This window comes from Zeugodacus cucurbitae, chromosome 2, assembly GCF_028554725.1.
Source record: "Zeugodacus cucurbitae isolate PBARC_wt_2022May chromosome 2, idZeuCucr1.2, whole genome shotgun sequence".
In the NCBI taxonomy this organism is placed as follows: domain Eukaryota; kingdom Metazoa; phylum Arthropoda; class Insecta; order Diptera; family Tephritidae; genus Zeugodacus; species Zeugodacus cucurbitae.
In genome coordinates, this window is record NC_071667.1 from 41,886,334 (window position 1) to 41,958,422 (window position 72,089).

The following is a 72,089-nucleotide window of genomic DNA, read 5'->3' on the forward strand; positions in this document are numbered from 1 at the left end:
CACAGTTAACTTATACCGAGATGCTGATGAGTGCTCTCAGAGAGCAGGAGTGCAAGTCGAGTAGAGTATTTCGTGGCTGTCTGTTGCGATTGCAGCTTTTCGACGTCGAACCTTCCTTGTGTTTGTTGATGGGCGTTCTTTGCTGCACAGAGGCGGGTGCGTATCTTCGCTGCAACCAGATAATGGTCCGAGTCTATATTTGGTCCTCGGAGCGTACGCACGTCTAAAACATTGGAGACATGTCTTCCGTCTCACAACGTGATCGATTTGGTTACGCGTGTTTCGATCAGGAGACAGCCAAGTAGCTTAGTGTATTTTCTTATGCTGGAATCTGGTACTACAGACGACCATATTTCGGGCCCCAGCGAAGTCGATCAGCCTCAGGCCGTTTGGCGATGTTTCGTCATGTAGGCTGAATTTTCCGACTGTTGTGCCAAAGACACCTTCTTTACCCACCCTGGCGTTAAAATCGACAAGCACGATTTTGACATCGTGGCGGGGGCAGCGCTCGTAGGCACGTCTAGGCGCTCATAGAAAGCATCTTTGGTCACATCGTCCTTCTCTTCCGTTGGGGCGTGGGCGCAAATAAGCGATATGTTGAAGAACCTCGCTTTTATGCGGATTGTGGCTAGACGTTCATCCACCGGGGTGAATGCCAGGACTCGGCGACGGAGTCTCTCTCCCACCACAAATCCAACACCAAATTTGCGCTCCTTTATATGGCCGCTGTAGTAGATGTCACAACCACCCACCTTCTTCCGTCCTTGTCCCGTCCATCGCACTTCTTGGATGGCGGTGATGTCAGCCTTTGGTCGTATGAGGACATCAACCAGCTGGGCAGAGGCACCTTCCCAATTAAGGGTCCGGACATTCCAGGTGCATGCCCTTAAATCCTTATCCTTAAAACGTTTGCAGGGGTCGTCATCAAAAGGGGGGTGTCTCATCCGAGGCTTTCGTCGATTTTTCATTGGTACTTCGTTTTTATGTGGTGGGTCCCAAACCCTACGCACAACCGCGGGAGCGGGTTCGCCTTCTCACTTTAGATCGCCTTCAAACGGGTGTGTGTTAGCTACCCAGAGGATACTTGGTCTAAAACCGGAGTCGTGAGCTGCTTGAATCATGTGGAGAAGAATCGTTTCTGGCCACTCCCAAGTGAATGACAATCAAAAACTTTCCTCACTTACGTGAACTTCTACACATGATCCCATCCTCCAATTATTAATTATTTGGATAAAATGCAATAACAATTTTATGTACTTACATACATAGGGATCTATGAATCTATTTATGTACATATGTATATATATATATATATTTGTTATTCAAATTTATTATTGAAAAATTATACAGTGTTGATTAGAAGATTCGTTTTTTTCAACAATATTATTTGGTGGAATTAACCGGGGAAATTTAAAAGGAAAATTAGTTTTGATGGCATATATTTTGAACCAACTAAGCGAAAAATCAATTAACCGAGTCAAATTATCCGAGAAAATTTACATGTGCTTTCGTATGCCATATTTTTTGCCCGATAACACCGTTATAACCAATTACCATAGGGTCAATTAAACAAAAAGTACTGTATACCAAAAAAAAAACTCTAAATCTACAAATAAAAACTAAATATAATAACAATAAAAGATCAGAGCACTGGGAGACACTTGTTGGTTGCCTCTCAATGTACCTGACAATCAACAAGCTATGGAATCGACTATGGAAACAACAGCAGTTAGTGTAGAGAATGAAGTGGAATAGCAGACTGTATCAACACGTACTTCTGCTGCTAAGAGAAGCAATCACTCCTCTCCCAAACTCATCAAGAAGAAAATACAAGTATTAAACGTCGACGCAGGTATGTTATCAAACGTCAAAAGGTTTGCTGAATCAGAGGCTGGGAGCAATGAGCAAGAAGAATGTGATGAGACAACCTCTTTAAGAGAATAAGCCATAAAGCCAAGCGCTTTTTGTGCCAGATGTTAATGACATGAATAAAATGATAAAAATGTTTAGCTCAGTAATTCCTCATGCGGATTTTAATTAAAAAGCAACAGCAGATGGACAAGTTAGGATAATGGTTAAAATGTAAATTCTTATAGACTTCTAGTAAAACACATGAAAACTAAGAATATTAGTTTCCACACATATCAACTAAAACAAGAAAGGGCTTATAGAGTAGTTATTAAAAATTTCATTCTACTGATATTAGTGATATAAAATCTGAACTAGAAATATTGGGTCATAACGTTAGAAATATTGTCAAAATTCGAAGTCGCTATACAAAATAACCACTGCCAATGTTTTTATTGATATTGAACCAAATAATAACAACAAAACAATATAAGATTTGAAACATATTAATAATGCGATGGTAGTTGTTGAGCCACCTATAAAATCAAGACATCGTACAATGTTATCGCTGACAAAAATTTGGACATACAAGATTGATTGTCTTCAAAATCATCCAGCCAATTATAAAGGCTGTAATGTGTATCAAAAACTTGTCCAACAGAAAAATTTAAATCTAAGCAATAGACAAAAAAATCAGTCAAAAACCGAAAATTCTTTTACTCAACTAAATCAAAAAACTGATTATAGCGCAACAAGAGGAAATTCCACATTCGCTGAAGTACTGAAAGCTAATCCTGAGCAAAATAAATGCAACACTTTACAAAAAATTTAAATTCTACTTAATAAACATTTAGAAATGACTAATAATTTAATAAGTATGATGATAATGCCAATTAATGAACTATGCAAATAAATCTACAGCTTGCGCTATGGAATGCAAATGGTTTATTAAACCATATCCGTGAACTGGAAATATTTCTTTCCAAATATAATATTGACGCTATATTTACCTCACATTTTACACCACGTTCTTATTTCAAGATTAGAGGCTACGATCTCATTTGCAGCGATCATTCTGATGGCAAAGCTCATGGAGGAACTGCTATCTTAATAAAATATAAAATTGAAGAAGGAATATTAAGTCCCCAACTTCAAGCAACATGCATCAAAGTTAGATGCGGTTTTTACAATATAGTTCTTTGTGCAATATATATTCCGCCACGATTTACTATGAAACAATTAGAATTTCACAACTTCTTCGACAAACTAGGTCCTATCTTCATTGTAGGCGGAGACTTTAATGCCAAGCATCCTTGGCGGGGCTCGAGACTAACTAATCCAAAAGGAAATGAGTTGAACAAATGTATAAGAAATGATCGTTTGTCTGTTTTATCTACAGGTGCGCCAACATATTGCCCTTCTGATCCCAGAAAAGTTCCCGATCTTTTGGACTTCGCTGTAAACAAAGGAATTCCTAGGCATATCCTTTCTATTTCAGAAAATTTTTATCTGAGCTCTGATCATTCGCCAATTCTTGTGGGTATAAGAAGACAAAAGTTAATAACTGCGCAAACTGACATCGATTATTTTCATCAATATTTAGATGCTCGTATAGATTTGAATACACCGATTAAAAACGAATTTAAGCTAGACAGTGCAATAGAGTCACTCACTCAACTTATTTATGAGTCAGCATCTCAAGCTAATCCAATTAATGAAGTGCATGTTCCTAACAAAACTCTCATTCCATCTCAAATAAGAGATATGATAAAAAAGAAACGTAAAATAAGGACAACTTGGCAAAATAGACGACTAACAAACGATAAAAAGAAATATAATCAAGCCACTAAAAATCTCAAAGTAGTTTTAAGCGATTATAAAAACTTGACAGTATCAGTTTTTTTCAAAATATTGATGTTGATAAAAACAACGAGAAATATTTAAAACGCCCAAATAGAAGAAGTGTTGCTATAAGAAACTGTAATGGTTTTTGGTGTAAATCTGACTCAAGTAAAACTCAAGCGTTTTGTGAATACCTCAAAGATATTTTCAAACCGCTTCCACTTAACAGCCATTCAGATGAGGAAGAAGTAATGGGATCCCTAGATGTTGACAGCCAAATGGACCTTCCAATAAAACGTATCTCACAGTTAGAAGTTGAGGAAGAAATAGAAACACTAAAAACTCGAAAGCACCAGGATATGATGGTATCGATGCAAAAACTATTAAAGCGCTTTCAGAAAAATGTATGCAATATTTAACGTTGTTATTCAATACAATTCTTCGTCTTTATCACTTTCCAACCCAGTGGAAATGAGCGGAGATAATAATAAATCAGAAAATGATATTAAGTCATATAGACCAATTAGTTTGCTGGTGACATTTTCCAAAATATTTGAAAGAATATTTCTGAGAAGAATGCTATCAGTTTTTGAAATAAACAATTCCGTACCTGACCATCAATTTGGATTTCGGAAAAACCACGGAACTTTTGAACAATGTCACCGAGTTGTCAACATTATAACTGACGCGCTAGAAAATAAAAAGTACTGCTCATGAGTCTTTTTAGATATTCAGCAGGCTTTTGATCGGGTGTGGCACCCAGGATTGCTTTATAAAATAAAAAAAAACATTTCCTTCGCCATTTTATCTAATGTTGAAATCGTATTTGTGTGGTCGCAGTTTCTATGTAAAACATAGAAATGATCATTAAGATATTCTTTCAATTGAAGCTGGAGTGCCGCAAGGTAGTGTACTTGGACCTGTCATCTATACCATATTCATCTGATTTCCCACCAACCGAAGAGGTTCTAATTGTGACATTTGCAGCTTTAGTAACAGTGGGCGAAAACCCATCTAGTGCTAATTCAATTATTCAACTTGAATTGGAGAGATTAGAAACATGGCTGAAAAAATGTAATGTTAAAGTGAATACTGACAAATCAGTTCACGTCACATTTACTAATAGAAAAGAAAGTTGTCCTCATGTATATATAAATGGCACCCATATACCTCAAAAAAATTCTGTAAAATACCTTGGAATGTATCTTGACCGTCGACTTACGTGGAAAGACCATATAAAAGCTAAGAGACAGCAACTTAAAATTAAAACAAACAAAATGTATTGGCTCCTCGGCTTGAAGTCTGAACTCAGTCTTGAGAATAAAATTAAATTATACAAAACGATCTTAAAACCAGTGTGGACATATGGTATTCAGCTGTGGGGTACGGCTTCCAAAACAAATATTGAAATTTTACAACGCTATCAGTCAAAAACACTAAAAACGATTGTAAATGCGCCATGGCTTATAACAAATGAAAATATACATAAAAATTTACAAATTCGTTACGTAAAAGAGGAAGTAAATAGACTATCCGATAAATATCTTAACCATAAACTAAGTAATCACAATAATACCTTGGCAATATGCTTACTAGATGATACTCAAGAAACTCAAAGACTGAAAAGATATCATGTCCTAGACTTGCCCTTTAGAAAATAAGTACACAAGTATACTAAGTAATAAATTAAGATATATTGTAATAAATGAAATAATGTTTTAATTTTCTATACTGTTATTTATAATAAGATAATCACTTTTGCTGAATGTTAATAGGACAGATTGCAAATAAAAGACTGTTAATGCAAAAAAATAAAATGTATTCCCATTACTCCAAATTAGTATTTCCCCAATGCTCGGAGGCATTTGATAACACTTTTTGGCAAATTCAAATCATGCCTTCAAGTTCGTATTACTGATGAAAGGCTTTTGAATCTTGTAGGGGCTGCTCGAATTTCCGCTGACTTGTTCACGCAGAAACATTGATCGGAAAGTTTTCTGAAAAAATCGGTCTGAAACAGTCGGGTCTTTCTTCGTTTCTATGATTTTTTTGGTCTCTTTGTTGTTGTAGCGATTGTTTATCCCTGCCGGAACGGAAAGCATAAGTCTAGTTGTCGTCGAGGTCTTCTAACGGGAGGCCCAGGAAACATGCTGTTTCGAAAGGGTTGCACCAAAGGGGGAAAGGGGTGTTAGATGAGTAGGGTTTGTTGGGCATGCACAAAGGTGGTTAGTGTCATGCGGGGACTCGTTGCATGCAGGACATGTATTTTATATGTACGGGGTTAAGTCTGGATAAGTAGGAGTTGAACCTGGAGTCAAGGAAGGTGTTAATAGCTCCACTGTGAATGGCATCTATAGTGTCTGAAACTGTCTGCATCCAATTTGGAGGACTTAGCCTTCCTGATGACATCCCGAACCTTCCCGCTGGTGAAAAGAAGTGACGCGCAGTTGTTTGGCATTTTGCGTAGCTCGCGCACCTCTCCGGGTCCGAGGAGGCATGGCTACGGAATTGAATTTCAACCCGGTCGTCATGTCTCCTGTGGGTTGACAAGGCTTTGACGGTTGACCAGAGCTTGCTCTCACCAGTGGAAAGATTACAGGACTTCAAGTGCTCTATCTCCAAACTGAAATCCCTTATGCGGGGATCACAGGGATCGACCTGCTGCTAAGAGAAGCAATCACTCCTCTCCCAAACTCATCAAGAAGAAAATACAAGTATTAAACGTCGACGCAGGTATGTCATCAAACGTCAAAAGGTTTGCTGAATCAGAGGCTGGGAGCAATGAGCAAGCTGAATGTGATGAGACAACCTCTTTAAGAGAACAAGCCATAAAGCCAAGCAATTTTTGTGCCAGATATTAATGACATGAATAAAATGATAAAAATGTTTAGCTCAGTAATTCCTCATGCGGATTTTAATTATAAAGCAACAGCAGATGGACAAGTTAGGATAATGGTTAAAAATGTAAATTCTTATAGACTTCTAGTAAAACACATGAAAACTAAGAATATTAGTTTCCACACATATCAACTAAAACAAGAAAGGGCTTATAGAGTAGTTATTAAAAATTTCATTCTACTGATATTAGTGATATAAAATCTGAACTAGAAATATTGGGTCATAACGTTAGAAATATTGTCAATATTCGAAGTCGCTATACAAAATAACCACTGCCAATGTTTTTTATTGATATTGAACCAAATAGTAACAACAAAACAATATAAGATTTGAAACATATTAATAATGCGATGGTAGTTGTTGAGCCACCTATAAAATCAAGACATCGTACAATGTTATCGCTGACAAAAATTTGGACATACAAGGACTTATTGCACAAAACCATTTAACTGCGTTAAGTGTGGACTTAACCATCCTAGTTCTCAAAATGTATTAATTGTCTTCAAAATCATCCAGCCAATTATAAAGGCTGTAATGTGTATCAAAAACTTTTTCAACAGAAAAATTTAAATCTAAGCAATAGACAAAAAAATCAGTCAAAAACCGAAAATTCTTTTACTCAACTAAATCAAAAAACTGATTATAGCGCAACAAGAGGAAATTCCACATTCGCTGAAGTACTGAAAGCTAATCCTGAGCAAAATAAATGCAACACTTTACAAAAAATTTAAATTCTACTTAATAAACATTTAGAAATGACTAATAATTTAATAAGTATGATGATAATGCCAATTAATGAACTATGCAAATAAATCTACAGCTTGCGCTATGGAATGCAAAAGGTTTATTAAACCATATCCGTGAACTGGAAATATTTCTTTCCAAATATAATATTGACGCTATATTTACCTCACATTTTACATCACGTTCTTATTTGAAGATTAGAGGCTACGATCTCATTTGCAGCGATCATTCTGATGGCAAAGCTCATGGAGGCCCTGCTATCTTAATAAAATATAAAATTGAAGAAGGAATATTAAGTCCTCAACTTCAAGCAACATGCATCAAAGTTAGATGCGGTTTTTACAATATAGTTCTTTGTGCAATATATATTCCGCCACGATTTACTATGAAACAATTAGAATTTCACAACTTCTTCGACAAACTAGGTCCTATCTTCATTGTAGGCGGAGACTTTAATGCCAAGCATCCTTGGCGGGGCTCGAGACTAACTAATCCAAAAGGAAATGAGTTGAACAAATGTATAACAAATGATCGTTTGTCTGTTTTATCTACAGGTGCGCCAACATATTGCCCTTCTGATCCCAGAAAAGTTACCGATCTTTTGGACTTCGCTGTAAACAAAGGAATTCCTAGGCATATCCTTTCTATTTCAGAAAATTTTTATCTGAGCTCTGATCATTCGCCAATTCTTGTGGGTATAAGAAGACAAAAGTTAATAACTGCGCAAACTGACATCGATTATTTTCATCAATATTTAGATGCTCGTATAGATTTGAATACACCGATTAAAAACGAATTTGAGCTAGACAGTGCAATAGAGTCACTCACTCAACTTATTTATGAGTCAGCATCTCAAGCTAATCCAATTAATGAAGCGCATGTTCCTAACAAAACTCTCATTCCATCTCAAATAAGAGATATGATAAAAAAGAAACGTAAAATAAGGACAACTTGGCAAAATAGACGACTAACAAACGATAAAAAGAAATATAATCAAGCCACTAAAAATCTCAAAGTAGTTTTAAGCGATTATAAAAACTTGTTGTTGTTGATAAAAACAACGAGTACAGCTTATGGAAAACCACGAAATATTTAAAACGCCCAAATAGAAGAAATGTTGCTATAAGAAACTGTAATGGTTTTTGGTGTAAATCTGACTCAAGTAAAACTCAAGCGATTTGTGAATACCTCAAAGATATTTTCAAACCGCTTCCACTTAACAGCCATTCAGATGAGGAAGAAGTAATGGGATCCCTAGATGTTGACTGCCAAATGGACCTTCCACTAAAACGTATCTCACAGTTAGAAGTTGAGGAAGAAATAGAAACACTAAAAACTCGAAAGCACCAGGATATGATGGTATCGATGCAAAAACTATTAAAGCGCTTTCAGAAAAATGTATGCAATATTTAATTGTTGTTATTCAATACAATTCTTCGTCTTTATCACTTTCCAACCCAGTGGAATTGCGCGGAGATAATAATAAATCAGAAAATGATATTAAGTCATATAGACCAATTAGTTTGCTGGTGACATTTTCCAAAATATTTGAAAGAATATTTCTGAGAAGAATGCTATCAGTTTTTGAAATAAACAATTCCGTAACTGACCATCAATTTGGATTTCGGAAAAACCACGGAACTTTTGAGCAATGTCACCGAGTTGTCAACATTATAACTGACGCGCTAGAAAATAAAAAGTACTGCTCATGAGTCTTTTTAGATATTCAGCAGGCTTTTGATCGGGTGGATTGCTTTATAAAATAAAAAAAAACATTTCCTTCGCCATTTTATCTAATGTTGAAATCGTATTTGTGTGGTCGCAGTTTCTATGTAAAACATAGAAATGATCATTAAGATATTCTTTCAATTGAAGCTGGAGTGCCGCAAGGTAGTGTACTTGGACCTGTCATCTATACCATATTCATCTGATTTCCCACCAACCGAAGAGGTTCTAATTGTGACATTTGCAGCTTTAGTAACAGTGGGCGAAAACCCATCTAGTGCTAATTCTTCAATTTGAATTGGAGAGAATAGAAACATGGATGAAAAAATGGAATGTTAAAGTGAATACTGACAAATCAGTTCACGTCACATTTACTAATAGAAAGGAAAGTTGTCCACATGTATATATAAATGGCACCCATATACCTCAAAAAAATTCTGTAAAATACCTTGGAATGTATCTTGACCGACGACTTACGTGGAAAGACCATATAAAAGCTAAAAGACAGCAACTTAAAATTAAAACAAACAAAATGTATTGGCTCCTCGGCTTGAAGTCTGAACTCAGTCTTGAGAATAAAATTAAATTATACAAAACGATCTTAAAACCAGTGTGGACATATGGTATTCAGCTGTGGGGTACGGCTTCCAAAACAAATATTGAAATTTTACAACGCTATCAGTCAAAAACACTAAAAACGATTGTAAATGCGCCATGGTTTATAACAAATGAAAATATACATAAAGATTTACAAATTCGTTACGTAAAAGAGGAAGTAAATAGACTATCCGATAAATATCTTAACCATAAACTAAGTAATCACAATAATACCTTGGCAATATGCTTACTAGATGATACTCAAGAAATTCAAAGACTGAAAAGATATCATGTCCTAGACTTGCCGTTTAGAAAATAAGTACACAAGTATACTAAGTAATAAATTAAGATATATTGTAATAAATGAAATAATGTTTTAATTTTCTATACTGTTATTTATAATAAGATAATCACTTTTGCTGAATGTTAATAGGACAGATTGCAAATAAAAGACTGTTAATGCAAAAAAATAAAATGTATTCCCATTACTCCAAATTAGTATTTCCCCAATGCTCGGAGGCATTTGATAACACTTTTTGGCAAATTCAAATCATGCCTTCAAGTTCGTATTACTGATGAAAGGCTTTTGAATCTTGTAGGGGCTGCTCGAATTTCCGCTGACTTGTTCACGCAGAAACATTGATCGGAAAGTTTTCTGAAAAAATCGGTCTGAAACAGTCGGGTCTTTCTTCGTTTCTATGATTTTTTTGGTCTCTTTGTTGTTGTAGCGATTGTTTATCCCTGCCGGAACGGAAAGCATAAGTCTAGTTGTCGTCGAGGTCTTCTAACGGGAGGCCCAGGAAACATGCTGTTTCGAAAGGGTTGCACCAAAGGGGGAAAGGGGTGTTAGATGAGTAGGGTTTGTTGGGCATGCACAAAGGTGGTTAGTGTCATGCGGGGACTCGTTGCATGCAGGACATGTATTTTATATGTACGGGGTTAAGTCTGGATAAGTAGGAGTTGAACCTGGAGTCAAGGAAGGTGTTAATAGCTCCACTGTGAATGGCATCTATAGTGTCTGAAACTGTCTGCATCCAATTTGGAGGACTTAGCCTTCCTGATGACATCCCGAACCTTCCCGCTGGTGAAAAGAAGTGACGCGCAGTTGTTTGGCATTTTGCGCAGCTCGCGCACCTCTCCGGGTCCGAGGAGGCATGGCTACGGAATTGAATTTCAACCCGGTCGTCATGTCTCCTGTGGGTTGACAAGGCTTTGACGGTTGACCAGAGCTTGCTCTCACCAGTGGAAAGATTACAGGACTTCAAGTGCTCTATCTCCAAACTGAAATCCCTTATGCGGGGATCACAGGGATCGACCTGCTGCTAAGAGAAGCAATCACTCCTCTCCCAAACTCATCAAGAAGAAGATACAAGTATTAAACGTCGACGCAGGTATGTTATCAAACGTCAAAAGGTTTGCTGAATCAGAGGCTGAGAGCAATGAGCAAGATGAATGTGATGAGACAACCTCTTTAAGAGAAAAAGCCATAAAGCCAAGCGCTTTTTGTGCCAGATGTTAATGACATGAATAAAATGATAAAAATGTTTAGCTCAGTAATTCCTCATGCGGATTTTAATTATAAAGCAACAGCAGATGGACAAGTTAGGATAATGGTTAAAATGTAAATTCTTATAGACTTCTAGTAAAACACATGAAAACTAAGAATATTAGTTTCCACACATATCAACTAAAACAAGAAAGGGCTTATAGAGTAGTTATTAAAAATTTCATTCTACTGATATTAGTGATATAAAATCTGAACTAGAAATATTGGGTCATAACGTTAGAAATATTGTCAAAATTCGAAGTCGCTATACAAAATGACCACTGCCAATGTTTTTATTGATATTGAACCAAATAATAACAACAAAACAATATAAGATTTGAAACATATTAATAATGCGATGGTAGTTGTTAAGCCACCTATAAAATCAAGACATCGTACAATGTTATCGCTGACAAAAATTTGGACATACAAGGACTTATTGCACAAAACCATTTAACTGCGTTAAGTGTGGACTTAACCATCCTAGTTCTCAAAATGTATTGATTGTCTTCAAAATCATCCAGCCAATTATAAAGGCTGTAATGTGTATCAAAAACTTGTCCAACAGAAAAATTTAAATCTAAGCAATAGACAAAAAAATCAGTCAAAAACCGAAAATTCTTTTACTCAACTAAATCAAAAAACTGATTATAGCGCAACAAGAGGAAATTCCACATTCGCTGAAGTACTGAAAGCTAATCCTGAGCAAAATAAATGCAACACTTTACAAAAAATTTAAATTCTACTTAATAAACATTTAGAAATGACTAATAATTTAATAAGTATGATGATAATGCCAATTAATGAACTATGCAAATAAATCTACAGCTTGCGCTATGGAATGCAAATGGTTTATTAAACCATATCCGTGAACTGGAAATATTTCTTTCCAAATATAATATTGACGCTATATTTACCTCACATTTTACATCACGTTCTTATTTCAAGATTAGAGGCTACGATCTCATTTGCAGCGATCATTCTGATGGCAAAGCTCATGGAGGAACTGCTATCTTAATAAAATATAAAATTGAAGAAGGAATATTAAGTCCTCAACTTCAAGCAACATGCATCAAAGTTAGATGCGGTTTTTACAATATAGTTCTTTGTGCAATATATATTCCGCCACGATTTACTATGAAACAATTAGAATTTCACAACTTCTTCGACAAACTAGGTCCTATCTTCATTGTAGGCGGAGACTTTAATGCCAAGCATCCTTGGCGGGGCTCGAGACTAACTAATCCAAAAGGAAATGAGTTGAACAAATGTATAACAAATGATCGTTTGTCTGTTTTATCTACAGGTGCGCCAACATATTGCCCTTCTGATCCCAGAAAAGTTACCGATCTTTTGGACTTCGCTGTAAACAAAGGAATTCCTAGGCATATCCTTTCTATTTCAGAAAATTTTTATCTGAGCTCTGATCATTCGCCAATTCTTGTGGGTATAAGAAGACAAAAGTTAATAACTGCGCAAACTGACATCGATTATTTTCATCAATATTTAGATGCTCGTATAGATTTGAATACACCGATTAAAAACGAATTTGAGCTAGACAGTGCAATAGAGTCACTCACTCAACTTATTTATGAGTCAGCATCTCAAGCTAATCCAATTAATGAAGTGCATGTTCCTAACAAAACTCTCATTCCATCTCAAATAAGAGATATGATAAAAAAGAAACGTAAAATAAGGACAACTTGGCAAAATAGACGACTAACAAACGATAAAAAGAAATATAATCAAGCCACTAAAAATCTCAAAGTAGTTTTAAGCGATTATAAAAACTTGACAGTATCAGATTTTTTCAAAAATATTGATGTTGATAAAAACAACGAGAAATATTTTAAACGCCCAAATAGAAGAAGTGTTGCTATAAGAAACTGTAATGGTTTTTGGTGTAAATCTGACTCAAGTAAAACTCAAGCGTTTTGTGAATACCTCAAAGATATTTTCAAACCGCTTCCACTTAACAGCCATTCAGATGAGGAAGAAGTAATGGGATCCCTATATGTTGACTGCCAAATGGACCTTCCAATAAAACGTATCTCACAGTTAGAAGTTGAGGAAGAAATAGAAACACTAAAAACTCGAAAGCACCAGGATATGATGGTACCGAGTTGTCAACATTATAACTGACACACTAGAAAATAAAAAGTACTGCTCATGAGTCTTTTTAGATATTCAGCAGGCTTTTGATCGGGTGTGGCACCCAGGATTGCTTTATAAACTAAAAAAAAAACATTTCCTTCGCCATTTTATCTAATGTTGAAATCGTATTTGTGTGGTCGCAGTTTCTATGTAAAACATAGAAATGATCATTAAGATATTCTTTCAATTGAAGCTGGAGTGCCGCAAGGTAGTGTACTTGGACCTGTCATCCATACCATATTCACATCTGATTTCCCAGCAACCGAAGAGGTTCTAATTGCGACATTTGCAGATGACACAGCTTTAGTAACAGTGGGCGAAAACCCATCTAGTGCTAATTCAATTATTCAACTTGAGTTGGAGAGATTAGAAACATGGCTGAAAAAATGGAATGTTAAAGTGAATACTGACAAATCAGTTCACGTCACATTTACTAATAGAAAAGAAAGTTGTCCTCATGTATATATAAATGGCACTCCTATTCCTCAAAAAAAATTCTGTAAAATACCTTGGAATGTATCTTGACCGACGACTTACGTGGAAAGACCATATAAAAGCTAAGAGACAGCAACTTAAAATTAAAACAAACAAAATGTATTGGCTCCTCGGCTTGAAGTCTGAACTCAGTCTTGAGTATAAAATTAAATTATACAAAGCGATCTTAAAACCAGTGTGGACATATGGTATTCAGCTGTGGGGTACGGCTTCCAAATCAAATATTGAAATTTTACAACGCTATCAGTCAACAAATAAGGAAGGGCTAAGTTCGGGTGTAACCGAACATTTTATACTCTCTCAATTTATTTATTTAACTTTATTTATATTATATAATACAGTTGATCTCCTTTTTACACGGTTTTTTTTTTGCACGGTTTTTTTTTACTGTCCCAGTTAACCGTGCAAAAAGGAGATCAACTGTATACAATTTGACCCACATATTCGTCATATATATTGTATAAAGTCCATTGAAAGTTGGAAACCATACTATTCGATATATGGGGCCTTAAAAACCTATGGTCCGATTTCGGCGTTTTATAGAATGGGGCTGCCACACTATTAACATAGTATTTATTTTATATTCTGCACCGATATCTACACTAGTACTTACTTTATATATTGTAAAGTAAATGATACAGATTGTCTTCAAAGTTCTGAGATATAGGAAGTAGGCGTGGTTGTGAAGCGATTTGGCATATATTCACAACATATCATTGGGATGTAAGCTATTACAAACCAAATTTCATTGAAATCGGTCGAGTAGTTCCTGAGATATGGTTTTTGACCCATAAGTGGGCGACGCCACGCCACAAAATCTGAGTGCAGCTTTCATCTGCCATTTCTTATGTGAAATTTAGTGTTTCTGACGTTTTTCGTTAGTGAGTTAACCCACTTTTAGTAATTTTCAACCTAACTTTTGTATGGGAGGTGGACGTGGTTATGATGCGATTTCTTTCATTTTTGGACTGTATTAGGAAGTGGCTAAGTTTGGTTTATATAGCTCTATTGGTTTGCGAGATATGTACAAAAAACTTAGTAGGGGGCGGGGCCACGCCCACTTCCCCAAAAAAATTACACCCAAATATGCCCCTTCATAGTGCGATCCTTCATACCAAATTTTATTTCCATAGCTTTATTTATGGCTTAGTTATGGCACTTTATGTGTTTTCGGTTTTCGCCATTTTGTGGGCGTGGCAGTGATCCGATTTTGGTCCATTCGAAAGCAAACTTCCTATGGTGCCAAGAAATAAGTGTGCCAAGTTTCATCAAGATATCTTAATTTTTACTCAAGTTACAGCTTGCACAGACGGACGGACAGACAGACATTCGGATTTGAACTCCACTCTTCACCCTGATCACTTTGGTATATATAACGCTATATATAACTCGTTTAGTTTTGGGTGTTACAAACAACCGTTATGTGAACAAAACTATAATACTCTCTTTAGCAACATTTGTTGCGAGAGTATAAAAACACTAAAAATGATTGTAAATGCGCCATGGTTTATAACAAATGAAAATATACATAAAGATTTACAAATTCGTTACGTAAAAGAGGAAGTAAATAGACTATCCGATAAATATCTTAACCATAAACTAAGTAATCACAATAATATCTAATAGATGATACTCAAGAAACTCAAAGACTGAAAAGATATCATGTCCTAGACTTGCCCTTTAGAAAATAAGTACACAACCCTGCAAGACGAGTAGAGTTACTTATCTTATGGAATATTGGTTACCGGTAAAGAAAGCTTGTATTATTATTTTGGTCTCTTTTGTTCTAGCAGCAGGAAAAAAGTTACCATTTCTCCTCTTTTACGGCATGTCGGTGTGATTATCTTGCTACCTCTCTCATTGATTTTGGTGCCAATGCTGCATATGTCTTTCTGATCTAATTTTTCTTTGTTTTTCAAAGACATATGTCACTCTGTGGTTAGCAGAGCCCCCTGTAGTAGTTTTTTTCTTTAATCAGCCACCCTGCAAGACGGAGGTAACAAACTGCACAAACACAATCAAACTTTTTCAGCTGTTTACACATACAATTACAACACTTACATTTGTTTACAACTTTGAATTGAATTGGATTAATAATATGCTAAAAGAAGACAGATATGGCATTAAAAAAGAAAAACTGAAATTGAAGCTGCAATTTGGCCATTTTATAAAAAAATTGGCGCTTGAAGAGGTAAGGTTATTTTTGGTTAAATTTTATTATTAATATTAATTGATTTGATTTTTTATGCAGGAGATATATAAAAGTATTCAATTAAAAAGGTAAGTGTGATTTGTGTTTATCTAATAATTTGTGTGTTTTTACTAATACAGCTTTAAGAAATTGCAGGCAAAATCAACGCACGGGACTTGATACAAAAGAAAATGTAAGTTATTTTAAAATTATCTTAATTAATACCTAATTATTATTATATTTAAAGTGTGTAGTTCAAAAGTGAAAAAAAAATAAATAAATGAATTGGGTAAACAAGCGGTTGGTACCTAACTCATTTAAATAAGTGCTTTCGGATGTCAGGGTATCTGCTCGTTTGCAGAATTCTGAACATATTAACCTCAATGGTTAAGTATAAACTGATTAATTAATATTAAAAGCTATATAAATATATAAAGAAATATCTAAAAATTCAAGTGCTAAATTAAAGAATATTAATATTAAAAGAAAAGTGCTAAATATAAGAAGAAAAATAAATATTAAAAGCTTTGTAAATACTAGTGGCCATTGTGTAGCGTGTAGTTCTATTATGTACTATTTTACATATACTCATCCTTCGTTTAGTTTTTCTGTTTTAGGTGTTCGATGCCTGGATGCTGGGATGGAATTTCTTGATATGTTGTTAGCAGGTTTGCGTAAGGTGTATCCAGTCCACACCCAACATTGTTAAAATATATACATATATTTAGAATAAGAATAAAATAAGATTATATATCATTTGAATTTGTTAAATTAGAACATAAATTGCATAAATATAATAATTTATATATAAATGTAATTTTTATATTAATAACATGAAAATGTAAAAATTTAATAATAACTTTAACTGTTTAAGTTTATATGATTGTATTATCTACATATTTGATTTTGTAATAATTAAAAATGTAATTAAATAAAATAAAAAACAAAAAGAAAATAATTATTTTTAACTGTTAGCGGAAAAAGATAACAAATATAGGTAACAAGCTGCTAACCAAAATAATGAGCCGTACGGTAACAAATACATCTGTTCTGAATAACATAGGGATAACATATATGCTAACATTTGCTTCAGCAGAGGTAACATATATATAACATGCCAAATATGAAAATATATGAGGCCATTAACAGACTGTTAGTTGTCAAAACTTGACCAATAGGAGACAAGTATGAGTGTTATCGTAGAACGAGACCACTTATGTAAAATGTAATTGGATAGAGTGAGAAAACCGTTGAACGAGTAGGGGCATAGTATTACTTCTTTCCCACGCTTCGAACAAAAGTAACACACAAATTAATTTTTGCTAATGTTTAGAGTAACATAGCTGTAACATGTTAGCTGAAAATTACCCGTCTTGCAGGGCATCTATCAGTGGAGACTGTTCGATTTATCATTTTCAGGGTAACCCTTCAATCACAGGTATTGGTCATTTGTTGGGTCACCGTTTCGTTACTTAAATTTGGTTCATTGGTCTCCATTGGTCTTCATTCTATAGGTCACCTACTTTTCCGTTTAAAAATGAAAAATTTAAATTGTTTTATTTTTATTTATTTATTATAATTGTATGATGTATTTACATTTATAAATTAGTATTGTATAATATTTTAAATTTTTAATAATCATTATAGATTAATTTTTAAATATTAGCATTTCAGTACAAAGTGAACTTTTTACAAACGTTTTTGCATCTATTTATACATTGATTTTTTATACATTTATATTTATACATTGACAAAATTTACATATTTTAAAAATAAAGTTAGTATTAATTATTAAATTTTTACTTTTACATATTTCAAATATATAATTTAGTATTAATTATTACATTTTTATTTTTTGTAGTTGTTGTTATACAAATCAAATAAAATTCCATTACTATTACGAATGTTATCAGTATTCCAACATTCATTTGTATAATTTAATAATATTTTACATCTAAATTATGAATTAGCAAATGAATAAATTAATACTAAACGCGAACGATCATAAAAAGGTTCAGCTCGGCGGAAAGAGGTTGTGCAACTGCTAATCTAAATGTCCGATGGGATTTGTTGTTGTCTTGTTTATCATACTTGAAAAATATTAGAAATAGAAATTGTTATTAACGATTAGAAAATATGAATATATTTGTATTCGTAGTACAAACCTAAGAAAAGTTGTAGCTATTGTAATCCTCCATTTGTGCAAAGTATTTCTGTTTATGGTCTGAGTAGGCAATTGAAAAGTAAAGTCTCGACGAACAAAAACTAAACTCTACAAGTCCCTCATCATTCCCGTCCTACTTTATGGTGCAGAAGCGTGGACGGTGTCAACATCCGATGAGACGGCACTAGGAGTGTTCGAGCGAAAGGTTTTGCGAAAGATTTATGGTCCCTTAAACATTGGCAACGGCGAATACCGCAGAAGATGAAATGATGAGCTGTATGTGTTGTTCGACGACATAGGAATACTCCAACGAATAAAAAGACAGCGGCTACGCAGACTTGGTCATGTTGTTCGAATGGACGAAAGTGCCTCAGCTCTGAAAGTTTTCGATGCGGTACCCGCTGGTGGAAGTCGAGGAAGAGGGAGACCTCCACTCCGATGGAAGGACCAGGTGGAGAAGGACCTGTCTTCACTTGGTATTACCAATTGACGCCTAACTAACAAAAGGAGAGATGCGTGGCGCGCTGTTGTGGACTCGGCTATAACCGCGTATATATACTAAACAAAAAATAAACAACTTTTTAACATCAAAATAAAAATTATTCTAAATAAATATTTTGGACACAATGCAACAGATGCATTCTTGTACATACATACATATGTACATATGTATGTACATCTTAATACGCACTAACTCAACATGCACATATACGCATTTATATTTACCATGTCATTTTCCATTGTTTTCTGCGTTGTTGTTGTTATATATTACACCGATTCTAAATCCATAAACCTGAAATTATTTAAAATTACTAATTTGTATTATGTATTAAAAATATATGAAACATACCTCGCACAATTTCACCGTCACCTCGTTTGCTGTGCAAACACGTATAACTACAATGAAATGAAATTTTAATTATAAAAACAAATATCAAAAGTAACACATATAATGCATTTTTAAGATGGATAAATATTCAAAAACGAAACAAAATAAAATAAATATTTAAAACGCACTTACATCCATTCACCTATAATTTTATTTTCAAATGAACAGCGGCCATGGCGGCGATTTTTGAACAGTTCATTAGGCGTGTTTTATTTGACCGCCACAAGCGAATAGCTAAATCATGGACAAATAAAACGCATTTAGCTTATTTCATATCTTCGCTTAAAAATGAATTGTGTTGGCAATGCGGGCCCGAACTCTCAGCTGAAATGTAATTTATTTGAAAAAAAAGTTGAATTTATAAATCAAATTTCCTTTTGTTTACCGCTTTTCTATAATATTCTGAGCTTTTAAGGAATCTACAATCATTATTAGATCCGGGATGGTCTAAATAAATATGGATAAAGTTCGATAGAATTTAAAATTTTGGTTTGTTTACATTTTTATCTGTCAAAATGGGGTTTCTCGCTATTGCCAATTACATTTTTTTTGGAAAAAGCCCAACTATTGTGAATGAAAAAAAACGATGAACTGGCAATGCCTCTAGTTCAATATACAAGCTATGATAGCTTATGACAAGCCAACATAATTATGTTGGCTAAGTCTTCCATACAAAATAAGCTAATAGCTTAATTTGCTGGTCAAATAAAACACGCCTATTGTATCTCTCTCTTACACATACAAAAATTAGGGTTAATGAATTTTGCTACTCTAACTACCGAGATTGCCACTTAACTACAAAATGTTAGCAATGTGTATGTTTGGTAAAAGCTGAAAAAATTTGCATGTGTAGTGGTGTATGAGTTAGCTCCGTCTTGTAGGGAAGTATACTAAGTAAGTAATATGTTAACATATATTGTAATAAATGAAATAATGTTTTAATTTTCTATACTGTTATTCATAATAAGATAATCACTTTTGCTGAATGTTAATAGGACAGATTGCAAATAAAAGACTGTTAATGCAAAAAAATAAAATTTACTCTCATTACTCCAAATTAGTATTTCCCAAAGCTCGGAGGCATTTGATAACACTTTTTGGCAAATTCAAATCATGCCTTCAAGTCCGTATTACTGATGAAAGGCTTTTTAATCTTGTAGGGGCTGCAATAACAATCTTCTCGAATTTCCGCTGACTTGTTCACGCTACTTGTTGTAGCGATTGTTTATCCCTGCCGGAACGGAAAGCATAAGTCTAGTTGTCGTCGAGGTCCTCTAACCGGAGGCCCAGGAAACATGCTGTTTCGAAAGGGTCGTACCAAAGGGAAAGGGGTGTTAGATGAGTAGGGTTCGTTGGGCATGCACAAAGGTGGCTAGTGTCATGCGGGGACTCGGTGCATGCAGGACATGTATTTTATATGTACGGGGTAAAGTCTGGGCTTCGTCATTCATTGTGCAGAATGTCGAATCGTCTATTTGTTCTGCCAGCTCCATCCTTCTCCGATCATTTGACAGGCAAGAATGCCAAAGATCGTGGTGCGCGTTAAAGTCGACTAATACCAATCGGGTGTCACTACGAAGTAGCGTTCTAATGTTCGGGTGATATCCTGACGGGCAACTTGCAACTGCGGGGATGTTTATATTAAATATTTCGAGCTCGACATCGCCTGACCGGACAGCTATACCTTGACATTCAAGATAGTGTTCCTGCGGTCAATGTCACTTTCGATAAAACGATATTGCATGCTGTTGTGCAGTATGAATGCTATGCCTCCACCATTATCTCGCTCGCCATCTTTACGTAAAACGTTGAAACCTGCACAACTCAGAATATCTGAGTGGTTGTTTAACTTGGTTTCTTGGGCCGCAGCTATTGATACGCCTTCCCAACTCATAAAATCAACTATCTCCTCGATTTTGCTTGGAGTCCGTTGTAGTTAAATTGTAAGAGTCGGGTTTGTCGTGGTGTTGCTGTCGTGACACTGGGAGTGAGGGAGTGACGTACGTGTGGAGGTTGTAGCAGCTGTGTTATTCGCAAAGGAAAATAACACCAGCCAGTGCAGAAATTGCATTTGACTGAGGTCACGTTCCTCATATTGGAAATATTGAAAATTGAAAAATTTTTCATTTAAAATCTTTAATAACGGTTTATTTTAAATTTCAAAAGAATGAATCATACATATGTTCAAATTAATTTAATAACTTTTTCAAATAGAATTTTATATATATTGTTATTTAACTTTGCTACGAGTCTACAATGACAATGTTATATATAAACAAAATATAGCAAAGAAACATTGAACATTCCAAATAGTATAAAAATGGCTTTAGTGCAGAAATTGTAATACATTTATAACTGTATCGAATGAAAGTAATAAAAACTATATTAAGAAAACGATCCCATCAGCAACCATTACTTGATTGTCTTCAGTCATTTGCTGCATGGCAGCTTCAATTTCAGAATTTGAAAACTGTTCTGGATTATTTTCATTGATAGCTTTTGTAATTCGTTCTAGAGATAAACTCTGTTCACGAGCCTCGCGAAACAAGAGTTGCAAACCTTGTTTGAATACATTTAATCTAGCATCTGATATTGATGGAGTTGTATCTCCACCTGAAGGGAGTGTACTTAGCTCATTGGGTTGAGTGTCCATTTCTCTGGCTGCGGTTGACTTTCGACCTGAAATCGATTTTCTAGTTTCACGCCGTGTTAAATCACCTGCATCCGGCTGAGGCGCTTCAATTTCTTCATCAGTGTCATATACAACTCTTTCCGCCTCCACTTCTGTACGAGTACGTTTACTTTTCCTAGTTGGGGATTTTTGCATTTCATTACTTTCATCCTCATCGCTGGAAGCATCTCCACGACGGCGTTTGTTACCTTTTTCCTTTTCTAAAACTTTCTTAAAATAGGCAAACTGCACCAATTCTATTGCACTTTGTGCGTCATCGGCAGTTACGGTTTTTGACAATCTAGCACGAGCATGTGCTGTGGCAAGCCGTATAAGAGTTTCCAATGTTCGAGCTGTTACTGGTTGAGTGCGCGCAACATCGGATTGTATATTTTCTTGAGAACGCAAAGACGAGTACTCGGTCGCAATAGCTTCACATGCTTGTTCGCTTAATTTTGGTTTCATGCATTTTGCAATATGAATATATTTACGCATGAAATCGACAGATAAAATTTTATCTTGCCGCTTTCTTGACTTACCGTGAAGCAATGGGTCATATTTTTCATATATTTCTGTTTCTTTTTTCTATGAAGTGTAAAAAAATAAATTCAAAATTTTCTCTTAAATGCATAGGTATGTCTTACCTCATCAGAATTCGCAGTGAACGATAAAGAATCTGCGTACGAGCTACCCATTGACAGAGGTTCACCATCAGTTTCTTTTGGATTACTGAAATAACGAACGTGAAATTAAAAATAAATCCACATCAATCATTTAAAATAAGTTACCGGTAACGATGCATACGCACAACATGATCAGAAATCATTTGGTCAATATCACTATCAATTACGTCCAACATAACGAATAGTAAATCAAAACGAGAAAGCAGCGAATCTTGAAGACCAATATTTTCCATTGGTGTTTTATACTGATCATACTACAAATATAAAAATGTATAATTACACATTAATACAAGATAAAAAGTACAGTAACTATTTTTACATTACCCTTCCATATACTGGATTTGCGGCCGCTAACACTGAACAACGTGCATTTAGAGACGCATGTATCCCAGCTTTTGATATTGTGACGCGACCTTGCTCCATGACTTCGTGAATGGCAGTGCGATCAATATCGCTCATTTTATCAAATTCGTCAATACAAACAACACCCCTATCTGCCAAAACCATAGCTCCCGCTTCTAAACGACGTTCACCAGTTTCCTGATCAGTTGTTACGGCAGCAGTTAAACCTACTCCACTGGAGCCCCGACCAGTGGTTGGTATTGCCCTCGGCGCTGTGTTTAACACATACCGCAGTAATTGGGATTTAGCCACGCTAGGATCACCAATGAGAAGAACATTGATGTCACCACGCAAACGCGTACCATTAGGTAATACCTTTTCTACGCCTCCTAACAACAGACATAAAATAGCTCTCTTTACGAAAGAATGTCCATGAATGGAAGGAGCCAAACTCTTTGCCAACAAATCAAAAATATCACTATTTTTGGCTAATTTTTTACATAAGATAATGTCTTCTCGGCAAATAAGCATATTACTATCTTTGCTTAAAAGTGAAATATTGTTCGCTAGTAAAATAGTACGGAACGTGCCCGAAGTATATCCGCCAAACTTTCCTGGTAGACAGCGATAACTTCCCACAATCTGAACACGATCACCGGGTTTACATTGATCAACCATATCATCATCGCATATAATATCAACAGATCTAGGTAATTGACCTGCTGGTGCTTTTTCAGGCATTTCTTGTATGGTAATTGTTTGATGGTCTTTATATATGGAAAGTCCAAACTCAGTTTCTAACAAATTTCCTTCATCATCTTTTGTGGGATATATAGCGCTAGAGGGAACTGCTTCAAATGAAGTCAAATCTGTGTATTTCCTCTCCATAACTTTTTTCGTTGCAGGGCAGTAATGAACGCTGCGAACTACTTTCGGATGTATTAATGAAACCTTTGTAACAATACCTTCAACACAAACTAAATTCCCCAAATAGCTTAAATAGAAATATATATTATTTAGGATTCACAATTTATGTTGGTTAAACTTACATTGAAGTTAAAGAACGCGGAGTAACATGACGATTTCCAAAACACCCTTCAAATCCTACAAAAAAATCTTCATGTTGTTTTGCATATGTAGGATCAACGGTGGCAACATATTCTTTTACAGCTCGTCCAAATGCTAATTGTTCATCACATGCATTAGATAAAAGTCCTTGAGCTCGTTGAGGATTTTTGCGTTTCAGATCATTTATGTTAACTATTAGACGCCGGCCTTTTTCTGCAATCATGTCTTTAACAAGCCCCGAATAAATCCCTTGATCCTCCTCATCATCCAGAAAATCTACATATTCTCTCTGTATATCCCTAATGTAATGCTCAGCATCCGCCATAATTTCTGATTAGTAAAACTTATTTAAAAAATTTAAATCAAATAATAATATCAATTATTATCACTCGAACGTTCTTCAAAATATATGCCAATTTACCGCGCTTTCTATTGGATGCAATGTTAACGTTACCAGAGTATATGAAAACAAATTTTTAAACATCAACCTTACCATATTATTACTGTTTAAATACAATATAATAGGCGTGTTTTATTTGACCAGCAAATAAAGATATTAGCTTATTTTGTATGGAAGACTTAGTCAACATGATTATGAAGACAAGATTACGTCATAGTGACGCGCTCACGACCCACGAATGGGAATAGGCAATGGAAATGTGAAACATAGTGAACCATATTGAACCAGATAAAATATCACAATGAAGGTGATTCTTAAATTCGTCATTTATAAAATGATCCAATATAATAATGCATATTTATAATTAAAATTATATGTTTTGTTACAAAAAGTTCAACATTTTGCCAACTTTTTCTTTATATACGACTTTTTTGTACTATTGTTGATTAATTCCGCCATTGCGGACTTCTTTTTCAAGTTAATACATTTTTCACGTAGAATTTTTAATAATAATTAAGCACTAGCCTTGACTTCAGTTCTTTGTTTTGGTTTTATTGTTTTGTACTACCGTGCAATTTGTCAGTTTTTCTTTCATTTATGAACCAACAAAAGTTCTCGTGTGTTTGAACAAGTTTTGTTTTGAGCTATATCATGGCTGCTCGTGAAGTATTATGTGTTGAACACATTACATACAGTAGAAATCCTTATTCGTGGGGAATTCTCGGTGGTAAGATAGCCGCCATCTTGGAAAAACACAGTGCATATATACAACACTGTGTTTTGGAATACTTAATTTTAGTAAAACTTTAGTCATAAAATAGCAAATATTATATATATATTGCTGTCTTATATAAAACGAAATTATTTATTTATGATATATTTCACTTATAGAAGATTTTAACATCAATGTATGCTATATTATATGCAAAAAAATTATGTAATGTGGATGAGAAATTTTATAAGTGGTGAGAATAAAATACAGCTTTCATACAAGTACTTTTCCGTGGTAAAGCTCCAGTTACCGATGCTTGACTTGACTCAGCTTCGAGAAATTTGGCTTGGAAAACTTAGATGCAGTTATACTTCACACAACTTCAACTTCAGCTGTTATTATTATAGTTTCTGGGTAGAGTTGCCAGATGTGCATATTTAGCTTTAAAATTAAGTTTTTTAAATTAAAATATCACCAAGATTGAAGATTTTAAAACTAGTATACAAAAAAATCTTCACTATTAGGAAATCTGTGAACACGTGAAGATTTTATGTTTGAAAGAAAACGCTTTAATAAATATATGAATATAGCTTTGAGCAGAATACCACAAAAGAAACGTGCACACATAGTTCAGTTTTTCGATATTTGGAATCGTTACAATATGTAATAAATTGAAGCCAGCCAAGCGTATATATGATAGGTGAATAAATAATTTATTTAATTGTATTTGAACATTTACAATAAATTCGCAAAATATTTTTTTTCTGAGCAGATCACCACAAATTCTTGCAGAGATTCGCAATAGTTATGTTTCTGTTGTAAAAATTACCCTCATATCGTACCTATTAGATTTTATTTGTTTATTGCACTTAAAGTTAAACAAGTATTTGCGTTATAAATAAAATAAACGATTTTTTTATTAAATACATTAAAAAATAATTGTTGTGAAAAAGGTATTTTCCTCTGAATTATCTTATTTTTTCTTTATTTGAAGATTTATAAATATTAAAGATTAGAATTTTAACATATTTAATTTTAACCGAAAACATTCAGGCAACACTGGGATAGTGTCATAATGAGAATGAAAAGAGAAGCAGTGAGAGAGGGAGAGCAGTTCAAATGTCAAAGTAACATAGAGTTCTAAATTCAACAGACTTTCAAGTCAAGTCATGCGTTCGGTAATCAAATACATGTAAGGCCGGATCTTTTATGTGACAGTTCTCAAGTCTCTCTAGGTCAAGTCAAGCATCGGTAACTGGAGCTTAAGTTATTTTTGGCCACATTTTTTTAAACTTTACTGACACAAAATTAAAAAAAAATCAATTTTTGCTAGTTTTTACTTAAATTATTTACAAATATTTATATTTAAAAGGCTTTATGAGTTTGAAACGATACGTGGTCGCCTCCTTATTTAAAATTTTTAAAACAAAATATGTCATGATGCTATTGAATAAGAATTTCAAACCATCGGGTCCAAAGTAACAAGATTCAAAATCGTAATTTAATACTATTAAAGTTTTTTTTTATGAAATTTATAAATGGCTCAAGAGCTTTCACTAAGTTTGACTAATCTTACACTTTTTATTTTGTAAAAGCATAGGCGTCTTCAAAGATTTACGCTTTCTCGTATAGTGTTAAAGACAGCAAACAATTGAGCATTTTAAAATATTCATTATACAAATAACCATAAAAATATGCAAATGAATTTCTCTGAAGGAAATCGTTTTTAATTATATCAATTTACATACAATCTCTTGCTTACTACTTATGGAAGACATTGCCAAAGTTCGCCAAGAACTATCTTGAACCAGACATACATACTCTTTCAAGGTTATTTAGTGAAAATTATTCAAATTTTTTCATAGTAATATTAAATCCTTTAAAATTTAAAAGCGCCAAATGCAGTGTCACCAATCCAGGGATGTATTTATTTTTAATACAATATTTGAAAACTACCCTGCAAGACGAGTAGAGTTACTTATCTTATGGAATATTGGTTACCGGTAAAGAAAGTTTGTATTATTATATTGGTATCTTTTGTTCTAGCAGCAGGAAAAAAGTTACCATTTCTCCTCTTTTACGGCATGTCGGTGTGATTATCTTGCTCGCTCTCTCTCATTGATTTTGGTGCCAATGCTGCATATGACTTTCTGCTATAATTTTTCTTTGTTTTGGAAAGACATATGTCACTCTGTGGTTAGCAGAGCCCCCTGTAGTAGTTTTTTTTTTAATCAGCCATCTACAAGTGGAGACTGTTCGATTTATCATTTTCAGGGTAACCCTTCAATCACATTTATTGGTCATTTGTTGGGTCACCGTTTCGTTACTTAAATTTGGTTCATTGGTCTCCATTGGTGTTCATTCTATAGGTCACCTACTTTTCCGTTTAAAAATGAAAAATTTAAATTGTTTTATTTTTATTTATTTATTATAATTGTATGATGTATTTACATTTATAAATTAGTATTGTATAATATTTTAAATTTTTAATAATCATTATAGATTAATTTTTAAATATTAGCATTTCAGTACAAAATGAACTTTTTACAAACGTTTTTGCATCTATTTATACATTGATTTTTTATACATTTATATTTATACATTGACAAAATTTACATATTTTAAAAATAAAGTTAGTATTAATTATTAAATTTTTACTTTTACATATTTCAAATATATAATTTAGTATTAATTATTAAATTTTTATTTTTTGTAGTTGTTGTTATACAAATCAAATAAAATTCCATTACTATTACGAATGTTATCAGTATTCGAACATTCATTTGTATAATTTAATAATATTTTACATCTAAATTATGAATTAGCAAATGAATAAATTAATACTAAACGCGAACGATCATAAAAAGGTTCAGCACGGCGGAAAGAGGTTGTGCAACTGCTAATCTAAATGTCCGATGGGATTTGTTGTTGTCTTGTTTATCATACTTGAAAAATATTAGAAATAGAAATTGTTATTAACGATTAGAAAATATGAATATATTTGTATTCGTAGTACAAACCTAAGAAAAGTTGTAGCTATTGTAATCCTCCATTTGTGCAAAGTATTTCTGTTTATGGTCTGAGTAGGCAATTGTAAAGTAAAGTCCTCTCTCGATGAACAAAAACTAAACTCTACAAGTCCCTCATCATTCCCGTCCTACTTAATGGTGCAGAAGCGTGGACGGTGTCAACATCCGATGAGACGGCACTAGGAGTTTTCGAGAGAAAGGTTTTGCGAAAGATTTATGGTCCAGAAGATGAAATGATGAGCTGTATGTGTTCTTCGACGACATAGGCCAACGAATAAAAAGACAGCGGCTACGCAGACTTGGTCATGTTGTTCGAATGGACGAAAGTGCCTCAGCTCTGAAAGTTTTCGATGCGGTACCCGCTGGTGGAAGTCGAGGAAGAGGGAGACCTCCACTCCGATGGAAGGAGCAGGTGGAAAAGGACCTGTCTTCACTTGGTATTACCAATTGACGCCTAACTAACAAAAGGAGAGATGCGTGGCGCGCTGTTGTGGACTCGGCTATAACCGCGTAAGCAGAAGAAGATTGGTGGTTTCAATATCTGAAATGGATAATGAAAATATAAGTAATGCTAAAAAACAAACGTATGTGTATATACGTGTATATATACTAAACAAAAAATAAACAACTTTTTAACATCAAAATAAAAATTATTCTAAATAAATATTTTGGACACAATGCAACAGATGCATTCTTATACATACATACATATGTACATATGCATGTACATCTTAATACACACTAACTCAACATATACGCATTTATATTTACCATGTTATTTTCCATTGTTTTCTGCACTATATTGCACCAATGCTAAGTCCAAAAACCAGAAATTATTTAAAATTACTAATTTTTATTATGTATTAAAAATATATGAAACATACCTCCACCAATTCCACCGTCACCTCCTTGCTCTTCTTTTGCTGTGCACACACGTATAACTAGAATGAAATTATTTTAATTATAAAAACTAATAACAAAAACAACACAAATGCAATGCTAAATTTATAAATTCGAAAAATATCCATTAACATTTAACAAAATAAAAGAAATATTTAAAACGCACTTACATCCATTCACTAAAAATTTTATTTTGAAATGAACAGCGGCCATGGCGGCGATTTTTGAACGGTTCATTGTATCTCTCTCTTACACAAAAATTAGGGTTAATTAATTTTGCTACTCTAACTACCGATATTGCCATTTGACTACAAAATGTTAGCAATGTGTATGTATTGGTAAAAGCTGAAATAATTTGGATGTGCAGTGGTGTATGAGTTAGCTCCGTCTTGTAGGGTAGTTGAATCGCGTTATACACTTGTACATAAAATATAACTAACTTATCAATCAATAACATTTAATACCACCATTAAATTTAATAAATGTGCGAAATAATTTAAAATAATTCCAATAATAAAAATTTTATTTTATTTAATAATTATTTAAGTACTGTTTATCGGACTTTAAAATTTTTGTGAAAATTAAATGCTGGCACAACACCCTAATTACCAGAATTGTAGCAAAAAAAACGTAGCACACAACCCAAGTACGCCTCGGTGGTGTGTTAAAAGATGAAAATTAATGTAAAAAAACCAAAGGTTTTCTACAGTATATACTGAGACATAGAAGATGACAAGCGACGAGCGACATCTGTCAAATATTAAAATACACGCCTTCTTATGGGCACAGATTTTTTGACAACAGCACGACTACGCGACAACAGGCTTATAGTTGTCGTTGTCGCCAAATTAGAAATGCTTCTAATTTTGCCGACGACAATGGCCTCTGTAGAGCTGCCACTAACATGTGAAATGTAAAATTATTCAAAGTTCTCACAAGTATGACGTTATTTTGCCAGCAGAAACGTAAAATAGCTTTGATATATCATTTATAATAACAATCGATCATTTAAAACAAATAAATCGTCCATTTTTACATTTTTTGCGTAAATAATTTCACTTTAAACTAAAAATGTAATTTTATTGAAGTGAAAGATGTTAGTACGAAAAAAAAAAAAAATGTTCAAGACGCTGGCTTCAAAGCGACATTTGTGATCAGCAGTCGTGTCGTGTCGTCGTCTTTGTATTCAGCACTTTATTTTGCGTTTTTTTATTTTAATCAGTGATCTGCAGCCTAATTTAAGTTTAAATTATTGAATCACACATTTTTAAATAAGTAAAACGTAAAATAAAAGTTTTCTAAAGCCAAAATATGGTATTGAAGAGGGTGATAAAGTAATACTTCATCGCACTGTCAATTCGAAGCACGTAATAGAATCTACGCCCACAATGTTCAACATCAAGAACGAATCCATTGAATACGGAAATAATATTATCTTGCCTTAAATTCTATTTAATTTTCCATACAGATATTTCAAACCTCATACGACCCGTTAAAGGTAAGCAACCTAATTGGTGTCACTTATGGTAGCAGCGTAGAACTTTTGAAGCGATGGAATATGTGCTGCAAGCAAATCCAGAACTATGGATGCAATAGCTGCTACATCGAACACAAATTATTTACACACCAGATTTTAGGTTTAATGTCACTTTTTTTACGTGCAATTAAACCCTTTGGTCAACACAAACGCGTGAAGAATTGGAACGACGTGGTTTGGGTGCTTTTGTAACCTTTTATCATCGCGAGGTATGTCAACTGGGTTTTGCCAATGAGCTAGAGGGCAAAACAGTTCCAGTATTTTTGAACTTACCGGCACCTCAGTTGGCCGTGCCATTTGTAGACACACATGTATTAACAATACCATGATAAAAGTATTATGGTATCGTGTTTACTACGTACATGGACACACAGCGATTTGTAGTAAACTGAAATACCAACTTTGTTCCACAGACATCAGATATTTCAAAAAAATGTGAACAATAAATATTTACATATGTGTAATGGAGAAAGCAATTTTAACAATTACAAAAAAATGGCAAAAATATGTATTTTCTGAACAAAGAACAGAAGTAGTTGAAATGTATCTTAAAAGCTCGTCGCTACGGCCATCAAAATAAGGTGATACATGACCCTAGCGTTTGAAAAAAAAAAACTTGTGAATTTTTTTTGTATTTTCCATTATATATATATATATATTTGGCGTAGGAACCGCTTTAAGCGATTATAGCCGAATCCACCAGAGCGCGCCACTCATTCCTCCTTTTTGCTTTTTGGCGCCAACTGGAAACACCAAGTGAAGCCAGGTCACTTTGCACTTGGTCTTTCCACCGGAGTGGAGGTCGTCCTCTTCCGCGGCTTCCTCCAGCGGGTACTGCATCGAATACTTTCAGAGCTGGAGTGTTTTCTTCCATCCGTACATATTTATTTATTTTTGAAAAGTCATTTTGACAAAATATTTTAAAATGCTTTTGTATATAAGCTCTCTCCCAGGTTTCTTATCTATTTTTAGCTGTGTTTAGTGAAATACCACAAAAAAATGCTGATATTGTTACCAGCAAAATACTACATTGCTCACATGGTAAAGTGCTAGTATTTGGTGACACACATCTGGTACGAACAATAGTATTGTTACTATATGTGTGTCTCGGGTATAAGGTAATTATTACCAACTTTTGTGTTGTAAAAATTCAAATTTTACTTTATATTTTATAGAAACCCTCCTCCCAGAAATTGGATGAATCTAGTACTAGTGAAATTAATGAAAGAACAGATCTTACAAAAACTCCTAAAGAAACTAAAAGAATCCTCACATAATGTGCGCAGCTTACACTTCCAGACCGCTCGGGGTATTTGACATTTGCCACTCTCCCTCCAGCCTTTGTCATATAGCAAAAATTGTTCAACTATTCAATACGTTTTACATATGTATATAGTGTAGTACGATAATACATGTATAACGTAAATATAATAATAAACCCCTAAATTGGATGATATTTTCAATAAATATGTAATATAATTTAAGATTTTGTTATCAAATTCTCAATTCGGGTTTTGGTAGAACTAACCGAAAATAGCGGGTATAGTTTCAGGGCTTTTGTGGGTCTCAGTACTGAAAGTGCACGTGGAGTTTATGTTCGCAGATTTGGGTCTTTCATCCGTGATTGTACCAAGAACAGTATTGAAAGTGCATATGATAATCGTTGTCATAAACTAAAACTCCAAATAACTATAAAGTGCTGAACACAAAGACGACGACACGACACGACGTAGCGAAGTCTGATCACAAATGTCGCTTTGAAGCTAGCGTCTTGAACATTTTGAAGACGGCAGCGACATATCAAACAGCAATTTCATTGTTGCCGTACTAACATCTTTAACTTCAATAAAATTTACATATTTAGTTTAAAGTGAAATTATTTACGCAAAAAGTGTAAAAATGGTCGATTGTTATTATAAATGATATATCAAAGCTATTTTACGTTTCTGCTGGCAAAATAACGTCATACTTGTGAGAACTTTGAATAATTTAACATTTCACATGTTAGTGGCAGCTCTACAGCGGCCATTGTCGTCGGCAAAATTAGAAAATTTTCTAATTTGACGACAACGACAACTACAAGCCTGTTGTCGCGTAGTCGTGCTGTTGTCAAAAAATCTGTGCCGATAAGAACGCGTGTATTTTAATATTTGACAGATGTCGCTCGTCGCTCGTCGCTTGTCGTCTTCTATGTGTTCAGCACATATATCATACGATTTCCTTGGCTCTCCTGTGCGCTTCCATTGGGACGATTGGACATTGATTTGTCATTAAAATCAATGAAAAATCACCATATTTTTTTAACGGACCTCGTATTTATACAAAATAAATACATGCTGCCATCGATTGGTCACTTCTCTGCTCGCTATCTTTGAGCGCTGCTCGCCTGACAAAAATTTTACATGTGAAAGCAACAACAAAGTTATCTAGTTGAATTCGTGCAGGAGAGTATGCGAATACCTCATTAAAAATTCTTTCGCCGCTTGCTAAGTGCTACCAAGGTTTGTTTTACACATTTTACTATTGTGAACGGCTCAAAGGACAAATTACTGTCAAAATAATAAAAATTTGCGAAGATAAATCGTAAGTATTTTTGTATTTAATTTAAAACTTTAATAAAAATTAAATTTGTTGCAGAAAACGTAAGACATTGGGGCCTGCTACACGTTCAGTATTTAACGTGATATTTCGTGTATCGCGATATTTATTGAACGTGTACCATGCAATATTGATGGATCACGATCTATATCACAAAATATTTAAATATTTTGAAATACAAATAATAAATCGCGGATCGCGTGATAAATATTGAAGGTGTAGCATATTTTGTGATTTAAATGTCCGAATTGGAGAAACACAATAGTGCCAACATTTTGAAATCAACTATATGTATTCTAATAAAACGAACATGAATTATAATATTTTCCGTTGAATCTTTGGCAGAGCTATGCAACTCATTTGCCAAAGGTTTTTTGATAATGTCCAAATATTGGATGCATATAATGAATTGCTGTGGGAGCAAAAACAAGAGCCGGTTTTCTTCCGACATTTTATAAAAAATTGTACGAAAAAATAAACAAATACATTTTTAAATATTTTTTCTTGTGAAAACAGAACTGGCATCATATAAATATTGACGTAATATATATTGTGTTTTCTTTTATCCACCACCTTCTTCGCACTTACCGATTAATCTTATATATCAAATTAACAAATAAATATTATTTTTTCAAATAATATTGCATATAACTATAACAATTCTTTTCCGATTTTATTAAAGTTAATACAAAATTTCGAATTAATTAATGCAAAAGGTAAATTTAATTTCCAACGGGATGATTGCAAAAAAGGTGAAAATTCGCCAAAGGATTCGTGCGTGTCGGACCGATATCGTAGAGCAAGAGGGGTGGCCGATCATGTTGTCTGTCCTTTTGTTCTTTTGGGTTGGCGTATTGTTTGTGCATTGGTGTGTACTGCTGCTCTTGAGTGATCAGTGGGTGATATCATTATGTGGGTGTTAGAACGTGGTGTAGAATGTGGGTGATGAGTGGTGATGTGATGATGTCAGTGTTGTGTGTTAGATTAAAAAATGTGGTGTGATGGTGTGTTTGGTTAAGAGGGCTGAGACTCATTTAGACATATTTAACGACTAGCGAAGTATTCACCCGCAATCCATCAATATTCAATATAGATCGCGATCCAAATATCACGATAGATATTGAAGGTGTAGCAGGCCCCATAGACGGTGGTAAAAGAGTTCAGTGCGACCAAGTATTGACAATTCGATTTCAGTGCTGCCAGTCCGTATGAAAATTTGGAAAGTTTGTTCGATTGGCTGTCTATAACAGTGAAACTGAAGAGCATATCAAAATAGACCATATGTATCTTTGTTTGACCTTGACGTTGACGTTTCAAATATATCTTTGAAAATACTGGATTAGTCGGGAAGCCTAAATCTAATGATAATGAGAAGTTTCCTGCGGTTTACTCCTCCATCATTCTTCCCCGTCAATCTTAGACCCAACCTCCTTAAGCCAAATGGAGGAGGGGAACATGTGTAGAAGTTCACGTACGTGAGGACAGTTTTTGATTCTCTCTTCTCCACATGATTCAAGCAGCTCTCGACTTCCGGTTTTAGACCAAGTATCCTCTGGGTAGCTTACAAACATCCGTTTGAAGGCGAGCTAAAGTGAGAAGAAGAACCCGCTTTTGCGGTTGTGCGTAGGGTTTGGGACCCACTACATAAAAACGAAGTAGTAGTCGAAGAAAGCCTGGGATGAGACACCCCTCTTTTGATGACGACCCCTGCAAACGTTTTAAGGATAATGATTTAAGGGCATGCACTTGGAATTTCAGGACCCTTAATTGGGAAAGTGCCTCTGCCCAGCTGGTTGATGTCCTCATACGACTAAGGGCTGACATCACCGCCATCCAAGAAATGCGGTGGACGGGACAAGGACGGAAGAAGGTGTCCTTGTGACATCTGCTACAACGGCCATCTAAAGGAGAGAGACTCCGTCTCCGAGTCCTGGCATTCACCCCGGTCTTCAACATATCGCTGATTTGCGCCCACGCCCCAACGGAAGAGAAGGACGATGTGACCAAAGATGCTTTCTATGAGCGCCTAGAACGCACCTATGACCGCTGCCCTCGCCACGATGTCAAAATCGTGCTTGGCGATTTTAACGCCAGTGTGGGTAAAGAAGGTGTCTTTTGCACAACAGTCGGAAAATTCAGCCTTCATGACGAAACATCGCCAAACGGCCTGAGGCTGATCGACTTCGCCGGGGCCCGAAATATGGTCGTCTGTAGTACCAGATTCTAGCATAAGAAAATACATCAAGCTACTTGGCTGTCTCCTGATCGAAACATGCGTAACCAAATCGATCATGTTGTGATAGACGGAAGACATGTATCCCGTGTTTTAGACGAGCGTACGCTCCGAGGAACAAATATATACTCGGAACATTATCTGGTTGCAGCGAAGATACGCACCCGCCTCTGTGTAGCAAAGAACGCCCGTCAACAAACACAAGGAAGGTTCGACGACAAAAAGCTGCAATCGCAACAGACAGCCACGAAATACTCGACTTGCACTCCTGCCCTCTGAGAGCACTCATCAGCATCTCGGTATAAGGGAACTGTGGAACGGCATCTCAAACTCACTGCGTACCGCTGCAGCCGAAACAATTGGATTTCGGCGACGACAAAAAACAAGCTGGTACGATGAGGAATGCCGTCTCGCAGCGGAGAGAAAACAGACTGCCTACCTCGCAATGTTGCAAACAACCACAACACGTGCGGGATGGGATAGATACCGACAGCTGAAGAGAGAAGCGCGTCGCATCTGCAGACAAAAAAGAAAGAGGCCGAAATGCGTGAGTACGAAGAGCTTGAGAAGCTGGTAGACAGAGGTGATGCTCGAAAACTTTATGAAAAAATGAAGCGACTTAACGAAGGTTTCAAGACCGGAGCATCCTCATGTAGAGACGAAGGTGGTAATCTGGTAACCGATGTCCAGGGCATACTAAGATTGTGGAGGGAACACTTCTCCGACCTGCTGAATGGCAGTGAAAGTACAACACCAGGAGTTGGAGAACCCGATTCCCCAATCGATGACGATGGAATAGATATTCCATTACCCGACTGTGAAGAAATTCGAATAGCAATTACCCGCCTGAAGAACAACAAAGCGGCAGGGGCCGATAGATTACCGGCTGAGCTATTCAAATACGGCGGCGAAGAACTGGTAAGGTGCATGCATCAGCTTCTTTGCAAAATATGGTCGGAAGAAAGCATGCCTGACGATTGGAATCTCAGTGTGCTCTGTCGAATCCATACAAAGGGAGATCATACAATCTGTACCAATTACCGTGGGATAAGCCTCCTAAATATCGCCTATAAGGTTGTATCGAGCGTACTGTATGAAAGACTAAAGCCCATCGTCAACAAACTGATTGGAACTTATCAGTGTGGCTTTAGACCTGAAAAATCCACAACTGACCAGATATTCACCATGCGCCAAATTTTGGAAAGGACCCGTGAAAATAGGATTGACACACACCATCTCTTTGTCGACTTTAAAGCTGCTTTCGACAGCACGAAAAGGAGCTGCCTTTAGCCGCGATGTCTGAATTTGGTATCCCCGCAAAACTAATACGGCTGTGTAGTTGACGTTGAGCAACACCAAAAGCTCCGTCATGATTGGGAAGGACCTCTCCGAGCCGTTCGATACCAAACGAGGTTTCAGATAAGGTGATGAAACTTGATGCTGGAAAAAATTATACGAGCTGCAGTGCTATATAGAGAAGGTACAATCTTCTATAAGAGTATACAGCTGCTGGCGTAATCCGAAGATATTTATATCATCGGAAGCAACAACGGCGCCGTTTGTTCTGCTTTTTCCCACATGGATAAGGAGGCGAAGCGAATGGGTCTGGAGGTGAATGAGGACAAGACGAAATATCTCCTGTCATCAAGCAAACAGTCGGCGCATTCGCGTTTGGCTCCCACGTCACTGTTGACAGTCATAACTGCGAAGTCGTAGATAATTTCGTATACCTGGGAACCAGCATCAACAACACGAACAATGTCAGCCTCGAAATCCACGTAGAATCATTCTTGCCAACAGGTGCTACTTGGATTGAGTGGGCAAATGAAAAGTAAAGTCCCTCTCCGCCGGAGGAAGCCGAGAAAGGGGAAGGTCTCCACTCAGTTGGAGGGACCAGGTGCAGAGCGACCTGGTTACTCTTAGAATCTCCAACTGGCGCCGAACAGCGAAGGAAAGAGAGAGTGGTGCGCTCTCATCGATTCGGCTATAACCGGCTAAACGGTTCAACGCCAATTACATACATACATCTTTCCACTATGTCAACGGGTACTATATGCAGTATGAAATTAAGTTTTGGTGTGGTCCGAAATGCACCACACAAACTTATGGGCCGCTCTTTAAAAGAGTAAGAACTTTATGAGAAACGAGGCATAAGCATTACACGAAAATATGAGTTAGGCGCCTGTACCCCTACATCTCTTTAATATGAAAACAAAAAGAAAAAAACAGTTAAAATGTATGATGTTCGTCGCCTCGTTTATAGAGCTGAAAAACGACGTGTAGGAAATTCATCATTTCCTTACATGTCACTAGTAAAAGTGTCTTTTGAGGGAGCCGAAAAACTCTTTAAAGACGAGTAGAACTTTTGCTTCAAAAATATGTTTGGTTTATGCTTAGAATTCATAAAGTAGATTTGAAAATAGTTCGTAGAAAATATAATAAAGGTGAACATATAATAATAAAAACAATATATTCAAATACTATAGCAAATGCGGAGGCGTAGACTCGAAAAATGGCAAAAAAAGACAATACAAGTATTTTTTATTTAATTTATTGTGTCGTTGTGAAGGTGTAAGCCTTTCATTATACAAAAACAAGTATTTGGGCGACATCTGATGGTATTATAGCGCCCTCTTGCGTTAATAAATTATTACTAATTAATTTGACGTTTGTGCTATTTATTTCATTGGGAAATAAATAGGGAATCATATAGTTAAATTTTCTAAACAAATTAATGGCTTACAATTTTAAGGAAATGAGTTGGACAGGTTTGTAAATATGTTTTGAAGTAATTAAAACGTTATCGTGAAAGCAACGTATGTATTTCTTACCTGTTTTGCTATGAAAGACCCTTTGAAGTTTGTACCTACATATATTGTTTTTAATAGATGTTCGTGACCAATTTCGTAAATGGCGTGAGGATAATGAGCGTCGCAGTGATGAAGTAATACAACTGTGGGAAGCAGTATTGGAAAACCGTGTGCAAAAAACTGGCAATGAGCGACATCTTATATTGGAGCAAGTAATCATTGCCGCTTTTGACACTTCTCGGTTAGATATAGCGGAGAAATGCATTGAAACGCTTAGCATAGAATTTCCGGAAAGCATGAGGGTGATGAAGTTTGAGGCTATGCGCTTAGAAGCTTTACAAATGTACGACGAAGCAACTGATTTGTTAGATGAAATTATTGCGAAGGATGAAACAAACGCCGCTCCCCGTAAACGAAAAATTGCTATTTTAAAAGCGAAGGGGATGAGATCTGAAGCTATTAAAGATTTAAGTGAATATTTAAAAACGTAAGTGTTTATATGTAGGCACTTATTTGTGTGTGCATAGTAATCAATGATTACATGTTGACCACGATATAAATCAAATTTTCGATATTTTTAAAGTATTAGTTAAATTATTATTGAGTGATATAATAATTTGTCTATATAGAGTGAAGAAATTGTATATGTTCCTTTTAGAGTTACTAAGGGAAATGTTCATGTGGCAAATCTAAAATAAGTCTTTTAGAAAAAAACTGGGTTTTTATTCTCTCGTAACATGAGTTTGATATGTCCATATAATTCAACCGGATGACGTGACTTGAAAGATGACTCTATGTTTGTCCAATAGTCCACCCGTGTCCTTTTTTACTAACTGAGGCTTGGAGTTGCAAATGACTCAAAGTGGATCATTGCCACGTTCACAAACAAGCCACCACTATACAAAGGTTATGTTCCTAAGATTCTAAAACCATTTAATTTCACTGTTAAGAGAATACCTGAGTTCTGCATGGGACTCGATGTTGAAATTATTCATATAATTATTTATATTTTATATTATCCCATTTGATGAGTTTATATCACATATATCTGATACAAGGTGAAGACGGTTAGATTGAGCTCATTCGGTACAAAAAAGTAATATTGAATTAATTTCAACCTTTTAAATAGAAACTTTTGCCTACATCTGAAAATAGAATATTAGAGAGTATAAAATGCTTTATTAAGCCCGAGCTTAGCTTTATCTTACTCGTTTAATTTAATATAATAATATACTTTTCACTTTATAGTTTATAAGCCGAGGCTCAGATGCTGGCTGATATATAAGGACTTTTCAGATAATTACACATAGCCAGTAAATTTTTTAAATAAAGTAAAAACACCATGTAAACATGTAAGGCCAGCAAACAATTTTTACATCTACTACTTCCTAATATTCTTCAAAATATTAATATATATTTATAACGCGTAGTCTGCGTTCAGTTTGTTTGGGTTACATTATTTGCTTGAATATGTTTCTTCTTTTTGCTTACTTTGTATTCTCTCTATTGTAATAATTTTTTTTGAAACATGTTTCATTATTAGTTTCAATAAATAAAAACTAAAAGGGGACAAAATCGTGTGTCGAACAAATCGAATAACGCAAACAAATACATATGTTAAAATAACTCTCGACTTATGTAAACTAATATTGTATATACACTGGGATAAAAAACACACTCTACAGAGTGGTAATATACAGCGCATAACTTATTTTCATTTTGCATTAAGTAAAATATTTTTTTTGGAGAGAGCCACTTTTATTTACTTCTTGTTCGAAGCATTTTTGTATACAAATGCTGTATTTCTAGAACGTCATATCCCAAAAAAAATCGCCGGAACGGACTAAGACCCAAGCGCTTGTGTTTAATTTTTTTAACGAAAATATCTCATATATTTTATAAAAATTCAGAGGATATGTTTTCCTAATAATAGTGGATCTCTCTGCTGAAAATCGGAAAAACCTGGTGAATACTTCCTCTAGCCCACATAAAGCTGATATATGGTTATTCAAACTATCGGTGTAATTTACACCGTATATATCGGTTAATATGGATATGCAGTAGTGAATATGTGGGTCAAATTGTGTGTTATCTTGTTAAAATTACATAAATAAATTGCGATAGTATAAAATGTTCACTTACACGCAAACTTAGTACTGCCTTATCTGTTAGAATTACTTTTACTAACAACGTAGGTACGTAACAAATGAATTTTTCGTACATTTCGGTCAGGAATGTCAATAAAAAATGTAGATATATAAAAAAATAAACGAGGTTATTCCAATTAGTGTGAGGTTATAAAAATTAGTGATACGTCCATAATTTTCTCCAAAACTAATATTATAACACAAACATAAAACAAGGTATAGGAATAATACTACACTAACTCTGTATAAGCTAATCTAATACTATAAAATGGACGCTTCTAATTCAAATGTTTTTCAAAGGTTTATGTCTGATCAGGAAGCATGGCATGAGTTATGTGGACTATATTTGGCGGAAGGGGACTACTCTAAGGCGGTTTTTTGTATGGAGGAGCTGTTACTACATAATCCACACAGTCATCTAATACATCAGCGAATCGCAGAAATCCGATATACAATGGTAATTATTTTTATGCTAGTCGAAAATGTTTATCCATACATATTATATTTTAAATTATTCTGGGGAATTAGTTAGCACTATCTGTGCTGAATTATTCGTAATTTCGATTTGTGCCCTATACATGGGGATGTTTTATTGAAACCGCCATCGCTCTGTAGCGATAAAATGAAAATTTAATTTATTTGATTTTTAAATGATCTCGAATCCTTTTTGTATTTTGCATTTAATTAATAAATTTATTTTAGAGTGGAATGGATAATGTGGAAATCGCTCGCACATACTATTCCCAAGCACTGAAATTGAATCCAAATAATTTGCGGGCACTATATGGTTTATATTTGGTAAGGATTTCTAGTATTGCATATCTAAAGCTTGGCCAGATTTGTATATTTACTTGCTTTTTTTTCAGTGTTGCAGTTACATTACCAATTCCCGCGCCTTGGGTTCGAAACGCAAAGAGGCTCTAAAAATGGCACAATGGGCGTTTGAGAGTGCAGCCATTCGAACAACCAAATCATCGAAAATCAATGGCAACGATAAATTAGTTTCAAGCCTAGAATGCGCATTGAGTAGCTTAGATATTAAATCTAATTGACATTATAATAAATTATTGTTATAAAATGTATAATTTTGGATCAATAGATAATATTAATTGTGCTCTTTGATTTCTCTCTGTATTACTGAAAAGAAAGAAATAAGTCAAACTTTTGGCTCATCTATTATATTAATACTCTATCAATTGAGGTACTTGAGGAGGAATCGTCTCCCAGTCTCAGTACGTGAATCAACGTTGCTTTTATACTATCGCAACATGTGAATATCTGATCAGTTGTTGGCTTTCCAGGTCTAAAGCCACACTGATAAGGTCCAATCAGTTTGTTCACGATGGGCTTTAGTCTTTCACACAGTACGCTCGATAGAACTTTATAAGCGATGTTAAGGAGGCTTATCTCACGGTAGTTGGCGCATATTGTGAGGTCTCCCTTTTTGTGGATTGGGGAGAGTACACTTAGATTCCAATTGTCAGGCATGCTTTCTTCCGACCATATTTCGCAAAGAAGCTGACACATGCACCTTATCAGTTCTTCGCCGCCGTATTTGCTTTTAGCTTCGCCGGCAATTCTTCGGCCCCCGCCGCTTTGTTGTTCTTCAAGCGGGTAATTGCTACTCAAATTTCTTCATGGCCTGGTAATGGAACATCTGTTCCATCGTCATCGATTGGGGAATCGGGTTCTCCATCTCCTGTTGTTGCACTTTCACTGCCATTCAGTAGGTCGGAGAAGTGTTCCCACCACAAACTCAGTGTACTTTGGGCATCAACCACTAGATCACCTCTGTTGGTCCTACAGGAGCTCCGGTCTTAAAACCTTCTGTAAGTCGCCGGATCTTTTCGTAGAATTTTCGAGCATTACCCCTGTCGACCAGCTTGTCAAGCTCTTCATACTCACACATGTCGGCCTCTTTATTTTCTTGATTGCAAAAGCGTCTCGCTTCCCTCTTCTTCCTACATTGCGAGGTAGGCAGTCTGTTTTCTCTCCACTGCGAGACGACAATCCTCATCATACCATCTGTTTTTTTGACATTTTCGAAAGCCAATAATTTCGGTTGCAGCTGTACGTAAGGAGCTTGATATGTCGTCCCACAGTTCCCTTATACCGAGATGCTGATGAGTGCTCCTAGAGAGCAGGAGTGCAAGTCGAGTAGAAAATCGTTTGGCTGTCGGTTGTGATTGCAGCTTCCCGATGACGAACCTTCCTTGTCTTTGTTGACATACGAGCTTTGCTGCACAGAGGCGTTTCCGCATCATAGCTGCTACAAGATAGTGGTCCGAGTCGATGTTGTTATATGGCCGTTGTAGTAGATGTCACAAAAACCCACCTTCTTCCGTCCTTGTCCCGTCCATCGCATTTCTTGGATGGCGGTGATGTCAGCCTTTACTCTTACGAGGTCATCAACAAGCAGGGCAGAGCCACTTTCCCAATTAAGGGTCCGGACATGCCTGGTGCATGCCCTTAATTCGTAGTCTTTTTAGGTTTGCAGTTGTCGTCATCAAAATTGGGGTCTCTCATCCGAGGCTGTTGCTTTCTTTTCATTGTGTTTTTTTTTTCATTTCACTTTTACGCACAACCGCATAAGCGGGCTTCGCCTTCTCACTTAAGCTCGCCCCCAAACGGATGTCTGTTGGCTACTCAGAGGATACTTGGTCTAAGACCGGAAGTCGTCAGTGAATGGCAGTCAGGAACTTTCCTCACTTACGTGAACTTCTACAAAATCTTGGAGAAGACCTGTGAAAAGAGGATCGACACACACCACCTTTTTGTTGATTTTAAGGCTGCTTTCGACAGCACGAAAAGGAGATGCCTTTATGCCGCGATGTCTGAATTTGGTATCCCCGCAAAACTAATACGGCTGTGTAAGTTGACGTTGAGCAACACCAAAAGCTCCGACATGATTGGGAAGGACCTCTCCGAGCCGTTCGATACCAAACGAGGTTTCAGACAAGGTGACTCACAATCGTGTGACTTCTTTAACTTGTTGCTGGAACAAATAATACGATCTGCAGAGCTAAATAGAGAAGTTATAATCTTCTATGAGTGTACAGCTCCTGGCGTACGTCGATGATATTGACATCATCGGAAGCAACAACCGCGCCGTTTGTTCTGCTTTTTCCCGCATGGATAAGGAGGCGGAGCGAATTGGTATGTAGGTGACAAGACGAAATATCCCCTGTCATCAAGTAAACAGTCGGCGCATTCGCGTCTTGGCTCCCACGTCACTGTTGACAGTCATAACTTCGAAGTCGTAGACAATTTCGTATTCCTGGGAACCAGTATCAACAACACGAACAATGCCAGCCTCGAAATCCAGCGCAGAATCACTCTTGCCAACAGATGCTACTTTGGACTCAGTAGGCAATTGAAAAGTAAAGTCCTCTCTCGACGAATCAAAATCAAACTCTACAAGTCGCTTATCATTCCCGTCCTGCTTTATGGTGCAGAAGCTTGGATGATGTCAACATCAGATGAGACGACACTAGGAGTTTTCGAGAGAAAACGGCAACGGCGAATACCGGTGACGATGGAACGATGAGCTGTACGAGTTATACGACGACATTGACATAGTTCAGCGAATAAAAAGACAGCGGCTACACTGGCTAGGTCATGTTGTCCGAATGGACGAAAACACTCCAGCTCTGAAAGTGTTCGATGCAGTACCCGCTGGTGGAAACCGAGGAAGACGGAGACCTCCACTCCGATGGAAGGAAGGAGAAGGACCTGGCTTCACTTGGTGTTACCAATTGGCAGAGTATAATAGTTTTACTCACCTAACGATTGTTTGTTGCACCAAAAATTATATGATTAGGATGACGGACGAATTGCATTTCGGACGTAAACTTGAGTAAAAATTTAGATATCTTGATGAAACTACACGTGTTCCTTGGCACCATAAGGTGGTTTCTTTCGTAGGCCAGACCACGCAATCAAACGCAAATATTTATATATAAAGTGCCATAACTGAATCATAAATACAGATATGAAAGTAAAATTTGATGTAATTCTTGTGGGAAAGTAGGCATGCCCAACAACCTCAATACAAAAGGTTATGTTGAAAACTACAAAATATGCATTAATTCAGTAATACTACGTTTGAACCAACATTGAAAACATCTTGAAAACACAATTTGTGGATTGTGGAACCAAAGTCGTTCTGACCGATTTCATGTGTTTCCGGTGTGTTTTCATTGACAGTCGACAAATTTATTTCTTTGTTTAAATTTTGAGCAACGATAATGGTTTATGTTAGAATCTTTAATATTTGCTTATAATTATTATTAATGATCGTGTTTTATAGAATAACCACAAGAAAATTTTAATAATGAAGGTATTGGCTTTGAAAAGCTAGATAAATATCTTGCGCAACGATAATTCTTCAAGAGACTTGATCTTACTACCCAGCACTTTGGTCTTGCAAAAAAGATAGAATAGTTGAACAAACAACGTTTAATCATATTAAGTGTAATGGAACTTAGGACGCCGATTAAATCATGTTGGTCAAAAGTTTGTTTCTACTTTCAATTAAATATCATTAATTCCAGCAAATTAAGAATAATTTTTGGGAACATGATTGCCAACGAAATGGATCCGAGTTTTTAAAGAAAGCTTTGGTTCATTTAAGAAATTATGCGACATCCTTCGGCTTCTACAAATTAATTAATTTCGGTCGCACACACCTTATTTTTCCACAATTCAATTAGGAGCGCTGTGGAAAACTGTGATTTCGCTCTCTCGCACTCTCTCAAAACAAAGAGTTTCTTTCGTATCATGTCATCTATGAAAATGTTTTGTGCCCTACAAGACGGAGCTAACTCATACACCACTGCACATGCAAAATTTTTCAGTTTTTACCAACACATACACAATACCAACTTTTTGCAGTTAAGTGGCAATCTCGGTAGTTAGAATAGCACCATTCCTTAATACTAATTTTTAAATGTATAAGAGATGCACGTACTACAATGAAACGTTCAAAAATCGCCGCCATTCATTTGAAAATAAAATTTGGAGTGTATGAACATAAGGGCGTATTAATAATTTGTTACTGATGTTATTAATATTTATAGTAATTTTTTTTTTACAGATCTATGCTATGTTTGGGTGCTGCAGAGTATTTTAAAGGCATAAATTGCTGAAAATGGCACACAAACGCACATCCAGTGCGTAGATGCAAACACAAACATCCCTGCAAGACGGATAGAGTTACTTATCTAATGGTCTATTGGTTAGCAGTAAAAAAGCCTGTATTATTTTATTGGTCTTTCTTGTTCTAACAGCAGGAAAAAGTTACCATTTCTCCTCTTTTACTACATGTCCGTGTGATTATCCTGCTCGCTCTCTGTCATTGATTTTGGTGCAAATGCTGCATATGTCTTTCTGCTCAAATTTCTATTGTTTTGGAAAGGCTGTGGTTAACAGAGCCGTCTATAGTAGTTTTTTATTTAATCAGCCATCTATCACCTTACAAGACGGAGCTAACTCATACACCACTTCACATGCAAAGTTTTTCAATTTTTACCAACACATACACAATACTAAACTTTCGACGTGGATTATCGCGACTAGAGTGCATCGATGAACTAAAATCTTTGTATGGCTATGAAGTACCTTCCTATTGCACTGTGAAAAACTGGTACAACGAATTCAATCGTGGCCGACGCTCGCTCAAAGACGAATTCCGTGAAGGTCGTCCAAAAACAGCCATTGTGCCAGAAAACATCGATGCCGTACGTGAACTGATAATGCAAGACCGTCATGTAACATACCTTCAGATAGAGGCCGTAAAAAAGGTTTTTTCTCGTTGGATCCCGCACAATTTGACAATCGCTCAAAAAAGTTCTTCGAAAATTGGTTTGAGCGCATGCAAAAGTGTATACATCTTGATGGAGAATATTTTGAAAACCAATAAAACCATTTTCGTTGATAAATATTCCTATTTTCATTATTAGGCCAGAAATATATATAGCAGCCCTCGTATTACTAGTTTTAGATATTTGCACGCTTCGGAAGAAAAACTTAAGCTTATGCTGGATACCACCTTAGACAGTACTTTTAATAGTAACACAACGACAGTAGAACAATAGCGACTCCAGGCAGAGGACTCATAGAAACAAATTAGATTGCATTGCTATACACCAACTTTGCAATAATAACAACGTAATGGATGCTTATTGTGCTAACAACAAACCGGAGATAAAGTATTATTCCCATATAGGAAGCTAGCTATACTTCTTATGGGTGCGGCGAATCCTACCAGCAGTTCTTCAACACATCAACGGTAATCGCTCATCAATCGTACAATACAAATTCGAACTCTAATTCGCCGTATGATGGAAGAAGAACTTGTAGTCATTTGTGTCAGGAAGTAAAAGTAAGCTTTATATGAAAGTACAGTGGAACTTCCATAACTCGAACTTCTATAACTCAAAGATCTCCATAACTCTAACACTTGAATTGGCAATAGCGTTTAGAAGCTAAATTTCATACAAATTTCCTTCCCTAACTCGAATTTCTATAACTCGAAGTTCTCCATAACTCGAACTTTTGAATTGGCAATAGAAGGCAATTTTCATACAAATTTCCTTCCATAAATCGAACTTTTTGGTCAGGCCATAATACAAAATTTAAAATTTTATTATCGAGACAAAATTTTAAAAGAGTCCCTCTATATTGTACGGATGCGAACAAAAAATATGATATTACACTTATGGATTGCATAAATCATCTAACAAAGGTATGCGATACAGACGTCAAGAGCCAAACAATAGCAAACTGTAACAAACGAAATTACAGAATACATATTTTAACTTATGTATGTACATAAGAATTTTGTGAAATAAATAAATAAAACTGTGTATCTTAATATATAAAAATCACGTGTCACGCTGTTTGTTTTCGATGGACTTCTAAACTGCTGAACCGATTTTAATGAAATTTTTAACACTGTGTGCAGATTGGTCCAACTTCAAAGATAGGATAGTTTAAAACTTATATACTTATACGTTATACGAATCTATGACTTCCAATATTCTGAATTTAAGAAAAAATCACATACAATCCGTGAAATAAATAAAGTTATGTACATATGTATGGTCAGACAAATAAGCAATGCTGCCACTCTTTTCCAGTAAATCTTCCTCGAATTTGGGAGATTTCAGAGGAATTTAGGAAATCGCAGAGTTGATTTCTGCATGTATTTCCTAAATGCAAAAAAAATTTCATTTATTTGCATTTAGGTATAGAATTTTGTATGGCTAATGCCCGGTTTCACAGTTTCGGCTAAGTATTGTTGCAAACTGAGTAGTCGTTTGCGTTTCACAGACAATGCTTAATTTCTATAAAATTTTATTATGATATATGGCAACGTTATGGGCAACATATGTTTTACAAATGTCATTCATAAAAATATGTTTGAAATATTTAAATTATAACAGACAATACATAAATTTGCGAGGAAAATTATATCAAAAATTGATGAAAACAACAAAAGAACCCCAAATTTCATCACTAGCGAGTCGGAGCACCTATGGGAACTGAAGGAAAAGTATAAGCTGTTGTTGAGTGCAAACGAACGGACACTTGCCCTACGCTACGAAAGATGTCGCTGAAAATTCAAAGCAAATTCAAAACAAAAATCAGCTGTTATTTATGCATTGCTTAAGCCTCCCATTTTCAGTGCTTAAGCATAACCTAAGTATGAACTGTAAAACACTATTTTCCTGTTTTATCTTAAGCACAACATAAGTATGGAGTACATTTGGAGTTAAATTTAGAGCTATATGTGCTATTGCAGTAGATGGCGCTACATGGGAATACATTTATTGACACTTATTTGTGATACTAACGACTGACGTTGTAAGGTAATTGAATAAGTGCGCTGTATTAGGCTAGATATTGCTATAGAAGCAGATGCTGTTATATTAAAAGTCCAAACGTTTATTTTAGCTAAAATTTATTAAACGTAAAACGTGTGTTTAAAATTTACCATTTATTAAACGTAAAACGTGTGTTTAAAATTTATCAGACTCGGCCACGCTTTGCTTTCTTTTTATTATTTAAAACTCTTTAAACGAATTAAATAAAAGTAAGTATTATTAGCTTGCTTTTCATTTTATTTATTAAATCTTATTTTGAACTTTGAAGTAATATTTTCAATAAAATGCCACCAAAAAAATCGAACCTCAATAATGCACGGAATAGAGCTGCACAACTCCAAAGAGTTCAAAGAGTTCAGCAGTCTGCAGAACAAATCGCTGCAACAAACTCAGCTCAAAGAATCAGGACAACAGAGAGTCGTGTACAAGAATCCCAAGAACAGCGTGATAGACGTCTGCGACAAACTAGTAAAACTATATTTTACAGCTTCTTGAAAAATGTATATTTTAATGAAAATTTCTATAACTCGAAGTCTCTCTAACTCGAAGTTATTTGTGCATTATGGTGATTCGAGTTCGAGAAGTTCCACTGTATATTCTAAAAAAAGATTTTATGTTATAGTACAGTAGTTTTCCGAAATAACGAATAATCGTTTTAACGAAAACCGCTTATAACGAACAAGCAAATTTATTACATTGAGTACCGTAAATAACGAACATCGAGAATTTGTAAGTACTCAGTTTAACGAACAACATGAAGAAAACATATGAAGAAAGAGGAAAAAATCAAATAACATCGAACCAGAATTAAAAATAAAACTCGAAAAAATTCATAAGAAATGTGCAAATTGAAAAAATGTTGAATTTTATAAAAAAGCTTAAAATTATTGATCAGCAGCAAATAGAAGTATGAGTGTCAGAATTGGTCCATTTTGGAAGAATCTATTGGATTTGAATTGTTTTGTTACGGTTTTTAATTTTTTAACAAATAATTAATGAAACAATTTATTAAACAGCAATTTACGGATATATAACTCATTTTTATTGATAAAAATACCTCTAAGTGAGTACTCGAATTAATGAAAAATTCGATATAGCGAACAGGCCTGACAAGTAATGTGTTCGTTACTTCGGAAAACTACTGTACATACAAATGTATGGTTGGATATTATCAACTCACTCATCTGCCTCCAGTGGCATAATCCTTGTTCTGCTTCTATTCTTGGTTTTGTATGTTTGTGTTTGCATGTACGCGCCAGAGAACTGCAAAACTCACTTTTTCCTTGAATCAGCTCATACGCAAAAGTTTCTATTCAATTCCAAACAAAGCACAGCGTTGAGTAAAAATCAGCTCAAGTTGCCGCACCGCTCATTCGCGTACAATGTGAGCCTTCGGTCCGAAATGCTTTGCTCACCTTTGCTCACTTCACGAAATGTTTAGCTCACTTTCGCTCAGTGACTGGAAGTGAATAGAAACTTTTGCGTATGTGCTGATTCAAGGAAGAAATGAGTTTTGCAGTTCTCTGGTATGTATATTGTTTTTGTATGCTTTGTTCGCGATCAGCTTATGCGTCACATGCATTGCACTAAAAATTTGGTACACATTGTGTTCTATTGTTGAGTTTGCTCATACCCATTGACTTTGCTCATACCCATTGAGTTTGCTCATAGGCATTGAGTTTGCTCTTTTGTGTTTTTGTTTTCATTCAACACGATCATTGTTGAGCCGAATGAGCGAACGCCTGAGTAGAGCTGTTTGAACACGAGCGTGAATAAACTCAGCAAGCAAACGAATTTACCGCAATTGAGATGAGTTTGGCTCAGTAGCAAAAACATTCACGAATGCCAGTTTGAGCGCTAGAGCCGAATGGGCTGATAGTTCGAGTATTGTTGGTGCATGAACATTTTTGCTCTCAACGCATTGCAGCTTGCTTTGCCTTCCAAGAACCATTTTCAGCTATTACCCAGCAAGTCATGGGCACTGAAACTCCGCATAAACATTAACCTCAACTCTTCTTTCGTACAGCACCCTGAATGATAGAAAGAAACAACCAAAGTTCTCGTGTTTAAACATGTTTTGTTTTGAGCTATATCATGGCTGCTTGTGAAGTATTATTTTGCGTGTTTTATTTTAATCAGTGATCTGCAGCCTAATTAAAGTTCAAATTATTGAAGCACACATTTAAAAATAAAAGTTTTCTTAAGCCAAATTATGGAATTGAAGAGGGTGATACAGTAATACTTCATTGCATTCTCAATTAGAAGATTTTTCTCGTTGGATCCCGCACAATTTGACAATCGCTCAAAAAAAGGCTCAAAAAAGTGCTTCGAAAATTGGTTTGAGCGCATGCAAAAGTGTATACATCTTGATGGAGAATATTTTGAAAACCAATAAAACCATTTTCGTTTATAAATATTCCTATTTTCATTATTAGGCCAGAAATATATATAGCAGCCCTCGTATTACTAGTTTTAGATATTTGCACGCTTCGGAAGAAAAACTTAGGCTTATGCTGGATACCACCTTAGACAGTACTTTTAATAGTAACACAACGACAGTAGAACAATAGCGACTCCAGGCAGAGGACTCATAGAAACAAATTAGATTGCATTGCTATACACCAACTTTGCAATAATAACAACGTAATGGATGCTTATTGTGCTAACCATAAACAGAATTCGGAACAACAAACCGGAGATAAAGTATTATTCCCATATAGGAAGCTAGCTATACTTCTTATGGGTGCGGCGAATCCTACCAGCAGTTCTTCAACACATCAACGGGAATCGCTCATCAATCGTACAATACAAATTCGAACTCTAATTCGCCGTATGATGGAAGAAGACTTGTAGTCATTTGTGTCAGGAAATAAAAGTAAGCTTTATATGAAAGTACAGTGGAACTTCCATAACTCGAACTTCTATAACTCAAAAATCTCCATAACTCTAACACTTGATTTGGCAATAGCGTTTAGAAGCTAAATTTCATACAAATTTCCTTCCCCAACTCGAATTTCTATAACTCGAAGTTCTCCATAACTCGAACTTTTGAATTGGCAATAGAAGGCAACTTTCATACAAATTTCCGTCCATAAATCGAACTTTTTGGTCAGGCCATAATACAAAATTTAAAATTTTATTATCGAGACAAAATTTTAAAAGAGTCCCTCTATATTGTACGGATGCGAACAAAAAATATGATATTACACTTATGGATTGCATAAATCATCTAACAAAGGTATGCGATATAGACGTCAAGAGCCAAACAATAGCAAACTGTAATAAACGAAATTACAGAATACATATTTTAACGTATGTATGTACATAAGAATTTTGTGAAATAAATAAATAAAACTGTGTATAAAACTATATTTTACAGCTTTTTGAAAAATGTATATTTTAATGAAAATTTCTATAACTCGAAGTCTTTCTAACTCGAAGTTATTTGTGCATTATGGTGATTCGAGTTAGAGAAGTTCCACTGTATATTCTAAAAAAAAAATTTATGTTATAGTACAGTAGTTTTCCGAAATAACGAATAATCGTTTTAACGAAAACCGCTTATAACGAACAAGCAAATTTGTTACATTGAGTACCGTAAATAACGAACATCGAGAATTTGTAAGTACTCAGTTTAACGAACAACATGAAGAAAACATATGAAGAAAGAGGAAAAAATCAAATAACATCGAACCAGAATTAAAAATAAAACTCGAAAAAATTCATAAGAAATGTGCAAATTGAAAAAATGTTGAATTTTATAAAAAAGCTTAAAATTATTGATCAGCAGCAAATAGAAGTATGAGTGTCAGAATTGGTCCATTTTGGAAGAATCCATTGGATTTGAATTGTTTTGTTACGGTTTTTAATTTTTTAACAAATAATTAATGAAACAATTTATTAAACAGCAATTTACGGATAAATAACTCATTTTTATTGATAAAAATACCTCTAAGTGAGTACTCGAATTAATGAAAAATTCGATATAGCGAACAGGCCTGACAAGTAATGTGTTCGTTATTTCGGAAAACTACTGTACATACAAATGTAAGGTTGGATATTAACAACTCACTCATCTGCCTCCAGTGGCATAATCCTTGTTCTGCTTCTATTCTTGGTTTTGTATGTTTGTGTTTGCATGTACGCACCAGAGAACTGCAAAACTCACTTTTTCCTTGAATCAGCTCATACGCAAAAGTTTCTATTCTTTCTTTGCTCACTTCACGAAATGTTTAGCTCACTTTCGCTCAGTGATTGGAAGTGAATAGAAACTTTTGCGTATGAGCTGATTCAAGGAAGAAGTGAATTTTGCAGTTCTCTGGTATGTATATTGTTTTTGTATGCTTTGTTCGCGATCAGCTTATGCGTCACATGCATTGCACTAAGAATTTGGTATGTTCTATTGTTGAGTTTGCTCATACCCATTGACTTTGCTCATACCTATTAAGTTTGCTCTTTTGTGTTTTTGTTTTCATTCAACACGATCATTGTTGAGCCGAATGAGCGAACGCCTGAGTAGAGCTGTTTGAACACGAGCGTGAATAAACTCAGCAAGCAAACGAATTTACCGCAATTGAGCTGAGTTTAGCTCAGTAGCGAAAACATTCACGAATGCCAGTTTGAGCGCTTGAGCCGAATGGGCTGATAGTTCGGGTATTGTTGGTGCATGAACATTTTTGCGCTCAACGCATTGCAGCTTGCTTTGCCTTCCAAGAACCATTTTCAGCTATTACCCAGCAAGTCATGGGCACTGAAACTCCGCATAAACATTAACCTCAACTATTCTTTCGTACAGCACCTTGAATGATAGAAAGAAACAACCAAAGTTCTCGTGTTTAAGCAAGTTTTGTTTTGAGCTATATCATGGCTGCTTGTGAAGTATTATTTTGCGTGTTTTATTTTAATCAGTGATCTGCAGCCTAATTAAAGTTCAAATTATTGAAGCACGCATTTAAAAATAAAAGTTTTCTAAAGCCAAATTATGGAATTGAAGAGGGTGATACAGTAATACTTCATTGCATTCTCAATTAGAAGATTTTTCTCGTTGGATCCCGCACAATTTGACAATCGCTCAAAAAAAGGCTCAAAAAAGTGCTTCGAAAATTGGTTTGAGCGCATGCAAAAGTGTATACATCTTGATGGAGAATATTTTGAAAACCAATAAAACCATTTTCGTTGATAAATATTCCTATTTTCATTATTAGGCCAGAAATATATATAGCAGCCCTCGTATTACTAGTTTTAGATATTTGCACGCTTCGGAAGGAAAACTTAAGCTTATGCTGGATACCACCTTAGACAGTACTTTTCATAGTAACACAACGACAGTAGAACAATAGCGACTCCAGGCAGAGGACTCATAGAAACAAATTAGATTGCATTGCTATACACCAACATTGCAATAATAACAACGTAATGGATGCTTATTGTGCTAACAATAAACAGAATTCGGAACAACAAACCGGAGATAAAGTATTATTCCCATATAGGAAGCTAGCTATACTTCTTATGGGTGCGGGGTATCCTACCAGCAGTTCTTCAACACATCAACGGTAATCGCTCATCAGTCGTACAATACAAATTCGAACTCTAATTCGCCGTATGATGGAAGAAGAACTTGTAGTCATTTGTGTCAGGAAGTAAAAGTAAGCTTTATATGAAAGTACAGTGGAACTTCCATAACTCGAACTTCTATAACTCGAAGTTCTCCATAACTCGAACTTTTGAATTGGCAATAGAAGGCAATTTTCATACAAATTTCCTTCCATAAATCGAACTTTTTGGTCAGGCCATAATACAAAATTTAAAATTTTATTATCGAGACAAAATTTTAAAAGAGTCCCTCTATATTGTACGGATGCGAACAAAAAATATGATATTACACTTATGGATTGCATAAATCATCTAACAAAGGTATGCGATACAGACGTCAAGAGCCAAACAATAGCAAACTGTAACAAACGAAATTACAGAATACATATTTTAACTTATGTATGTACATAAGAATTTTGTGAAATAAATAAATAAAACTGTGTATCTTAATATATAAAAATCACGTGTCACGTAGTTTGTTTTCGATGGACTTCTAAACTGCTGAACCGATTTTAATGAAATTTTTAACACTGTGTGCAGATTGGTCCAACTTCAAAGATAGGATAGTTTAAAACTCTCCTTATAGTCGCATTATTTATTTATTGCAAATTATTTGTTTATTATTAGCAAAGAGCTATCCACCAGTTGGTGGCGCTAAGTGCGGTATATTACAGTAGATGACGCTACATTTCTTTCTAAATTTTCATGGATTTAGGCTTGTTTAGTTGAAGCACATTTGTTCAGTTGAAGCACTGGTATACTTACTTATGGAATTATCACCAGACTTTAAAAAGGGCAAACACACAATATTTCGAAAACGTTATAAAATTTTATTCTTAAATTTAATAAGTTGCACTTCTCCTTGATGGAGGATAATTCGTTTATTACAATTTTAAAATGAATAAGTAAATGTTGGGATGGTTAACCACACACACACACAGCGTGCGAAAAGATTGCTCCAGGTAGGACTACGACTGCGAGTTGGTAACACGATATGTAGAAACGTAAAGGATGTCGAACTCGAAAAGTTACCAAACCTTCTGGTTCACGGATGAAATCGAATGAGAGTGATCCCGTTGGGATCAATCCCTTTTAATGATTTGGGTGGTGAATACCACACTCGACTCGTTGATGATCGTGTGGTTGTTGTGTCGTACGATGAGCGGTGTTAGATTCTGTGTATAATGCGTGCGTGTGTAGTGGTGTGGGTTGTATCTGTTGTGTTGAGATGTGATATGATGTAATGTGATGTGATGCGTGGTTGATGTCGCAAGGCCATATGAACATGTCATGTGAACATCCCGGCCCCCCTAGGCAGATTAATCGCCTAGGAGCCTCTGCAGCTGTTGCAGCGTGTCGACTACAGCTTTCAACCCTGTTGAACGTCGTTGTTGTTGGCGATGAGTGTGGCGTGGCGGAGATGGCCGCGAGCGTGCAGTGGTTGATCTAGTGCGATGGGCTCGTCGTCGTTGGATTGGGTTGCTGTGGGGTCTGTGCCGTGTGTTGATATGATTTGATGACGGGTTGGCTCGCCTGGGAAATCGGTGGAATAGAGTGTGATGCGGCAGTTGGCAGTATTGACATGCGCCGTCAGCCCAGCATTCTATGGTGGCGTGGTCATCTGCCAAGCAGGTCATGCAATGCCCGTGGGCTCTTGCAACCTGTTGTCTTTGAGCGGGCTTCATGCTCTGGAATATGGAACACCTTTTAAGGACGTGAGGGCGATGGCACAGGCTGCACCGTGGATAAACCCGGTTTTCTCTTGGCTGCTCTTCGCCTCTTTCTCCAGCTGCGGTAGCGGATGGTGGTCCCGTACTCATTAGTGTCCTCGGAGCAGCGACGGGAGCAACTATTTCGGACCTAACAGCTTTGGGGCCACTTGGTCTGTCTTCTACGTCCATTTCTATGATGATAGGAATATATATTAAATTTTGGTTCATGGTTTAAATTAATGATATTTATGGTTATGTTTGGTCATATATCAATATACATATATTCTAGTTTAATTTTGTTAATTTCTTTGCATATACGGATTGTAAAGATTGTATTGCGGAGGTTTTCGCGAATTTGCGGTATTTGTGATTTATTTTTGATTAGTTTTGCGATTTATTTTGTGGTTTAGGTTGGTGTTCTTCGCTGTTTGGAAGAAAGCACAATTTTACGACTGGTCGAGTTAATATGCCGGTTTGTGTTCGTACATCGACTACTCTTATGTGACCATCTGATCCTCGATGAACCTTTTCAATGCGGCCTAGTCGCCATTCCGTTGGAGGAAGGCATTCGTCCTAGATGATGACGCATTCTCCTGCATTGGGTTCCTTTTGGGCTGTTTTCCATCTATATCTCTTATGGAGATATTTAAGATAATCCTCCTTCCATCTGTGGCTGAATTCGTGATGGAGAATCTTTATTCTTTCCCATCGATTTATTAAAGAGAGTGAGTCTCCTTCTGTCTCAGGTATGGCGAGAAGAAATGACCTGGTGTGAGGGCTGTGAAATCGGAGGGATCTTGCGAGAGAGGTGATATTGGTCTTGAGTTTAGTACGGCTTCTATTCTAGCGAGTAGTGTGGTAAACTCCTCGTAATTGAATTTATGATTGCCGGCCGTTTTCTTCAAATGGGACTTAAAGCTTTTTACTGCTGATTCCCACAGTCCGCCCATATGTGGAGAACATGGGGGTATAAATTGCCAATCGATCCCTTGGGGTGCATATTTATTGACAATTTCAGGAGAGACTTCTTTCATGAAGTTTATAAACTCCTTCTCTGTGGCTCTTTGGGCTCCGACAAAGTTTTTACCATTGTCGCTCATTATCTTTGAAGGAAATCCGCGTCGTCCGACAAAGCGTGCAAATGCTGCAAGAAAAGCCGCAGTAGTCAGATCTGAACATAGCTCGAGGTGTACTGCCTTTGTCGTAAAGCATACAAAAACAGCCACATACCCCTTTCTGAAAGAGGACGACCTTAACATTGAGGCCTTTATCTGGAAAGGTCCAGCAAAGTCAACCCCAGGGATGGTAAAGGGTAGAGCATAATTGCAGCGTTCAGGTGGTAAGGCTGCCATTATCTGCGTACGCATCTTGTGTTTGTATATAGTACACTGTTTACACATGAAGATGGTTCTTTTAATTTGTGGCTCTAGTCGCGGTATATAAAATTCTTGTCGGACCATTTGTTGCATCAAGCGATGCTCACCATGCATTGTAAGCTGGTGGAGATATATTATGAATAGATAAGTAAAGCGGGATTTCTCTGGAATAATGATGGGATGCCGTTCGTTGTAACTGAGGCTGGAGTTCGCTAGTCTTCCATTTGCCCTGATTAATCCCTTAGCGTCCAAGAATGGATTTAAGACGAGAAGAGAGCTTCCCTTTTCGCGAGGTTGTCTATCTAACAACTTAGATTTTTCTCGATTGAAATAGCGAGTTTGGGTGTATGTGATGATACTAACTTTGGCATGTTGCAAGTCGGAATGCGTTAGTTGCACGAAAGGGTCATTTGGTATTCCTTTTATTTTTTGTCTAAGTCTTTGGGTAAATTTGTGCATATAAGCAACTACCCTTAGTGCTTTAGGAAATGATGAAAATCGGTGGAGAATATCATCCTCTTCGGGAGTGATATGAAAATTTTCAATTCTCCGACTCTCTGGCGGTATTATATTCCGAGCAGGAGACTTTGGCCAGAACTCTTGTGATTCTGTTAGCCATGTAGGACCGTTCCACCAGAGTGTAGTGCTGGTGAGGTGAAGTGGTTTACAACCTCTTGTCCCAAGATCTGCTGGGTTATCTGCACTTGCAACATGTTGCCATTTGGCTGGGCCAACTAAATCTAAAATTTGTGATATGCGATTAGATACATAGGTCTTCCATGTATATGGTGGTTTTTCTAACCATGCTAAAACTATCTCTGAGTCTGACCAAAGATACATTTTGTGATTGTTTAATTTGAGATGGGTTTGAACTATTGAAATTAATTTTGCTAACAGAAGAGCACCATTCAGTTCGAGCCGTGGCAGGCTTAGTGTCTTCAAAGGTGCAACTTTGGCTACCAAGAGATGTGAAGATATTTTGCTATCGTACTGAGTTCGTACGTAGACCGTTGCGCAATATGCCTTTTCAGAGGCGTCACAGAAACCGTGTAATTCTACATTAATGTGAGGGGTGAAGTTAACCCATCGAGGGATTCGAATTTCTGATATTGTGTGTAGGTTGTTAGCAAATTGAACCCATTTAGTTAAACGTACAGGTTTTACCTGTTCATCCCATTCAGTGCCATCTTGCCACAATTCTTGAATTAGGATTTTTGCTTGAATCATTATTGGCGAAAGCCATCCTGCGGGGTCGAAAAGTTTTGCCACCGAGGAAAGTATTTGGCGTTTTGTAATGGTATATGAGAATTGATCCGTTATCGCATTCCATTGAATCCCTAGAGTTTTGGTTGTGCTAGCCTTTTCAAATTTAGGAAAGTCTGTATCTAATAAGTCTTCCATTTTTATATCTTTTATTATTTCGGGGTGATTTGATGTGATTTTCTTTAAAGGAAAACCTGCTGATTTCAGTGCTTCGATCACTTGCGATAATGATTCGCCTGCTAATTGAATACTGTGGCTACCTGAAAGTATATCGTCCACGTATGTTTGTGTTTGCAACACAGAAGATGCTAAAGGCAAGTTTTGTTTACATGTTTTTGCAACTTCATGTAACGTTCTAATGGCCAAATAGGGTGCGCAATTTATGCCAAAGGTTACTGTTTTGAGTTTGTAGTCGTTAATTGGACTATTGTTTGTTTTGCGGAAGACTATGCGTTGAAAATCTTGGTCATCTTCGTGTATTAGAATTTGCCTATACATTTTTTCTACATCCCCATTGAAAACGTATTTAAACATGCGCCAATTTAGAATTAGCAACATGAGATCAGGTTGTAACGTTGGCCCTGTGTATAGTACATCATTTAGTGATTTGCCTGAGCTAGTACTCTTCGAGGCATTGAAAACTACTCGTACTTTTGTTGTAATTTTATCTGGTCTAATTACCCCGTGATGTGGCAGATAAAAAGATAGATATCTACCTTTAGATACTTTTTCATATGGCACAGTCTCTTCCATATGATTGAGATCGAGATATTCGTCCATAACATTGTCATATGCTGATTTAAGCTCGCTTTTCTTTATCAGGCTTTTTTCCATGCTTAGAAATTGCTGGACTGCTGATATTCTAGAGTGGCCAAGAGCTGTGGTTTCTGGAAAAGTTGGTTTGAATGGTAGTCGCACAACATAACGACCATGTTCGTTTCTTGTTGTTGTGGACTTGTAGTAGGCTTCGCATGCCTGGTCTTCTTCTGAAGGTTGGATAGTCCGAGGTAATTCTTCTACTTCCCAGAATTTTTTAAGTTCATTATTTAAATACTCGTTTGAGATATTTTCCACTTGAGTGGTGAAAGAATTGATTTTTTCAGTGACTTGGCCACTTATAATCCACCCAAAGATTGTATTTTGGGCTAACAATTTATTGGAGATTTTCTCAATACCTTCAAGAATTATTTGAGGTATTAAGTCACTGCCTAATAATATGTCGATTTGGGATGGGGTATGACAGTTGGGATCTGCTAACTTGAGAGATTTTTCCCAATGTTTTTTATTAACTTCATAACTTGGAAGCAAATTTGTAAGTTGCGGTAGAACGATGGCTTGCGCATCTATTCTAATATCCGCACTTGGAGATACTATGGTGATTGGGCATATTTTGTTGGAATTTTGAATAATTCTTCCACCCATTCCCGAGATTTGAAAGTTAGAATGTTTTATTGGCAGTTTGAGCCGATTTTGAGCCTTTGAAGATATAAAGGATCTTTGAGAGCCTTGATCTATTAGTGCTCTTAGTTTGAATAAATCACCCTTATGTTCAATGGTGATGACCGCAGTGGGTAAAAGAATTTTGCTTTCATTTTCTGAATGAAGCGCTTGGATTTTTGCTGCTTTAGAGCAAGATGGTTGTTCTTCCCTTTTTTCGGGATTTGATGTTTCGGGATTACTACATGAAGTTGTAGCGACTAACCCCGTGGTTTTTTGAAATTGATTTTGCTTCATATTTTGAAAATTGTTAATATGAAGCAATGAGTGATGTCTTCGTTGGCAATATACACAATTGAATTTGCTTTCACAGTCTTTTGTCATATGATAGTTTGACAGACAGCTTTTGCAAAGTTTGTGTTGCCGAACAAGATTGTTTCTATCTGAAGTGGGTAATTTTTTGAATCTCTCGCAAGATCTTAACTTATGACCTCCTTTACAGAGTTCACATAACGATTGCCGTTGATTATTTTGATTTGACACGAAGGAATGACTTTTATTAACGTGTCTGTTGTATTGAATATTATTGCTGGCTTGAGGTTTAAACGAGGTTTTACTCGACTCATTTGGCGGACTTGATATATTCATATTTTGGCTGCCCATTCGCTCAACTATCTCGTATTGAGCAGCGAGGAATTTTTTCATTTGCTCCTATGTGGGCATTGCTCTTCTATCGTCAAGTGATTGCTCCCATCGTAGTACCGCAGCCTGAGGGAGTTTTTCTGTACAAATAGTTACTATCATATGGTCCCAATATTCTACGGGAGAATTTTGTGTTTTTAACACTGACAGGCAATTAGTCACTGTTGAGTAAAATTTTTGATATTCCTGGCTGGTTTCTTGTTTAATTTTTGGGTAATGTAATATAGTTTTTATAGGGTTTTCTATCATTACCCTTTTATTTTCATATCTTTCAACTAGTGCTTCCCAAGCCAGCTTAAAATTGTCGCCATTTATATCGAATTGCTTGACGATAATGCCTGCTTCCCCTTGTGTCTTGTACCTTAGTTGGAATAGCTTTTGTGCTTCTGCAAGGCTAGGATGGTTTATGTAAAGGGCTGTGAACATGTCCCGGAAGGACGGCCATTGTTCATAACATCCAGTAAAAACTTCAGTATCACAAGTTGGTACATTTAAATACATGCCTTTATCTAGGTCTTCTTTTGTTGTTGTGACTACTCTGGGTGGGTGAGTAGTGGCGCTATTTGGCCTTATTACATTTAATTGTTCGCTGATCATTCTATTTATTATTTCTTTCTGATCACGGCAATTATTTAATTTGGCTGTCGCCGAAGCTTTTATGTTTTCTGGGAGTTCAGCGTCGTCAGCTTCAATTACTGCATCGTACGCTGCCAGAAGGCGTGCCCATATTTCGTCGACACTTTCCAGTTTTGCCTTTAAAACCGATTCAGAGATGTCAGCGATAGGGGAAGCTTTGAATCTTGTGCAATAGCTTATAAAAGTATCACCTTCATTGATGAATTTTGATAATAAATGATCTTTTGATCTTTTTTGTTTTACACTCTGCTTTGAGCGTGTAGCTTCTGCAGGTGGGCCTTGTGTTTTATCTTCATCAGCCATTTTAGGAATTTCTAATGATATAGGTGTTCTTGGTTTAACCTCTTTCGATTTGTCGGATTGCATTTATTTGAAATGTATTGGAAGCTTTTAGCTTAAAAGGAGTTTTGTATGTTCTTGAAATTTGATATTGCTATATCAATGTAGTTCAATAAATTTTTGGAAAAATATAAAATTTTTTTTTTTTTTGAAAAAATTTAAATTTGAAAGATAATTAATAATTTTGATATAAATGAAAAAATTTTGTGAAGAGATTTATTTTCCTGTAAAATCGTAAATCGGTACCGCATAAGCCGATTAATGGTATATTTAAATAATTATTTTATAATAATAATATATTTATATTATATATATATTAAATATATATATATAAATTTTTTTTGTATAGATGACTGGAAGAAAACAAAATTTTGTTTTGTTTTACAGTGTATCCGTGTATCTCCAGTTCACTTGAGCTCCTTTTGTATATTTGTATCTGTAACCGAATCAAGAACGCGAAAGAAAAATGCAAATTGTAAAATTGTTTGTATGTATGTATTTATTTTCATATGTTTGCATATGCATATGCTTTATGTGTACCATATGATGTTTTCCTTCCTTGTTTTGTTTTGATCGTGTCCCTTGTAGTTAAGTATAATTGTTGTATATATATGTATATGTGTAACAAGTAAATGTATAATGAGAGAAGTGAGAGCGCGAAATAGTTGTAATAAATATTTTTATGTATATTTATGTGTGTTTATATGTATATTGTGGTTTAATATAGTATGTATATGAAGAGAGAATATGTATGGGAAATGAGAGAGCACAAGGATGGGTACGATTGCGGTATCATTTATATAGCGCGAATATATATAGCGAGGAATATATGTACATACATAAATCTCTTTAAGCACTGTATTGTTTTTTATTTCTCTTTTCTTCTGCCTTTACTTAGAATTATTAGCGATCCTGCTTTTTGCTTTTTAGCTTAAGGGGTATCGCTGTAGAAATTGCAAGTATGTAATACTTGACTTATGTAAAATATTAGTTTTGTGGTTTATTTTGTGGTGTGTTTCGGGACACAGAATAAGTATATAGGCAGGTATGACTTTTGGTTTTAAGTATTTATGTATGTACAGTATATATATGCGAAAACTTACGAAGCCTTACGCGTAAATGGCTCGTTTTTTTGTTTTATTTATGTTCAATACTTTTCGCGACAGAGTTTTAAGTAGGGGAGCATGTAATGTTGGCTCTGCCCATATGTATGTATTTATGTTGGTAATATGTATATATATTTTCTTGTATAAGTTTCGTATTCTGCTTTTGCTTTTATATAGGCGATCCTGCTTGTTGCTTTATTAGCTCAAGGGGTATCGCTGGAAAATTGCAAGTATGTAATACTTGTCTTTGTATATATATATTTTTTGTTTGAAGGTTATAATGGGTGTTTAGTTACACCAATAAGCAAAAGGGCAGTTACGTTTATTTTCTTTTCAGTTATTTAGGTACAGATATAACCGAATTGTTTTGCGGTTATTAAGAACAGTTCGGTGATATTTTTTTTTTCTTTTTAATTAACGGTGTACCGTAATACCGTCAAAAACTGTACCGAAATACTGTTAAAACCGTCAACATACATATGAGCGTACCTATTCTTTTATATAATTCGATAAGTAAATGGAATGGACTCACTTTATTATCCGCCAAGGGTTTTTGGGTTTTACTTATTTGCTCTCTTCCTTTTGCACATATGCTAATTGCTTTTCGTTTTCCTATTTTGTTGGTTTCCAAGCTGCGTTGGTGTCCTCCTCCCTCGTTGATTGTTTGTGTATCCTCTTTCACTTGATATGTTTAGTGGTGTTTTGTTCTTTTTGTTGGTTTTTAAGTTAGTTCACTTTAGTTTTGTAATATTATATTGTATCGCGCCCGTTTTGTTGAGTTGAGGTTGTTGACCTTTCAGATTAATTTTTTGTGTTATATCGCGCCCGTTTGTTGTTGTATGTTAATATTTTATATGTTTTTGAAGTATTTAACTTTTTTATTTCCTTACACTGTTCGTTTATATGTGTGTATAATATTAAATGTTTTTGTTCTTTTAGGTGCTTTTTTTTAATTTTTTTTTGTTTCTTTTAACACTGCACTTTCACTTTTGAAAATTTTTCACTTATGTATACTTAGGTGCCTTTCCGGAAGGCTCGAAGGACCATTTGTTTAGTTGAAGCACATTTGTTCAGTTGAAGCACTGGTATACTTACTTATGGAATTATCACCAGACTTTAAAAAGGGCAAACACACAATATTTTGAAAACGTTATAAAATTTTATTCTTAAATTTAATAAGTTGCACTTCTCCTTGATGGAGGATAATTCGTTTATTACAATTTTAAAATGAATAAGTAAATGTTGGGATGGTTAACCACACACACACACAGCGCGCGAAAAGATTGCTCCAGGTAGGAATACGACTGCGAGTTGGTAACACGATATGTAGAAACGTAAAGGATGTCGAACTCGAAAAGTTACCAAACCTTCTGGTTCACGGATGAAATCGAATGAGAGTGATCCCGTTGGGATCAATCCCTTTTAATGATTTGGGTGGTGATTACCACACTCGATTCGTTGATGATCGTGTGGTTGTTGTGTCGTACGATGAGCGGTGTTAGATTCTGTGTATAATGCGTGCGTGTGTAGTGGTGTGGGTTGTATCTGTTGTGTTGAGATGTGATATGATGTAATGTGATGTGATGCGTGGTTGATGTCGCAAGGCCATATGAACATGTCATTTGAACAAGGCTGTCATAACAAAAGCTGCCACTTGCTAAAAACATTAAATGAAAATGCGAGGTTTGAAGTTTATATTATTTGTGGTAAAGTTATACGAATCTATGACTTCCAATATTCTGAATTTAAGAAAAAATCACATACAATCCGTGAAATAAATAAAGTTATGTACATATGTATGGTCAGACAAATAAGCAATGCTGCCACTCTTTTCCAGTAAATCTTCCTCGAATTTGGGAGATTTCAGAGGAATTTAGGAAATCGCAGAGTTGATATCTGCATGTATTTCCTAAATGCAAAAAAAATTTCATTTATTTGCATTTAGGTATAGAATTTAGGTATAGAATTTAATGCCCGGTTTTACAGTTTCGGCTAAGTATTGTTGCAAACTGAGTAGTCGTTTGCGTTTCACAGACAATGCTTAATTTCTATAAAATTTTATTATGATATCTGGCAACGTTATGGGCAACATATGTTTTACAAATGTCATTCATAAAAATATGTTTGAAATATTTAAATTATAACAGACAATACATAAATTTGCGAGGAAAATTATATCAAAAATTGATGAAAACAACAAAAGAACCCCAAATTTCATCACTAGCGAGTCGGAGCACCTATGGGAACTGAAGGAAAAGTATAAGCTGTTATTGAGTGCAAACGAACGGACACTTGCCCTACCCTACGAAAGATGTCGCTGAAAATTCATAGCAAATTCAAAACAAAAATCAGCTGTTATGTATGCATTGCTTAAGCCTCCCATTTTCAGTTTTTAAGCATAACCTAAGTATGAACTGTAAAACACTATTTTCCTGTTTTATCTTAAGCACAACATAAGTATGGAGTACATTTGGAGTTAAATTTAGAGCTATATGTGCTATTGCAGTAGATGGCGCTACATGAGAATACATTTATTGACACTTATTTGTGATACTAACGACCGACGTTGTAAGGTAATTGAATAAGTGCGCTGTATTAGGCTAGATGGCGCTATAGAAGCAGATGCTGTTATATTAAAAGTCCAAACGTTTATTTTAGCTAAAATTTATTAAACGTAAAACGTGTGTTTAAAATTTACCATTTATTAAACGTAAAACGTGTGTTTAAAATTTATCAGACTCGGCCACGCTTTGCTTTCTTTTTATTATTTAAAACTCTTTAAACGAATTAAATAAAAGTAAGTATTATTAGCTTGCTTTTCATTTTATTTATTAAATCTTATTTTGAACTTTGAAGTAATATTTTCAATAAAATGCCACCAAAAAAATCGAACCTCAATAATGCACGGAATAGAGCTGCACAACGCCAAAGAATTCAAAGAGTTCAGCAGTCTGCAGAACAAATCGCAGCAAGAAACTCAGCTCAAAGCACACATAGCTACAGCACGATTACGAGATGTACAGAGACAGCGGACCAGCCGCTCATTAACTCGTTCAACATTTGTTCGTCTTGCGCTCGAATATGAAGCAGATATTGATTACTCTGCGCATTCAAAAATTGCTATCGGGAAAATGGATAAACTATGTCCATATTGTCATGCATTAAAATTTCGCAATGAAACACCCGGTACTAAGGTTTCCGCCTTTATTCATAAATAATAATTTCACTGTAGTGAATAGTTTACTACAACATAGCAAATCTAAAAGTGAGGAAATGTTCATTCTGAGAATTCGAATGATTCAAACCGATTTATCGTTTAAGTTAAAAATTTTACAGAGTCATATGTACATACACAGGTATGTATGTGTCATGTTAGCGTGTTGGAGAGCCATCTTCTTTATTTGTTGATATGCTACACAACAAAACAAAGAACGAACTCCGCCAAAAATATTTAAATTGATCAGAGACGTTATTCCCTGAATATATTAACATTCCATACAAATATATGCCCTTGAACAGAGTTCAAAAAGCGTTTTAACTATTTCAAATAAAAATTGGGCGGGGCAAAGTTCGCCGGGTCAGCTAGTAAAACTATATTTTACAGCTTCTTGAAAAATGTATATTTTAATGAAAATTTCTATAACTCGAAGTCTCTCTAACTCGAAGTTATTTGTGCATTATGGTGATTCGAGTTCGAGAAGTTCCACTGTATATTCTAAAAAAAGATTTTATGTTATAGTACAGTAGTTTTCCGAAATAACGAATAATCGTTTTAACGAAAACCGCTTATAACGAACAAGCAAATTTATTACATTGAGTACCGTAAATAACGAACATCGAGAATTTGTAAGTACTCAGTTTAACGAACAACATGAAGAAAACATATGAAGAAAGAGGAAAAAATCAAGTAACATCGAACCAGAATTAAAAATAAAACTCGAAAAAATTCATAAGAAATGTGCAAATTGAAAAAATGTTGAATTTTATAAAAAAGCTTAAAATTATTGATCAGCAGCAAATAGAAGTATGAGTGTCAGAATTGGTCCATTTTGGAAGAATCTATTGGATTTGAATTGTTTTGTTACGGTTTTTAATTTTTTAATAAATAATTAATGAAACAATTTATAAACAGCAATTTACGGATATATAACTCATTTTTATTGATAAAAATACCTCTAAGTGAGTACTCGAATTAATGAAAAATTCGATATAGCGAACAGGCCTGACAAGTAATGTGTTCGTTATTTCGGAAAACTTCTGTACATACAAATGTAAGGTTGGATATTAACAACTCACTCATCTGCCTCCAGTGGCATAATCCTTGTTCTGCTTCTATTCTTGGTTTTGTATGTTTGTGTTTGCATGTACGCACCAGAGAACTGCAAAACTCACTTTTTCCTTGAAACAGCTCATACGCAAAAGTTTCTATTCAATTCCAATCACTGAACGAAGCACAGCGTTGAGTAAAAATCAGCTCATGTTGCCGCACCGCTGATTCGCGTACAATGTGAGCCTTCGGTCCGAAATGCTTTGCTAACGTTTGCTCACTTCACGAAATGTTTAGCTCACTTTCGCTCAGTGATTGGAAGTGAATAGAAACTTTTGCGTATGTGCTGATTCAAGGAAGAAATGAGTTTTGCAGTTCTCTGGTATGTATATTGTTTTTGTATGCTTTGTTCGCGATCAGCTTATGCGTCACATGCATTGCACTAAGAATTTGGTATGTTCTATTGTTGAGTTTGCTCATACCCATTGACTTTGCTCATACCTATTAAGTTTGCTCTTTTGTGTTTTTGTTTTCATTCAACACGATCATTGTTGAGCCGAATGAGCGAACGCCTGAGTAGAGCTGTTTGAACACGAGCGTGAATAAACTCAGCAAGCAAACGAATTTACCGCAATTGAGCTGAGTTTAGCTCAGTAGCGAAAACATTCACGAATGCCAGTTTGAGCGCTTGAGCCGAATGGGCTGATAGTTCGGGTATTGTTGGTGCATGAACATTTTTGCGCTCAACGCATTGCAGCTTGCTTTGCCTTCCAAGAACCATTTTCAGCTATTACCCAGCAAGTCATGGGCACTGAAACTCCGCATAAACATTAACCTCAACTCTTCTTTCGTACAGCACCTTGAATGATAGAAAGAAACAACCAAAGTTCTCGTGTTTAAACAAGTTTTGTTTTGAGCTATATCATGGCTGCTTGTGAAGTATTATTTTGCGTGTTTTATTTTAATCAGTGATCTGCAGCCTAATTAAAGTTCAAATTATTGAAGCACGCATTTAAAAATAAAAGTTCTCTAAAGCCAAATTATGGAATTGAAGAGGGTGATACAGTAATACTTCATTGCATTCTCAATTAGAAGCACGCAATAGAAGCTACGCCAACAATGGTCAACATCAAGGACGAAACCATTGAATACGTAAATAATTGTTGAATATATTAATATTATCTTGTCTTAAATTCTAATTAACTTTCCATACAGATATTTCAAACCTTATACGGTTAATGGTATGCAACCTAATTGGTGTCACTTATGGTAGCAGAGTAGAACTTTCGAATCGATGGAATATGTGCTGCTAGCAAATCCAGAACTATGGATGCAAACGCTGCTACATCGAATACAAATCATTTATACACCAGATATTAGGTTTAATGTCACTTTTTTACGTGTAATTAAACCTTTTGCTCAATACAAGCCCGGGAAGAACTGAAACGACATGGTTTAGGTGCTTTTGTAGCCGTTTATCATCGCGACGTGTGTAAACTGGGTTTTGCCAATGAGCTAGAGGGCAAAGCAGTTGCAGTATTTTTAGAATTACCGGCCCCTCAGTTGGCCGTGCCATTAGCAGCTAAAACTCAGAAATTAAAGGGTAAATTTAAGTGAATGTTTGTGATCATAGAAATATAAAAACTTCTTGTATGTTCAATAGGAGGACTTTTTTGATTAATTTTCACCTTGTATTGAGCAATCATAACGTTGTTGTATCGCTTTACAAGGGCATGTATTCACCGAAATTAGTTCAATATTTGGCGCGAACAGCAAGAGCGCTTCAATCAGCGATGCACTTGTCGAGAGTTTCCTTTTCTTGCTGTGGAGTGATAGAACCAAGAACATTGTTAACAAGTCAGCGGGTTCTCCTGCTAATGGCAGGCACCTTGTCGCGGTGCAGGGGCTTAATCGCTGCTCAGCCGGCCGCCATCTGACTGCCATGAAAATTCCAACGGGGTCTTTGTGTCTAGTCAGATGGTAGCCGTGGGAGCTGCGATGACCAAGATCTGCCACCTCCTAATCCAGGGTGTTATGCGACTCCCGTGCCCATTGGATGGTTTGCAGCCAGGAGAAACATCCGGCTGTATTCTAACGGAGCCTTCCCAACTCCAGGCCGCATTGGGAAGTAATTGTGGCCTTACCACGTCATGGGGCTCTGGCGGGGCGGACCTACCCCTTCCCCACAGAAAACATAGACCAGGAGGCTAACTCTATGTTAGCCGAATGGTCGTAAGAAACAGAATGGCAAGAACAAACAAAAACAAAAACAACAACAACAAACAAAAACAAACAAACAGCGATAAGGGTACTCCCAGCTCAGGGAGAAGACCACGCTTCCTTGATGCTTTAACAGCAGAGGAGCATTCGCTGTTCGAGGAGTACGCGAGAGACGACGACGTACACTCAACGAGCAGCGGCAGAGTAGGCAAGTCACTACTCCTGGCATCCCAGACGGCAAAACACCCAAAGGAGGTTCGAGCGAACACGAACCCCAGCAATGTACCCTCTATCGCAAGGGATAAAGGCAAGGAGCCGTCGAAGGAACGGCCCAAAAATCTGAATGAGCCCAACTGGAGACGGAGGCACAGGAGGGGTAAATACCCTCCGCCACCTGAGGCAGGCTGCCCAGGTGGTCCAGACGATCCCCGCAGGAAAGGAATGAGTGGGGCCACTGTAAAGTGGTACCTTCGGCATCTGGACGAGGGTAAATCGCCTGAAGTAGCCAAGGAACTTGCCCGGAGGAAACAATAAAGAGGATAACTCTGACACCAGGCGGCAAGTCAGAGGTGAAAGAGCTGGCAAACGCGACAGAAGCCAGGTAACGCCACAAGAACTACTAAGTTCTAAGCGGCGCAGACCAGCCACGGTTCCGGAGTCGAGCGGGCATGCTAGGTCCGAAGAAGCGTCCAGGGTGGTAGATAGCCAGCGCAGGTATGCGGACACTCTCAGGAGCGTACGCATTGCAGTACTGCCGCTCAACTACCCTGAGATCGCTCTGGTCCCGGCTCAACTCACCGTCCTCCAGAACCGTAGGGACGAAGAGACCGCAACCTGGCTTACGGAGACTGCTCCCAAGCTTGAGGGTTGGGACGGTCCAGTCCTTTGCGCCAAACGAGGCCTATACACTGTATGACGGTATTCCTTCCTAGAAGCGCTGATGAGCCGCTTGAATTCGCCGTGGAGCTGATTACAGCACAAAATGAGGGCATTAACACCTCAGCTTGGCGAATTATAGACAGCAAGAAAGAAGACTCCGGAATAAGACTATACGTTGGGATAGACGACGTATCCTACAAAATACTTCGGAAGGCGGGCTTCCGCCTAAACTTCAGGCTTAGCGCCGTCCACATGCGCCCTTAGCGGCCAAAGCCCGTGGAAGAAGCAACGGCAAAGGAAAGCGCCAAAGTGCAAGATGGAGCGGGGACAAATGTCAAATCCACCCCCTTGGTTCCCGTCGCGCAGGCTTCCACTGCCGATGTCATGGACACCACGGAAGCGCTTCCCAAAGAGTCAATAGAGGAGGCACCCTCTACTCAGGAGCTCTTGGAGGGGATGGAGGAGGTAGTCGCTGCAGATAGCAAGGTCAGCGACTCGGAGGACCTCCCCCTCCTAGAGCCCATTCTATGATGGACTCCAGTTTAGAAGTTGCTCAGGTGAACCTGCATCATGCAATGGCTGCATCGGCGGTTATCGCCAGCAGGTTCGTTAAAGACAAACTGAGCATCATCTTAGCCCAGGAACCCTGGGTTTTCAGAGGGGAGGTCAGAGGACTAAACACTGACAACAACAAGGTAATCTGGGATTTATCCAGTGACAGACCTAGAGCCTGTATTGTTCTGAAGAAAGACATTGATTTCTTCTGCATTTCAGAGTTTCTAACACAGGACCTGGTGGCTGTACAAATAAGGGACAAGGAGGAAAAAGAAGTTGTCCTAGTGTCAGCCTATTTTCCAGGAGACACCACTGTTGTGCCCTCCACAACGGTGGAGAGGTTATGGGACTACTGCAGGGTACACAAGCTTCCAATCATCCTAGGATGTGATGCCAATGCGCACCATGTGGAATGGGGCAGCACAGACTGCAGCCCAAGGGGTGAGTCTCTTTTAGAATCTATTATTAGTAATAATATAAACGTGGAGAATGTAGGGTGCAGGCCCACCTTCATTACCATGGCCAGGGGAGAAGTATTGGACGTCACTCTGAGTAACGACCTTGCGACAAGTCTGATCTCTCAATGGAGGGTCTCCTCGGAACCTTCCATGTCAGATCATAGGATCATAAGGTTTGTACTCGGAGTTGAGATCAAAAACATTCTACCAAAACGCAACCCAAGAAATACAAATTGGGATACCTACAAAACAACTCTTAATTTAAACTTAGAAAGAGTTGACCAGTATGTTAGGGACAGATCTGTAGGGTCACTGGAAAACAGGGTCACTGCAATTACCCAGTACGTCATTGACGCATACCATAACAGCTGCCCTTTCAGTAAGTCCACTGGCAGGCAATCCTGCAAATGGTGGAACAGAAAACTCTTGAAACTCCGAACCTCTGTGCGCAAGCTTTTCAACAAAGCGAAACGCACAGGGTACTGGTTGGAGTATAGGACAAGTCTGACAAACTATAACAAGGAGATCAGACAGACAAAGAGAGACAGCTTCAGGAACTTTTGTGAAAGCGTCTACTCGAAGCCAGAGGCTGCGAGATTACATAAGGCCCTAGTCAGGGGGAAAAGTGACTATCAAACTCCCTAACGGATCTTATACAACAAGCGCAGAAGACAGGATAAGAGTGCTGCTGAGTACGCACTTCCCGGAGTCGATCCCGGAAAATCAGGTTGTGGAGAAAGGTCCTTACCACCCCAAACGCACTGATTGGACACTCGCGGGAAAGCTATTCACAGTGGACTCAGTGAAATGGACTTTAGGATCTTTCAAGAAATTCAAGGCGCCAGGAGCGGACGGGATCTTCCCGGACCTTCTACAGCATGGAGGAGAATCCTTAATAACTCACCTGGTGGGGTTGATGAGAGCGAGCCTTGCATTAGCATACATTCCGCTCCCCTGGAGGATAGCTAGGGTCATCTTCATACCCAAAATAGGGAGGAAGGATTACTCCTTGGCCAAATCTTTCAGGCCAATCAGTCTAACATCCTTCATGCTGAAAAGCATGGAGAAGATAGTCGATAATGAGATTAGAGCAAAGGCACTCAAGGTGCAACCTTTGCACGGAAATCAGCATGCGTACAGAGCTGGTAGGTCTACCAACACTGCCCTGTATCAGCTAACAACTGATATCCGGAAATCTCTAGAGGACGGAGAAGTAGCTCTATGTGCTTTCCTAGACATCGAGGGAGCATTCGATAATGCCTCACACACTAGCATTATCAATGCCATGAAAAAGAGGCAAATTGCCGATCCAATCTGCAGATGGACGGAAGCGCTGCTTAGCTCGAGAATCGCTGAGACCATCTCAGGGGAAAGCACAATTCAGATCGGCACCACTAGGGGCTGCCCTCAAGGGGGGGTGGAATACTCAAGTGGATAA

At 36.4% G+C, this 72,089-nt stretch overlaps 2 protein-coding genes and 2 long non-coding RNA genes across 5 annotated transcripts; 2 read left to right on the plus strand and 2 right to left on the minus strand.

The window, feature by feature from the left end:
• Positions 1–21,212: 21,212 nt before the first annotated feature.
• Positions 21,213–24,435, minus strand: Mcm3_1 (DNA replication licensing factor Mcm3). 2 transcript variants are annotated; one of them, XM_011196704.3, is made up of 6 exons: positions 24,279–24,435; positions 23,839–24,200; positions 22,772–23,783; positions 22,553–22,701; positions 22,409–22,493; positions 21,213–22,349 (listed from the first exon to the last, which is right to left on the minus strand). In XM_011196704.3, the coding sequence occupies exons 2-6, from the start codon at positions 24,180–24,182 to the stop codon at positions 21,474–21,476; spliced, it is 2,466 nt and encodes an 821-aa protein (XP_011195006.2). In that variant the 5' UTR covers positions 24,183–24,200; positions 24,279–24,435; the 3' UTR covers positions 21,213–21,473. The 2 variants fall into 2 exon arrangements, with proteins under 2 accessions (XP_011195006.2, XP_054088084.1); XM_054232109.1 differs by having other exon boundaries at positions 23,839–24,326.
• A 4,862-nt stretch (positions 24,436–29,297) lies between these two features.
• LOC128922253 (uncharacterized) lies at positions 29,298–31,902 on the plus strand. Its single transcript, XR_008471480.1, has 2 exons — positions 29,298–31,553; positions 31,611–31,902. It is a non-coding gene; the product is annotated as an uncharacterized LOC128922253 (long non-coding RNA).
• A 5,971-nt stretch (positions 31,903–37,873) lies between these two features.
• LOC105220268 (ER membrane protein complex subunit 2) lies at positions 37,874–41,345 on the plus strand. The gene is made up of 5 exons (XM_011196702.3): positions 37,874–38,034; positions 38,155–38,563; positions 40,524–40,680; positions 40,926–41,021; positions 41,090–41,345. The coding sequence occupies exons 1-5, from the start codon at positions 38,001–38,003 to the stop codon at positions 41,273–41,275; spliced, it is 882 nt and encodes a 293-aa protein (XP_011195004.1). The 5' UTR covers positions 37,874–38,000; the 3' UTR covers positions 41,276–41,345.
• Positions 41,346–55,026: 13,681 nt separating this feature from the next.
• LOC128922645 (uncharacterized) lies at positions 55,027–64,005 on the minus strand. Its single transcript, XR_008471831.1, has 2 exons — positions 63,368–64,005; positions 55,027–55,604 (listed from the first exon to the last, which is right to left on the minus strand). It is a non-coding gene; the product is annotated as an uncharacterized LOC128922645 (long non-coding RNA).
• Between the last annotated feature and the right edge of the window lie 8,084 nt (positions 64,006–72,089).

What these genes read in the sequence shown, in the direction of transcription:
- Mcm3_1 (XM_011196704.3), bottom strand. Translation starts at nt 24,182, where the DNA reads ATGGCGGATGCTGAGCATTACATTAGGGATATACAGAGAGAATATGTA. An exon ending in GTGCGTATGCATCGTTACCG is followed by an intron (nt 22,494 to 22,552) that starts GTAACTTATTTT and finishes TCGTTATTTCAG; the next exon opens with TAATCCAAAAGAAACTGATG. An exon ending in TCACTGCGAATTCTGATGAG is followed by an intron (nt 22,350 to 22,408) that starts GTAAGACATACC and finishes TACACTTCATAG; the next exon opens with AAAAAAGAAACAGAAATATA.
- LOC105220268 (XM_011196702.3), top strand. Translation starts at nt 38,001, where the DNA reads ATGGCTTACAATTTTAAGGAAATGAGTTGGACAG. An exon ending in TAAGGAAATGAGTTGGACAG is followed by an intron (nt 38,035 to 38,154) that starts GTTTGTAAATAT and finishes TGTTTTTAATAG; the next exon opens with ATGTTCGTGACCAATTTCGT. An exon ending in CACTATATGGTTTATATTTG is followed by an intron (nt 41,022 to 41,089) that starts GTAAGGATTTCT and finishes CTTTTTTTTCAG; the next exon opens with TGTTGCAGTTACATTACCAA.